Source organism: Cyprinodon tularosa, unplaced genomic scaffold (assembly GCF_016077235.1).
Source record: "Cyprinodon tularosa strain WSP-4 unplaced genomic scaffold, ASM1607723v1 ctg613, whole genome shotgun sequence".
Classification (NCBI taxonomy): domain Eukaryota; kingdom Metazoa; phylum Chordata; class Actinopteri; order Cyprinodontiformes; family Cyprinodontidae; genus Cyprinodon; species Cyprinodon tularosa.
In genome coordinates this window covers 255823-325745 of record NW_024039356.1, presented here as the reverse complement: position 1 = coordinate 325745, position 69923 = coordinate 255823, and the positions used below count along the sequence as shown (strand labels likewise).

Sequence of the window (69923 nt, the reverse complement as noted above, 5' to 3'; positions counted from 1 at the left end):
CACACGACTGTGTTGTCTGAAAAAGTAGAAGATATAAACCGGCTTGAAATCATAATCAGATCCTATTGAATTCAGGCCTGTTCACTTTTGAATATGATTCCTTTAATTTTATTTAAAAGGATGTGGTTTTATAAAACAATCGCTTCCTTTTTTCACTCAAAAGATGCATTTAAAGTTGTTTTTTTGAGTCGCACCTGTACGATTTCAGATAGGAGAGGTTTCAGCACCTCGGACAGCTCCATGGTGACCAATGCGCCCCAGCCTGCCAATAATAAATGCAGCAATGATCCAAAGCAGCATCGACTGTAGTTCTCATATAATCCTCGACCATTTAGAGGGCTCCTTCTTTTTTTGTTGGCACGACTAGGGGTGGGGGTGCAGGGAATGCCACTCATACCAATGATTAGAATGGACGAGGTGTAATATATATATATATATTTAATCATTTATTTTCTCTGGAAGTATACATATGTTCAATTGGAAATCCATGTGGTGACTATGAAAATCAGTAACAGGCTTATCACGCCACACCAGGGGCCCCCTTTATGTATATGGTCCATCCAGCATCATTGGAGACAACCAGTGGAGCTCTCCTCTAAAGTAGATGTGCAATATATCATTCTCTTGCTCCTGCTGCGTGTCTGTTTGGTTACAGTATTAAGTCATAGTTTTATCTCCATTTACATCCCTTGGAAGGTCGTTAATAAAGTAAGGAAACCCGTCGAGTTCCACCAAGTGCTTCAGGATATTGATTTACCTTCACTTCCTCTCTCAGATGGGCTGGATCAGGGGCTCCTTCCATCTCTCTCTCACTGAGGGTCGTCTTCTCTCTCCTCTGCTCCTGCAGCTGCCGCCCACTCCTCCTCCTCCACCGCTTGATTATTTTCAGCTCAGTGCTTGTGTTTATGTGCGTGCTCACCAATGCACGTGCCAGAGAGTTTGCTGGCTGACTGACTGGCAGGCTGGTTTGGGAAATACCTGGTCACGATCTACTAGGAAGGGGTTTTGTCTCAACAGCGTGGCTCCCCCTACCGACCAAAACTGAAACAGCTGTTCAGCGTCAGAATGTAAAAAAAATAAATACAAAAAATATATATCAGCCAATAACGAAGGGAACATTTTAACTACTTTAGATGAATACCAAGAAAGGAATGCGCATACAGTCATAAGAACAAATCAGGCCTCTATATATGTATGTAAAATGGTTTTATAGACACTAATGCATTCCATAATTGGCATGCAGCGAAATTGGTTACGTTTATAAAAAGAAAAGAGTAAACGACAAAACCTCTAATTTTTTTTTTTTATTATTCAGAATGAAAAGTTTAAACACACCAGATTTCTCTTCGCACCCAAACCGTAATAGAAAGACACGAAAATACATCATAGTCACTTTAAATTCAGGTTTAAAAATAGATCAGGATGATTTGAGAGGAAAGCCCTAGTCTGGAGCGCCCTCTGGAGGGGACTCTCTGTTCTTACACTAAATGTTAAATGTGCCAACAGCAAATAAGAGACCTCTTTTTTTTTTTTTTAGGATATATTGTAACTTTTATGCACCGATACGTTTTAATACGTAAATGCCTAAAAGATTTAAGGCCTCACTGTGCATCAACTTCAATAACAAATCCTATTAATAGCAACAGCAGACTGCTTTCCCCACATGAAGCTCGGAGTTAAAAGACTTGCCTCTCTGCAGAAGGCTGCCAGAGCAGATTTAATAAAAAAAAAAAAAAAAAGGAGCTGGAGCCCCCCTCCTCCCACCCAACCCAACACACGTGTCTCTGCATGAAGACCTGTTGCACACTAACAGCTTTCTCTGCCACCTGCCAGGTTTCAGTCTGTTAGACTTCCAGCTGTTTTCCCACCTTCGTTTTACCATTACTCTTTAAAGAAACCCAGTATTTCATTTATTTTTTTCCACAAAGAAATGTACGGCAAAAAAAGTACAACTGGATAGGATATATTTCCTGATGACCTCCAGAAAATACTGGATTCTGGAATGGGTGGATTGGCTAAAGCGCTCTGAGATCCATCATCTTCCATTTTTACTTCATTTTTGAATCCAAATGGTTTCTGTGATCCTTCCAACGTACAAAATGACTACATTCTGTATTCTGCTCAAATAATGACATGGTTAGTTACTGGAGTGGCATCAACCAGACCATATTAATGAATCAACTTAATTTAAATGGTTGATCTTTAAAAAATAAATAAAATCAAGCTTTCTATGCTGCGCTGGATTTTTTCCACAAGTAAACAACCCATTTAGATGGAGGAAATTTAATCAACACAACCAAATAAAGGAAAAAAAATGTTTACAAACCAGATGTCAGCAAAAGCATTTCTGCCTCAAAGCTCATTTCTCAGAGGGAAAGTCAGATTAATAAATTTACAATAAAACAAATCATATTCTATTGGTAACAACCTGTAGGACATATACGGAGAATTTAAGTAGATTACAGAAACTTGGCTGGTGGAGTTAAGACTGCAAACTTAGGTCAGTTTGGTAATTTTATGATTAAAATAAAAAAAGTATATCAAATTTAACTGAAAAAAGTTCAGATCCAAATATTTGTTGTGGTTTTTAATATTAATATTGACTTCTAATATTAAGAACAAAAAAGAATCTCATTAATTTCAGACAGCAGGGGGCTCCAAAAGAAGATTGTAAAATAATATTTATGAACACGTTGGGACCTCTTTTAAGGTTATTAATGCTTCGAACACAGATGCTATAGTCAGAAAAGATGGCATGTTTTTGAGCATTTTGCAACTGGATGCTATATTGTGAGCCAAAAATAATTTTGGGGAACAAACTTTAAGAGAAAATCGAAATATAGGGTAAATCAAGTAGTATACTTTAGAGTGATATGATTTCAATAGCCTTGGTCCTGAAAATAGCTTTTTCTTTCCCCAAATACGAGTAAGGGACAAATATTGTACTTCCATCTAGTTTTATGATAAAAATTTAATGAAAGGGCATCATTGATTTATACAAAGAAGCAGTCAGCCAATTCTAATTAAGCTCTGCTAAAAAAAAAAAAAAAAAAAAAAATGGTTAAATAAGAGAAAATTGAAATGGATTTTTCCACAAACATGCTGCTAAACAAGAGGAACTTCCACAACTATGTGACCAAAATATTTAGTTACAACTTGGCAGTCTTTTGTTCCACAAAAAACACACAAGGTTTAAAATTTTCTGAAAAACAAAAATAAAAAGAGGGAAGGGAAAATCCACACATCTAGATTACGGATTACCTTGGCTGAGAGAAATACAGCTACTCATGTGTTCATGACAAGAGGAGTTGGAGCCAGAAGAAGAAAGCAACTAAGACCCACAGATGAAAGGCAATAAGAGTAAAAACAAAAAAACTTAATTGTAAAAAAATTAAAGGAAAAATATATATAGGTAAATGACAAATAGTCCATTCTGATGAGGAGATCCTGATGTGATGCAGTTCTGACAAAGAAATGTAGATTTCTGTCTCTCAGTAGATTCGGCCTCGGCTCCTGTTGCCTCTCATCCCCCAGCCTCGTCCTCTGCCGCCTCTGAAGCCACCGCGCTGCTCTGCATCGACATGGCATAAGAAAACTCAGCAAACGTGCAACAGAGGAGGCTGAACATGAGTCTAGAAAAAAGTCCAATAAATGTTCTGCACTGTTTGACATATTTACATCCTCTGAAAACACCATAGAGCAACGGTGGGCAATTCCAGTTCCTGGGGGCCGGTATCCTTCAACTTTTAGATGTGCCTTTGGCTAATTAGTTGATTGACAGGACTTGTGAGAAACTGACTGCAGACTGAGGAGGTAACTCAGCCATTTGCTTCAGGTGTGTTTGATAAAGGAAGGATGTAAAACCTTCAGGATACCGGCCCTCAGGAGCTGGAATTGCCCACCCCTGCCATAGAGAAACAGTCAATATGAACATTTGCTGGTACAGTAGAAGCCATTCAAAATTTCCCCACTGTCCCCGGCTGGTCTTTGACTGGTCCTTGGTTGGTCCCCTACAATTCCTTTTTAAACATCAATCTTTTTACTATAATATTCTGTCATGATTTGTGAACTTTAACATCTAAAGAGATGCGCCATCTCCTGGTCAGACCCTGTAATTCAGTGAAAGGGTGGAGTCAGTAACAAAATATGCACTCCAGTGGCTGGAAGTTGGAGGGGATTTTGCAGGGAGTTGGAGGGAAGTGGGCTGCTATTCGGCTGGCGTTTGACTGGGAAAAGACATTTTGAATGGCTGCTACAATAGCTTGTTTCTGTACGAGTCGGCCGTGAAATACTGTCTCTATTAATCTCTCTTTGGGGTAGAACTGATTTTTTTCTCATATCATTTTTAAATTAACTGGAAGAAAGAAAAAAAAAACACTGCAGCAGAACACAGACTAATAAGAAGAGTGAACTGGAAAGTGTGGCATGCTTTTGAATTCAGCTCTCCTGATGCAATGATCCAATTCTGCTTCACTAACAGCTCACACTCTTCTGTTATATCTTAACCAGATTTTTACATTTAGATGTTTACTAATTTTGGCCATTTAAAAAAACTGTTTTAATAGCGAGGAGCATCTGAACTTACAAACCCAGATCATTGTAAGACTTTAGCTGTATTCATCTTCACTATTCAAATGTGCAGATTCCCAGTCTTTGCCATCCACTGCATGCTTTTGCCAATGCGGTACAACATGATTGATCGCAGTAAACTACCAACGGATCAAGCTTCTGGTTTCTTCTTGTATATCTTTTATAAAGGCCAGATTTATTTAGTAAACCCTTATTTGGTCTGAGAATCACGTTCAGAAAGTGAAACGTGTTCTTTACATGGTTTGTGACACACTGATAAGTCTTCTGTGACATTTCTCCTCCAGACGGCGGTGCTCATCTTCTCATTGCTCCATTTGTAAAGTTTATTATATAAATGCAGGCCTCACTTAAGATCTTAATTGGTACAAAAAGCTTCAAACAGATACAAGACCATTAGGAAGTGGAATAAAAAAAACGTGAGACTTAATCTTAATAAAATGAGTTAATGGTTACAGCATAAAAACATTTTTTGAACCATTTGAACACAAAATTCATCATATATCCTCAGCATGTTAAACTAAACTTAATGTTTCTTACTCCTTTGTTTTATTCACTGAAATCATTCTGTTTAAAGGGAATTTTCATGTCTTTAAAGTGGATTTGGAAGTCACAGCTGGTGGGGAATTGGACTTTCCAGGTTAGAATTTCCTTTTAGGAGAAACTTTAGTTTCTCTTGTTCTTTAAGCTGAAAGTAAAACAAATATGTGACTCTGAAACTTAAAAAAACACCGGGATAAATCTGACCTTTCACTCTACGGTTCACCTGTATTTCTCTAGTCAGGTTGCAGTAAAACGATGTGGTAAAACTTCCATTGGACCAAGCACATCAATTCTAAACGTTCAAACCAAACCATGAACTAACTGTTCGTACAGTTTAATAAGGATACCCTCATAACGGTATTAAAGCAGAAAGTGTGACAAGTCATAATCCTTCAATTAGTGTTTTTTTTTAACCAAAAAAAAAAAAACGTGCAAAACAACAATAAAAGACATGCACTAAAACCACATTAGGTTTTAAAACAGGAAAAGTGCCACCAGGGTCGCCTCACCGTAGTTAAAATTGCCAATAGAGGCGCTGTACTTGCCGCTGGGAGGGTTGTAAATTTGCCTTGCGTCCCGTCGTGGGAGAGGCATGATCTGTTTTTTTGTGTTGGCCCCAGATCCCATTTCTTCCCCTGATGGACGTTTGGGCCTAAAAACAAGAAGAAAATGAGATGAAAGGAGAATGAGTGTTACATTAACGTCTCTTGACTGTTGAACAATGTCCTCTGTTAATGTGGAGGCTTACGCTGCTGCCTCTGGCTTCTGGACGGGTTTCCAGGACAAGGTTACTGTGCTCTTGTATGAAGGAGGGTTGTGGAAGAGATCCTGAAATGAAAATAAAGAAGTTTTTAATCCAACGAGTCATAAGCAGAACATGCACCAAAGGAACTAGATCCAAGTTTGCATTGAAAAACCAAACGTCCTATTTAAAAATCAGCCTAAAACTTTTTATTTTATTTAAACTCATCCTCAGTGCAGGCTTAAATGACCCGGAGTTATCCCTGGAATTATTAGAGGAAACTGATCCCAATAATTATCAGAAACTTGCTGCACATTCTACCCACTTTACTCAAATTCTACATTCTGAGCCCAAGTATTTATCTTTATTTTGCTTCCTGTCTCCCATCCCAGCCTATTGGGTCAAAGTGTTTGTAAATCTGTTGGGTTTTCCTCTGCAGCCAAATCAACAAACACAGCAAGAAACATTGAATCGGAAAGTTTAGCATAGCTTTGACTAAACAGGACTGTAAATTCATTTATATAATGAATAGCATTTGTTATTTTAGAAGTATTTGCAGTAGCATATTCAAATCAAACTGAATAATTCATCAAGTGGTCAAAATGTCTCAACGTAGGGCTGAAAAAATTAGTCGGATTAATCAATCACTTAAAAATTGTCAACTAACTCAGTAATTGATTAAAAACCTGCCTTTAGCTGATAGAGCGACTCAGTTAGAGCAGGAATTATACCAAAATTGTTTAAAAAAAAAAACATTTTTAGTTTTCAGTTGATTTTAATTTTGTAAAAAAAAAACTTCCTTAAGAAACATTTTGCTATCAAATTATCAATAAAAAAAAACAGAATAATAGATTTCCAAAACAATTGTTAGTTGCAGCCGAATATAAATGAAAGAAGGCATCTTTATTACTATCACCATTATGCCAGTAAAATCTGTCAAAGATGTTTCTGAATCGCTTACCTTAATGAGAACATTGATGTTGTTTGTGATCTTCAGGGCCACCACTTTGATTTTGTTCTAAAATAATCAAAATAACATATCAATCATGAATGTGTTTGTACTGATTTCTTCATTTTGGATCAGCAGCCATCAGGCTGTATAGACGATTACCTCCTCCGTCTTCAGAGCGTCCCCCGTCTTCCCCTGCAGGGCCACTCGCAGCTGTCTGATATAAACCTGCAGACCTCTGGCAAAGTACTGTAACCTGTTGGAAAACAAACAGGACGTCTAAATAAAACAACCACTCCAGCCTCAGTAACGCACAGCCATCCCATTTTGACAGACAGCCTTTGAACTCCAGGGGTTTTCAGGAATGGTGTCCAAACCTCACCGGATCTTGAAGTCTTTGAGGCGCTCTGCATCCACCTTGTCCACCAGAAAGTCGGGCAGCTTCTTGCCCAGCTGGTGGAAGCTGAAGAGGAGACACTCCACGTAGCTGAACTGCAGTTTGGGCTCCTCGCTGGCAGAGTTTTCACCGTTCTCAACCTCTTCAGGTGGCAGCGGCATGAATTCCTAACAAACGGCAACAAAAACACAGTCGGTGTAAAAAAATAAAAAATGTTCCACTAATGTTCCCCCGGAATATTTGATGGTTAATGGAAACGTAGCAACTGATAAACATTTAGAATACTGATTGAATGTGTTATTTAGTAAGTGGCTCTCCTGCTTTCCCCCCCTCTGATCAGGAAATGATTTCCTCTTACATAGGTGGGGGTAAAAGAAGCCATGATGTCCAATAGGGAGCCTTTTATCTGTGTATCCCATGGTTCAATGGAAGAGGACAACTCTTACCACAAGCTTGGTGAACAACGTGCTCAGATTGGCCTCCAGCTTCTCCATATCCCCACAAAAAGGACTCATCTCAGCCAGCAGCTTCAGCACCTAAGAAACACACAACAGCTCTCAGTAAAATGTTTGAGGGGGGCAGATCTGTGCAGATTGTTTTCACTTCCATCTCTGAGCTATACACAAATTAAAACTATTTCCCACATTTGACTTGGACAGATTATGAGAAATAATAATAATAAAAAAAAAAAAAAACTAGTGGTGCATTCTATGCAGCAAAATCCCACTTAAACGAGTGAAAACATAATGAGATCTACGTCTAAAGAAAAGAAAAATGCAGCAATAAACGACGTTGAATTGTTTCTAAGCTGACCAAGGCAGAGAGGTGATTCTCAGAGAGATCTGGGAAGTTTATCCAACTTTTTATTCCTTTGTTTCAAAAAGAGGTGAGAAAAATATGGGAAAATACCATGTTATCTATTTATTTAACCCCAGCCCTTTTAAAATAAATGTTTCTGAAGCTCTGCTCTCGAATCGAAGGTTAGATTAAAAAGACATTTATTTTAGAGCTTTTTTTGCACAGTTTCCAAACATTTTGCCCCGGTCTGTCTGTAGGGTTTTGTGGTATATTATGTTCATTGTTATATTCAGTTGAATTGAATTCAGTTTATTTCTATAGCTCCAATTCACAACACGTCATCTCAAGACAATTCAACCAGATCATCCAGTCAAATTGATACAAAGTTTTCCATCTAAGGAAACCAGTTGATTGCATCGACTCATTGACTCAAAGGCGCTACAGCGCACATCTTTTGAAATTACAGCAGGAAAGGTATTTTAGAAGGTTCTCACACGCCCTCAGTTACAGATATGTAGGCATACTTTAGAAAAGATCGCACTGATTAATGTCCCAATAAATGTTATTCTAAATGTTCTACCTCCAGCTGTATGTCCAGCTCTGCTACAGGACTCGTCAGGGTGCTGAGGTTAGGCAGGACGTGTTCGCAGAAGTACGTCACGAACCGGGTGGAATGGACATTTTTCTGCAAAGCAAGACAACCATGAGAAATTTACCTTTAGATTACAATTAACTTGCACATATTATAATGTTGAGAGGTTTAAAGTCATGCTTCCAACCTTAAAACTTTATCATGACTCAAATTTGGGAACATCAAGGTGAACTTACAGAGAACAACGGCAGAGCTTGTCGAGTGCACTGCAGGAGCCGGTCCACGGCGTCTGGGTCTGCTGGGTTCAGGGCTTGCTCCAGGTCAGCCTGCTCCACCACCAGCTCCACCAGCTGCTGTCGTCCATTTACCGACTGCAGCACCCGCAGACCAGACACCACGCGCATCAGAAGCACAAACTCCTCTCCTGTGACGTCCTCCAAAACCTACAGGGGGCAGCAGGAAAGTTAACCTTTTTATTTTCGTTAAACGTGAAAACAGTTTGTTCTGCTAAAATAACTACACTATAAGACGTTTTGGAAACCAGTTCAAACAAAAAATCATGTCCCATGGTCGAATGCGTCAACATATTTTTAAATAGAAACTTCTAAAGCACATGTCGCATCTTGACGATTTAGACCAGCCTATGCCTGAGGTTCAAAAAATCTGTCAAAAAAGTTGGCATAGCTTGAATAAGTTATAGGTACATTTTGTAAAAGTTATGAGCACACTAAAGTAACACGCTGAAACACGGTGGCACATGTCGACAGCGAGGACATCGAGAAATTACGAGCATGCTCCAGACGTATGCCAGCGTTTGCTAATAGGTGGGCCATCAGTTCCAGGTCAGTTACCTGATGGTTGACATACGATCAGTGTCAGTTCCTCATCGGTCGTGGCGTCAGGCCAGACGCCAGGCCTCTGAGTAACTTATGCATCACTTCTGCGTAACTTATCAAGAACTTCTCTCCAACGCATATCAACGTATCTGACGTGTTCCAGAACGTGTTTCTAACTTCCAGCTACTGTATAATGGCGTATTGGCAGCGTTTTGGTATAAAGGGGGTTCACAGGATGTGCAGGTGGCGCAGAGGTTAGTGCCCACAGCCCATGAACGGAGCCCTTAGTCCTCAACTCGTGGTCCTTTGCCACATGTCTCTCCCCCTCTGTCATACCCCCTTCCCTGTCAGTCTCCTGTCAAAAAAAAAACAAAAAAAACAGCCACTAGTGCTGTAAAAACCGTCAGTTCTCCTCCAGACTTAATCCCCATCAAAGGGTGAGCCAGAAGGAAGGGTGTGATGGATCCTCCCTGCGTTCACGCCCACCACCAACAAACTTCCTAGCAGACATGATGCTCAATCTGCTGCCACTAAAAAAAAAAAACACCCTTCTTTTTTTTCTTTTTCTTTATTCCTTTTTTGGGCAGGCAGTGAACTGCAGCTAGGTTAATAACGCGACCAAATAAATTTTTTTATGCAGACCATGCGCATCGCTGCTCCTGAGGGGAGCAGCTTTAACTGATGCTTCGTAATACCCATGAAATGGTGCAAAAGTATCATTTCATGGGCATTACGCTGCTGTGCGTTATGCACAAGTTAGGCTGTCATTGGACAGAAGTTCTGGACTCATTATGAATCTATGTAAATGCCCATAATTGAAAAAAATACATACAAAGTTCAGCGTATGCCAGCGTTTTTGGAGATTCTGGGACATCAGGCATACACCGGCTAAATTGGCATGGTGTGACAGAGCGCTAAGCTAATACTCAAACAGCTTGGAACTACATCAACTATGATAGTAAACTGCAAAAACTATCTGAAAATAAGTAGAAATCTCTTAAAATAATCGTATTCACCCTAAATGTCTGAAGGTAATAAGATGACCTGCCAAATGAATTATTTTTTCTTAACTTAGAATAAGATAATTAGATATAACGGCCTTGAAATAAGACAATGCAGTTGTTTTTTTCTCATTTCAAATGTAACTTGTCTTATTCCATTTGCAAAGAGTCTAAATTACCTGCTTAGTTCAGAAAAAATGCACTTTTTTTAAAGAAAAAATTACTTAATTAGATTCACGTTTTTGCAGTATAATCTTCAGAGACTACAACCCATCATAGCATGCTAATCATCTTAGCATGAACAAAAAGGCAGAGCAGCTGCAAACTAAAACACAAACCTTCTTTGTCTCAGCAAAGACGTAATCCTCCACCTCCTTTGTCATGACGTCCTCTGGTAAAGTCTTCAGTTTGGTGGACAGAAACTTGATGGCTCTCTCTCGCACTATGTCCTCACCCTGCAGGATCTGCGAGAAGAGACCTCCCAGTGTACCTGGATGACCATAGAAAAAAACTAAATGCTTTTCTGTCTCATTCTATGATGTACATCATACCCAGTTATCCACTCAGTGCCTCCAGGAACGCTTACCCTTAGCGTCCATCTTGAAAATTGAAATCAGTGCTGTGTTCACTTGGTTGAACTCTGCAGTATCGTCTAAAAACCCCAACAGATACAACGATTATTACAACCAGTTATACAGGAGCGACTCTGTGATGAGCTTAAAATATCATTGGGATCCACATTAGCATGACACCTGTTTGTAGGAGCTGGGTCAGAATATCAGCGACTCGAAAAATGTTTTCACCAGTTGCGAACCTGGGTAACTCCTTAATGGCCTGTCGTCGAATCTGGACAAACGCAGACATTGGTAATGCTTAATAGGGCCAAAACAATCAGATTAACCACAAGTATTCCATTATTAACATGATCGTTAACTAATTTAGTAATCGATTTATCGGTAACTGGAGTATAGAGACTCTAAAACACGCCTTTAGCTGACAGAGCGACGCACTTAGAGCAGGAATTATAACAAGATTGCAAAAAGTATTTTGTACTTTAAAAAGTTCATGGTAATATGTTCTATGCAGAACTCCTCAAGTGGAAAAGTTTTAGTTTCACCTGGGTTAATTTTTATAAAATGTCTTAAAGGAACCTTTGGCTATCTAGTTATTAATTGTTTAATAGAAAAAAAAATTGACAGATTTGTGAAATAATTAGTTCCAGCTCTCATATTTTACATGGAATAAAACCCAACGAAACGCTAACGATGTTCCAGAAAGTATTCCCTAAAAAACCCAGCCCCATAAGTTAAACAAATGGCAGTAATTAAGCTGGCAATTACTACCATTAGAAACTTATAAGAATGGGTTTAAAGAAATTAGCCTTTTCTCAAGCCTCATAAAAGCTTTAAAACATCATGGCTTCAGAAACTAAACTTTCCTTTTATTTCACAGCTCTTCTAATGTGATGTCAGATAATTACGTTTTTGCAAACCGCAGGGAGAAAACTGAGATTGAGCTACAGATAATTCAGATAATCAACACGCTAAAATGAAACGAAGATCATTTCTTTTCTACTTACAGACACATCTTCATCTTCACAGAGATCAAGCTGGGCATTTATGGCTGCATCAGCCAACTCTGGGAAGCTGCTGAAGAATTTAGGAATAAATTGTGCCGCCAGTCTCTTTTCTTTGGGACCACCCTTCACACCATCCAGGATTGCTTGGTATGCATCTTTGTGCTGCACAACAAAATAATAAGTTAATGACGCTGATAAAACAGTAACAATGATAATTTGGCCTGAAACGTAATTTCTAATCATTAAGTCTGCAGTTTGTGTTCCAAAAACTTGAGTGATGATGAAAGTGCTTGTTGCAGGTGACCCTCAGATCAGCTTTAACATTTCATGTTGCCATTTTATTAGGATAAAGGATCCATGATAAACTATTATTCAGGTGCTTATTTTTTAGGTCCTTTGACAGAGCCAGAGTTTACATTCATTAGCTAATTTGTTTATAAAAATAAATACATTAGCTAATAAACAGTACATCATCTTGAAAATACTCTGTACTTGAATTAAAATGAAATGATGCTGGTGACTTTTAAAAGAGAACCTGAATGTTTATTCTTTTAAACACTGAGAATTAAACTATTACCATGTGAATCCACTGACACACTAACAACTTTAAACTAACTTATTCAACAAAACCCATTTACCATCACATAAAAAACACATTTCTCCATATTTTATACAAATTTTACTCAATTTGTTTAACCGAAATAGCTATTTTTACAACAAACTCAAATATTACAAGTTTAGTTTAGAAGTAAAAATACTTGTTTTATTTAAAAAAAAAAACATTAAAACAATCCACTCTACTTGATTTGCAAGTTTGAAACGTTTTTATCTTTATTTAATTTATTTTTGTAATGACCATGACCTGTATGGCTGAAAGCTTCACCAGCAGACTTGTTTTATTTCTTCAGATTAATGTGTTTTTCCTGCTTCGTTAAAGAAAACAGGAGCTATTGCTGCGACGCTTTATAAAGTGCAACAGCATGAACATGCTGGAGACTTTTTCAGGTATTAAACATATAATAGGTAATAATGCAGCCTGTGATGCTATCTGCTGGTTAGCATGGTCACTATGATGGCTAGCTGCAGCTAACACATGTCAATAGATCAGCTAAATCCAAGCTAAGCCGCCCGCTGTGGACAACATAACCGAGCTGAGAACACTGTGAGCGGACTGAGCTTCCTCACCTGGCTCAGGTTTTCTTTAGCATCAGCAAGGATCCCGTAGTTCCGATAAAGCTCCTCGATTGTGACCGCCATCAGCGTGTCCCGGTCCCTGGCGCTTTCACAGAAGACCGCTGATGAAACCACGGGGGGGAAAGGAAATATAGCACCTTACAGCGCAACGCTAGCTAGGTTTTAGATAAACTAACCTACGACAACACGAATAATGGCTAATACTACCGTGGGAGCGACAGGCGCGTGAGAATGAAAATTCTAGAATATCGTCAATGGACTCCCTCCCCCGACCGTCTGTTTTCCCGCAATGTTCTCCCCGGCTATAATGCTACGGAAGGTAACATTGTGCGCATGCGCCACCCTTGTGACGACTACGGAAGAGGAGTAGGGCCACTGAAAAAAAAAGTTAATGATTTTTACATTTTATTTCAGTTTAGTATGGAAAAAAGTCAAAATTCTGACTTTTTTCTCAGAATTCTGACTTTAATCTCATAATTCTGACTTTAATCTAAGAATTCTGAGTCGGAATTCAGTCAGAAAAGATTAAAGTCAGAATTCTGAGAAAAAAAGGCAGAATTCTGAGATTTAAGTCTTTTTTCCCATACTAAACTGAAATAAAATTTAAAAATCAGTTAACTTTTTTTTTCCAGTGGCCCTAATCCTCTTCCGTAGATGACAGTGGGGAAAAAAGGAAGAACTTGTTTTCGATGGGCGGAAAACGACGTGTCATCCCGTCCGCCATACTACGAGTGGCAATTTTTTAACCTATGTGGGATGTTTGAAAAAATAGTAATCAAAACCCTTATTGGAAAAAGATGACAGAGTAAATATAAAAAGCTAATTCCAAACGATGTTTTTTTTTTTTCTGTTATACGGCATCTACTTTTAAGGCTAGGCTTAAAACTTTCATTTTTGATGAAGCTTATAGTAAAAGTGGCTCAGGCTGCTATAGGCTTAGACTGCCGGAGAACATTGGGACCTCTTTTTCTTCATTCTGCTTCATTCTATCTCTATTGTCCCACTGCAGAGTCTGTTTTATTTATCGCTAACATTCTGCTCTCTCTGCTTTTTCTCATAGTAGCTTCATCAGGTCTGTTCCTGTTTGGCTGTGACTACATCCTGGAGAGAAATATCAGCTGTGCTGCTGCCATCAACACCTTTTTTTATAGATTGGAGCAAGCTTGGAGCTTAGCCTGTTTTTCAGTGTAGTCCTGTTTCTCTGACTGCAACCAACTGGATGCCCTCTCTTCATCCTCTGACATGGGAGCTGGCTCAGAGCCCGTCTGCCTGGCTGTGTGTTTCCTGGATGGGGCTGCCTGTGGAGCTGGTTGACAGTTGCCTTTTGTATCTATGCTTCTTTTTCTATGTCGGCTTCTGTCTCCTTGAACCCCAGTCAGCCTCGGCAGATGGCCGCTCACATTGAGTCTGGTTCTGCTGGAGGTTTCTTCCTGTTAAAAGGAAGTTTTTTTCTCTCCACTGTCGCTACAAGCATGCTTAGTGTGAGGGATTGCCTTTGAGTGAATGAGTCGATGCAATCAGCTGGTTTTCCTTAAATAGAAAACTTTGAATCAATTTGAGTGGGTGATCTGGTTGAATGGTAAAGTGCCTTGAGATAACAGGTGTTGTGAATTGGTGCTATAGAAATAAACTGAATTGAAAGTGAACTATTATAGAAAGAAATGCCATCCAAACCAAATATTGTGGAAAAGTACTCTGTCCCCTTGTTAGATCTTAAACCTGAATTACCATGTGTTTGGGAGGAAAGTTTCATTTGAAAAGCCACACCCAGGCAGAATTTCTGCCAGTCCTCTAGAATCCCAACAAAGAACAAAGACCCAAGACCTTTGGGAAGATTTTTGTTGATTGACAGGATAAAAGTAGACCTTTTTTTGGAATCTTTGTACGGTATCTCGTTACATCTGGCTTAAAACTTAGCATTTTAAAGTATCTTTATGATTATAGTGACAGTAAAACATGGTGTTGGTAGTGTGAAAATCTGGAACCATGAATGTATTTACTAATTGTAAAACCCAACATTAAGTTTAAGCATTCTTTGATTATGCAGCAGGATAATCTGAAGCTAAAAAATGACCCTAGAAATTTCTCAGCAATAGTAGGGAGCTGGACTGTATGGTAAAATACACTATATTGCCAAAAGTATTTGCTCACCTGCCTTGACTCACATATGAGCTTAAGTGACATCCCGTTCCTAATCCATAGGGTTCAATATGACGTCGGTCCACCCTTTGCAGCTAGAACAGCTTCAACTCTTCTGGGAAGGCTGTCCACAAGGTTTAGGAGTGTGTTTATGGGAATTTTTGACCATTCTTCCAGAAGCGCATTTGTGAGGTTGCACACTGATGTTGGACGAGAAGGCCTGGCTCTCAGTCTCCGCTCTAATTCATCCCAAAGGTGTTCCATCGGGTTGAGGTCAGGACTCTGTGCAGGCCAGTCAAGTTCATCCACACCAGACTCTGTCATCCATGTCTTTATGGACCTTGCTTTGTGCACTGGTGCACAGTCATGTTGGAAGAGGAAGGGGCCAGCTCCAAACTGTTCCCACAAAGTTGGGAGCATGGAATTGTCCAAAATGTCTTGGGATGCTGAAGCATTCAGAGTTCCTTTCACTGGAACTAAGGGGCCAAGCCCAGCTCCTGAAAAACAACCCCACACCATAATCCCCCCTCCAACAAACTTTACACTTGGCACAATGCAGTCAGACAAGTACCGTTCTCCTGGCAACCGCCAAACCCAGACCCGTCCATCAGATTGCCAGATGGAGAAGCGCGATTCGTCACTCCAGAGAACGCGTCTCCACTGCTCTAGAGTCCAGTGGCGGCGTGCTTTACACCACCGCATCCGACGCTTTGCATTGCACTTGGTGATGTATGGCTTGGATGCAGCTGCTCGACCATGGAAACCCATTCCGTGAAGCTCTCTGCGCACTGTTCTTGAGCTAATCTGAAGGCCACATGAAGTTTGGAGGTCTGTAGTGATTGACTCTGCAGAAAGTTGGCGACCTCTTCGCACTATGCGCGTCAGCATCCGCTGACCCCGCTCCGTCAGTTTACGTGGCCTACCACTTCGTGGCTGAGTTGCTGTCGTTCCCAAACACTTCCATTTTCTTATAATACAGCTGACAGTTGACTGTGGAATATTTAGGAGCGAGGAAATTTCACGACTGGATTTGTTGCACAGGTGGCATCCTATCACAGTTCCACGCTGGAATTCACTGAGCTCCTGAGAGCGACCCATTCTTTCACAAATGTTTGTAAAAACAGTCTGCATGCCTAGGTGCTTGAATTTATACACCTGTGGCCATGGAAGTGATTGGAACACCTGATTCCAATAATTTGGATGGGTGAGCAAATACTTTTGGCAATATAGTGTATTTAATATCTATGGTTCACAGATTAAATCCTCTCCTGTTCTGAATAAAGCACATTGATGCAGCAATAACCCCTTTAACTAGTATTTTGTAGTTTCTGTGCATCTATGCGTACAACAGACAAAAACCTTTTAAATAGTCAGGTGACTGTATTCATTATGGGTAAATAATTTGAAAAATTGTTTAGTTCTGAATTTAACACCAGCTACACATTTAAAATGTTAACCAATACGATTAAATTTTTTTATGTTGAAAATTACACTTGCTAAATAAAACTAAAATGGTTAAAACTCAAAACATGATGTTAATTAAATCTCTATTAGAGACCCTGGAAACTGAAAAATCCAGCTAGAATGTAGGAGGATTCTAACACATTCAGTGTTTACTTTAGACAGAAGTTGAAAACAATGACTCTGTGCATTTGGCGAGGTCAGTGAGGAATAGTTATTGGTTTGTGAGCTAGGACAGGAATATGTGGTTGTGTAAGAACAATAATTTACAATCAAATGACAAAAAATAAAGATCCTTATTAAAGAATTTAAACTAGGTGAACTGGAATCCATCACAAACTATGTTGCTTGAGGAGCTCTGGACAGACCCGTTTACTCCAATACAAAATGTATGTTTTTTTTTTGTGTTTTTTTTTTTACAGATCAGGTAGATTTACTGTTCTGAGTGAGTTCTGTATATTTCATTTTGTGATTACTTAAAGACTGAATTAGTTGACAGCTATTCCAAGAATGGATTAATCACAATCTGATCAATTGTCTCAGCCCCATTAATAGATTGTTCCTTGTGCAAAGTTTTATTTACAAGGTACAATTGTAAAGGAAACGAGTTCACTGGAAATTTCCTTATACTTATAAATATAATAATAATTTAAGAATCCTAACAGAGAAAGTAGTTTTCTTCTGAATATTTTCCTTTTCCTCCCCAAAGTTTAAAAAGACAAACACATTCAGATAAGATACTTTTATTAAACTACCTTTTTCCAACAACACTGTACAAGCAAACATTGAATACAACTGATAAAAGTCTAGAAGCTTCACAAAAATCTGATTCCTGCTCCAAACTGGAATCCATCACATATCCTGCAAGAAAAAAAACAAAATAGGAGAGAATATTAATGAGAGCTCCATCTACGCAAGCAGTGAAACAGATCAAATCTGGCTTTTACACTAAGTTGTAGACTCCTTTCTTAGAATTAATAAATGGTTTGAAACCTTTGACGGCATAAAATATTGGAAATACACATATTATGATTATTATTATTATATCAATATTATTATCATTATAGACACAGAGACATCTCATTGCAGAAAAATGCAACTAAATATTTATGAAAGAATTCAACCTTAAATTTCCATTTATTCTGTCAGCTGTTATCTATTTATTTTTTGTAACACAACTAACCTCAGCCCTTTTAAAATAAATGATTCTGAAGCTCTGCTCTCGAATCAAAGGTTAGATTAAAAATACTTTGATTTTAGAGCTTTTTTTGCACAGTTTCCAAAGAGCCCCAAACATTTTGCCCCAGTCTGTCTGTAGGGTTTTGTGGTATATCATGTTCATGGTTATATTCAATTGAATTGAATTCAGTTTATTTATTAAGCTCCAATTCACAAAACATCATCTCAAGACAATTCAACCAGATCATCCAGTCAAATTGATACAAAGTTTTCCATCTAAGGAAACCAGTTGATTGCATCGACTCACTGACTCAAAGGCAATCCCTCACACTAAGCATGCTTGTAGCGACAGTGGAGAGGAAAAACTTCCTCTTAACAGGAAGAAACCTCAAGCAGAACCAGGCTCAGTGTGAGCGGCCATCTGCTGAGTCTTAGTATTCTTGCTTAGTAGAAGAATTTGTATGTTTGAGTTGGTGGCCGTGCATTTTTATCTAAAGGAGTGCATCTCTTTCAGGACCCTGCAAACCTAATCTTGTTGCTTTTAAGATATATGGTGTCAGATGTATTACCCTGGTCCCTGATTAGAGAAATCTCCTAAAGGTTGCTTTGTTTTACCCTCCCCACACCAGTTTCTCATCACTGTTCTGCTGGGGTTATAAAGGGCATGCAAACCTTCACCTCTTCGCACATTCACCATTCGGTGACTCTTGGGTGAAGTGTGCCTTCAGACGACGCTTGTGTTCAGATAAACTTACAAGGACAAGCTTGATATTTTCTTTTCTGATGAAACTGTCTTACTTGATAATTAACATTTCCATAACAAAGGGGATCAAGCAAATACAGATAGTCTAAAAAATAATACATCAATCAGGCATGACTCTGAACAATCCTTGAGATTATGCAGATATACATGTCAGAAAGAAAAGAAAAAACACATGATCGCTGCATTATAATTGTTCTGAATTAATTTAAGTAAGGCTTTAAAAATAAAAATCTAAAGTCCCACCTGTCTCCACTTTGGACTCCCATGGGAATGCAGTAATTCAGCTCCAGCCTGGCGATGTTGCCTAACCGCAGCACAATGCCCAATCCGTACGACCAGCGGATGCATTCTGCCAGTTTCTTCAAATTCGCCTGAGGCCCCTCCCCTTAAGATAAACCAACATCGGATCGCAACCAAATAGAAAAACAAGCAGAGGTCTTTGTGCCAAACTTGAGCACAGTTTTTTTTTTTTCTCCTCACCATAGTTGATGCTACAAAGGTTTCCAGCATTAAGGAAGAAATGGGTTCTGAAGAGATCCCCAAAGCCACCTCTTCCAGGTCTGAAGGGTAGAGGTGTGTAGAGGTGGAGGCCTCCCGCCCAGTAAGCTTCACCTCCCAGGTAATCACCTGCCAAGTCAGTAATATCAGCACCACAGATTTACAATGAAACACCAAAATGTCAACCCGACAGATGAGAAGCTAAACAAGGTGATGGTGTAATCCATGACTTACCATCACTCTGTGGGCCCATGCTGTACATGCTGAACCCCCTGATACTGGTAGGTCCACCAAGGTAGAACCTAGGAGTTAGAAACAAAAAAATAACGTGGTTTCTATCTTTTCTTATCTTTAAGGGCCTAATGATACCATTTCATAGGTCTTCAGAATATTTAATGGGGTTTTTAACAAATCACATCACTAATATTTCTGATTCCTTCAAACTTCTGGTGTGTGTCTGAATCTGTCACAATGTGAGGTGCATGTCAGCAGCAATCTGTTGTGTAAAGCCAAGATTATACTTCTGCAACCGCACACATCAAATGTTGCTTGGGTCTGGTCGCCAACCGGTTTTGCTGGTATGCTTCTGCACCACCGGTCTGGAATTTCTAGGGACGCACAGCAGTTTCCCACCAAAGCGCAAGGGGGAGCCTATTCGAGAACTCACGAGAACTTCGGCGCCGGCGGGAGTGTTTATCTTCCAAAACAACAATGAAGCGTCTGCAAGATACCACGATCACTGACATGGATCTAGAGTTGCTAGACATTGAAGAGGAACAGGTTCTGTTAATGGAGTTGGCAGAAAGACCGATTAACCTTTCGTCATTGTCGTCCATTGTAGTTGTTCCTCGGTTTTTAAAAATGGCGCGCCCCGGCACCGAATCAAGAAGGACGACCACACAGACAGCCGGAAAGGCTTACAAAGGACCAATCACAGCTGCTTTTTGTCTGCGCACTTCCACTTGAGGTCTGCGTGGGTTTGCGACGGTCCGACGCATAGTCAGGATTTTTTTGAGGTGCGCAACGTTTGCAGAAGCTCTGCGCGGAGAGCATGGTCGTGCACAAAGACAGATTTGACGTTTGCAGAGGCTATGCGTCAGAAGCATAAATTGGCCTTGATGCTAAGTTCACACCGAACGCGCTTTAAGGAAACAAAAAAGCTTCTGCTGCTTCATTTCTGATGCTTGTCCACATTAAGGTCAGCCGTCTAGTAAAGTGTGTCCAGATGCGTCTGCTGCTCCTGTGTTCAATGCCAGAGAGCAGCTTTGCTATATTTGCGGTGATCAGTGAGTAGAAAGTAGTTTGAATCTATATTTTGCAGTAAGAAAGTCCACCTGAAAACATGGTCTGTGCAGTCAGTTCATCCAGATTACCATCCTGCCCTCAAATATTATTTCTCTGTGGGAGCCGCTCAGACCCGGACCCAGATCAGTTTCTCTCATTGGTTGATGTGGCATGTCGACCAGCAAAAATTACATTTTTCCAACTCCAGCATCTGCTGCTTTATGAAGCACTTCATGCGCATCAGATCCTGAGAAGCTCATGAGGCGCTGCTTCTGCTGCTCTAGACGGGATCTTTTGATGCATCTTGATGCCATCAACCACAGAATTGGATGCAAACCAGCTGCTTCTTCTGCTCAAAGCGTGTGCGGTGTGAACGTAGCATAACACTGACATTTCTCTGTAGGCTGTATTCCAGTAGCTCTGTATTAATTAAATCAAAGCTGCGTAAATAAAGAAAACGTGATGATGGAAGATGAAACCTCCAAAAACAAGGATTGATGGATGTCTACATGGAGACACAGGAACTTTTCTCTACACCTTGTTCTCCATGTACCTGTCTGCAATGCAGGTCGGCTTCTCATCAATGGGTAACAGCAGCCCCCCCCACAAAGAGGCAGACAGAACCTGAATGAAAAGATGAGAGAATTTCAGCAACTGCAATAAAACAAAAAGACTAAATAATCATTCTCTGTTAGACATCAAAAGAAAATCAGTACTCCCTGTGGTTTAACTGTAGCACATTGTGATGACTTGTATTTCAGAGTATTCTGAACAAATGTATAATTCTGTCTGTGCTGAGTGAGAAGAGTTAGACCTTCCCTCACATCTTCACATGTTAGACATGTTCATATTATTGTAAAAACAAAACCTTTGGATTAGTGTTGCTCAATTTTTTTTATTCACAGTAATATGGTGGTCACTGACACTTGGACGACCTTGTCTGTAAAGACAACTCTTCCAACGAACTAAAAAAAGACTAAATATTTTGCTCTTTTCTTTGCAACTCATTTCCATCCAGTTAGAATTTCTAAAATATGTTATTTTTGTGGTCCGCCCAAACCGATTAGATAAAAGCATTTAGAAATAGCCATGTTTATACCTACAGTCAGTCTGTGCTCAGGGTGACTTGAAAACTTATGCACGGATTTTAATGGAATGTTTTACCAAAGGTGCACCTCAATCCAAGGAACAATCTGTGACATTTCGGAGACGATCCAGATCATAATTCAGATGCAGGAATGTTTTTAAGGATTATTTTAATTATTTGGAGGAACAAGCAGTTCCCCCCTCAACCAGAGGGTGGCAGCAGTGATTAATTACAGCTTCAGCATCGGACACAAAAAGTCCAGCTGATTTATACTGAAGACACAAAGACGGGAAAGGTGAGCCTCGCCTTGCTCAAGTCTCGATCTGCTGATTAAATAAGGAAGCAGAGAGAATGAAGGAGGTGAGAGCAGAACATTTATGGTCCAGATAGATTATGTGTGAGTTTTTTAGTTTATGACTCATAGGTCGGCCTTTCCGAGTGCTGTTGTAGTATTAAATGTGTCAAATCATCATATTATAACTTCCGCTGAGTGAAGGTAGCAAACTGATCCACAGTGTAGTTCCACTGATAGATAGTACGTTTTCTGGAAGGCATTTCGCAGTCACATCTGCTAGCTGCTTTAACGCATGTGTCGTACAAGCACCAACTGTTCTTAAAGTAGCTTAATGGAGGTGGAGCTAAACTGTGTCTCAAGAATTTGTGAAACCTGATAAATTAAAAAGTTTGAATTTGGATGGTATGCTTCAAAGACATTTTCTTGCAGGTTGTTTTCTCCCCTAATTTTATTGCTTCTCTAAAAAGTAGTTTGTTGTGTTTAAGCTTTGGGAGCAGCTGTTGTGCTTTGAATCATTCATGCAGTTTCAGGCAGGTTCTGTTTAAATGATTTCTTAAGGTTAACTTTTTTTATTAACTTTGGTTATCAGCGAAACAAAGGAAAAACAGAATAAATATATTAGACGGTGAATCTTTTTTGAAAACACCTTTTTATGCATAAACCTGAATTAAAAGGTTTTTAGGATGATAAACTTTGATTAGTGGATGAATAGTTGAAAGTTAACCCTCACCGAGTGCCAAAGGAGAGGTTTGTTTAGTTGGATTTCAAAGTCCTCCTTCAGGAAACTGGCATCACCTCCTGTGTACCCAGCAAGCTCCTATGCAAACAAAAAAACTTTAGTGTTTTATAGATCCGTCACATTGTTCTTTTACCCAGCAATGAAGGACTCAATGCAAACCTGATGGATCTTCAGTAATCCGCCTTTCCTTGGAAGGATGGAGGAGTTTCTGGTATCAATGACCATTGCATGCTGGAGAACAGAAACAGTTTTACAGCACAAACCACTTTACAAGCAATTCTCTCAAACACGAAACCCCAAACGGCGAATTAGGAGGAATTGATATACGAGAAGAAAAATACCGAAAGGGAAGACTTGAGGGAATGACCGCTTTCCTCACGGACGGCAAAAGATGCCGTCTGACCCAGAGAGGCCAGCTCTCTCCACACTCCTTCCCACTTGATGGTTTGACTGGTCCGCCACAAAGGAAACTGTGTGAATAAGGTTTGAAAATAAGAGATTCTGTTCTGACTTATGTTCTTTTACACATGGATGCCTTGAGTTTAAATCCTTTTTTCCTCATCTTATTGATAAATGACAAAAAAGTATATATTTAGAAGAAAAAAAAGAAGAAAAAAGAAACAATATTTCTTACAGTGGAAAATGTGACAAAGCATTAGGCAAAAGCAGTACTTACACCAAGTTCTGCAGAGATGCCTCGATCCGTCTCCCTCAGTGAGCTCCATGGAAACTGACCCGTCACTTTGTACACATTAACAGAGATGCTGGAAGTAAAAACATAAGAGAAAAATAAGATTTTCCCCTTTTGAAGAAGAAACAGCAGACTTCACTGTTGTAATGAAGTCATAGTAAAGCAAATGTCTGCATATTTTACAACTTCAACCCGATAGCTGCTCATTGAACGTAAGCAAGGGCTCGTTTCCAGAATATCAAAGTTTTGATATTTTGGTTTAGAACCAAAATCACACCATATCTAAAAAGCTGAATGTCCTTTTCTAATTAGATACTGGAGAAAGTGGCATAGTGAATGAAATTAACGCACACATAACGCATTATGCAGCACAAGCCCCTCCCCCACATGTAGCCTGTGTAATTTTTTACTTATTTATAAGATCAGTACATCTCTGCAGTACAAGTGCAATAATCCAAGAAAATTACTTTGTAGTCTTCCCTTAGCTCTCTACTGTGCAGATATTTTATATATATGGGAAGCATATTCAATTACAACATTTTTTGTTTTTTTATGTTTTTTTGGTACCATATACAGTCTTTTCATATTGTCTGTTGTATTTGTATCTTTAATGGGAAACTTGCTTTAACTCTTTTATTCTATATAAGCTACTGGAACCAAAATTTTCCTGAAGGAGTAATCCCAAGGGATTAATAAAGTTGGGTCTAAGTCTAAGTCTAGGTACAAAGAAGTCGTCTACAGTCGTAGAATGGGAGGCAGATCTTTTAGTTATCAGGCTCCTCTCCTGTGGAACCAACAACCAATTTTATTCCCTGAGACCTGTCAACCTGTCTATTTTTAAAGCAAGGCTTAAAACGACCCTATTTTGATAAAGCTTATAGTTAAAAACAAAGTGATGTGTGCTTAGTCGCTGGGTAAGTAGAGAGGTAGGTGGAAGTAGAGTGTGAACAGCCTGATCTGGTGGGAGAGAATTTCAGTTCGGATAGATATTTCTCCTTAGCTCTACCTTGGCCTCGCTGTGGCTCTATCTTTCTTATACCTCATCCAAACTACTTAGGTTATCCTGCACTACTTTCTGCATTTGTGCTGCTATAGGCTTAGACTGCTGGAGGACACAGGGACTCCTTTTTTCTATCTCTATTCTCCCACTCTGCAGAATCTGTTAGTTCAATCTCTAACGTTCTGCTATCTCTGCTTATTCTCATAGTAGCTTCATCTGGTCTGTTCCTGTTTGGCTGTGACTCCATCCTGGAGAGAAATATCAGCTGTGCTGCTGCCATCAACACCTTTGTTTCTAGATGTTGGAGCTTGGCCTGTTTTTTAGTGTAGTCCTGTTTCTCTGAGTGTGACTAACTGGATGTGCTCTCTTCATCCTCTGACATGGGAGCTGGCTCGGAGCTCGTCTGCCTGGCTGTGTGTTTCCTGGACGGGGCCGCCTGTGGAGCTGGTAGACAGTTGCCTTTTGTATCTATGCTTCTTTTTCTATGTCTGCTTCTGTCTCCTTGAACCCCAGTCGGCCTCAGCAGATGGCCGCTCACACTGAGCCTGGTCTGCTGGAGGTTTCTTCCTGTTCAAAGGGAGTTTTTCCTCTCCACTTTTGCTACAAGCATGTTTGGTGTGAGGGATTGCTGAAGAGTCAATGAGTTGATGCATTAAACTGGTTTTCCTTAGTTTAACTTTGAATAAATTTTACTGGATGATCTGGTTGAACTTTCACTGTAAAGTGCCTTGTGTTGTGAATTGGTGCTATATAAACAAACTGAATTGAATTACAGTTTTCAGACTCTTGGTTGAGGGCAGTAAAAATGCTGGGATGCGATATCAGCTTTGACTAATTAGCTGACTTGGATATCCGATTAAAGACGTTCATCCAGCATTCTGTTCCAATCATTTTTTATTTTCATAAATATCATACACAGCTTTACAGTCACAGTGATCTACTAACCTCAGTTTTAGGATTGCAATGCTGATTACATCATGGAGCAGAGGCCACAGCAGCTAGCAATGATTTATATCATGATTATTTGTAAACTTTTTTTTTTTCAAACAACTTTCATGTTGAGCATGATGCCTTTACTCACATGGCGAGGTATACAGTTAATTCATTTAACGAGAATCGGACTGATATCGGCCAATACGCTCAGCCCATGCATTTGTCCATCTCTACTTTTTTTTGCCCTATTTTAAAGACACGTATCTCTAGGGATAGAATGGAACTCCTAACTATGCATATTTTCTTCACATATTATGTTAATTTGACCTCAAGCAATTTTTTTAAGCTCTTTATATCTTACTTGCGTTCAAAGTGTCCTGGTTGGGGTTTGAAGAAAGACAGTCCATAGGATGTCTCTTTGGTACCATAAGAGAACTGGAATGTCAGTTTTTCTGCCCGACCAAATGCATTCGGTAATTTGAGTCCGAGTACCTGTAATTACACAAAGTAGAAGTTTACCAGGAGAATAACTCCTTTTAATAAAACACAATGTTAGAAATTATATAAAGAACGCATAGTTCAGGAAAAGGAGCCGAAAATAAATCACTAAAACAAAACTCAGTGAATTAGTAATAAACGCCAACTTGGTTTAGGGAACTAACCATGCTGCCTTCATTGTTTCCAACCATAGTGTTATAGCTGCCCGTCATGCGCCTCAGCTCTGTGACCTCAAAGGTCACATCAAGGCCATTAGGAAGGGCATCTTCACCTGCAGACAAAGTAAATAATGCTGTTTTTAAATAAACAAAGCTAATATGCAAAAAATCAAACTTAGAGTTCGTTAAAGGTCTTTACCTCGAGACGTGTCAATGACAACTTCCACCTTTCTGAAGATACCGAGACGCAGCAGCTTCTGTCGGGCTTCGTGAGACCTCCGCATCACCTGTATCAAACAGCGAACAGTGTTGATGCCTGTGAGGGCTCCACACAAACGGGCACCGAACAAGAAATAAACATCGCCGGGCAATGAAGCATACATACGTCTATCAAGTTCTTCGCCCTGAAAACTTCTGAAATTTCATAAGTCAGCAGGTCCTCCTTTGTTCTTCCGAGTCCATCTATGTGCACTCGCTGAACCACCACCTGAAAAACAGGAGGAAGACAGTCAGAAACACAATGAGCATCCAAAACAAAAACATCCAGAGAAATGCACAAACAAAATAAAAAAATTAAACCAATGAAAGGGACAAATACACAGTACAACATGGTTATAAAGCAAAGGATTTATACCTTCAACAGAGTGGCAACAAAAGAGCTTGAAGACAAAGCTGCCTGTAGAGGCCTACATTCAGTTTAAGTTAAGATAAAAGACATCATTAATAAGTTACAGTATATATCAGAAAGTAAAAGGTTCTCATATGTAAGTATATTCAACATATTGAATTGAGGTTCTTTTCCAAATGTGCAGTTTTTTGTTCATTAGCTGGTTCCTGGATGTTTAGGGGAGCGGCTTCAATGTCAGTCAGGTAATTGGAGTGAAGCCACAGTTTTTTAACCTCATTAAATTTCTCCTAATCTTCTTTATGATCTTAACCTTTATGGAAAAATAATACCATCAAGCTTATGTCTTCATTACTTAAAGCTACAGTGTGTAATTTTCAGCGACATCTAGCGGTCAGACTGCAGACCGCAGCAACATGAGCATCTCCCCACCCCACCGCTTCTCCCCCCCAACAGTACGGCGAGCGTTACGGGACAAAATGTCTTCCACGACGTCCGCATCACCTACCTTCTCAAATGATGAGGTTTGTTTACATAGATAATTTTACAGATAGTATTTCATTAGTCTGTGTAGGGTATAGATTTCAGTACCGTCTCAGTTCATCTCTCTCAACTTGCCGTAGTTACTTTCGAGCGTAATGGGCGATCTCGCAATCGCTAGTTTGTTGGCTCTGCGCTGCCGTAGCGCAAAGATGTCTGCCTCCATGGCTGCGAGACCCGCTCCTATGTAATTATAAATAACGAATTCTAAGGCAATGCAAATATTAAGGTTAAGAGGCTGAGCTCGTAGATGATGATAAATAACATAGTTATGTATAATATATTACATTTCTGACTGTATATCCCTGTAATTATTAAACACTGTAGCTTTAAGTCTACACTTCATAAAAATAAAACAAATTATATTCTTACATCTTTGTTTTCCAGAACTTTCTGTTTAGGCTCCTGTTCAATTCCCGGAGCTTCAATGTCGTCTGCTTGGACGCCTAACTCTGGCCCTTGCATGGGCAGAGGGTCGAGGCTCTACAGAAAGAAAAAAAAACAATTAGAATCACAGTACAATGAGTTTAAATTGACATAAATACATGAAGTATGTAAAGATGAATAGATTTCAAATGATCAGACGTTGCTCTCAGTAAAAGTGCACAACAGGACCGTTCAACTAAGCAACACGTCGCAAACAGTAAAATGTCAGATGCCATCATAAACAACTCCCATAATAGCCCTCATTTTGATAAACGATTGTTTTTAGAGTACATCAATTTGACTCATGAAATTAGCCAAAGGGCATTTTCAGATCAGACCATAGCTTTTGAAGGGCAAGTTACCAGATAAGGTACACCAAGGTGTTGGAAATAAAATAATTGTTTTATAACTGATACATTTTTCCTCCATAGTGTTGCTGTGGTTTGAAGTTAGATTTTAGAAGCTGCACCAGAAACAGCATGATTGATCGAGTTTTTCTCTGACTCGGATCAAAGGGTAGCTGAGGCTGAGTAAAGGGTAACTCAGCCTCCCCTATCCCACCTGTTGCTGCTCATTGCTAGAGAGATTTTTACAGACATAGAAGATAAGATAATGGTGGAATGGACAAGCTAAAGACTACAGATGACTCCTGTTTAGGTAGCCCTGGTTAAAACCTTTTTTTATTTGAGGAATAACTGCTAAAGCACAGACAGACTAATAAAGCAGCTTAGACTGACTTATTATACTTGTGTTATTTTAAAAGAACAAAATGGCAAAAATGTAAAGTATCCTTCACATTAGGGCTGTAATTAAAGATTATTATGCATATATATTATATTAATTATATTATTCCATTTGAGTTCTGGAAAGAGCAGCCTGACAGATGAAGCTTTTTTTTTCCATCTTGAATGCAAATCTTTTTTATATATTTCTTTACAGTTTTGGTATAATAACTGCTTTAAGTGGGTCGCTCTGTCAGCTAAAGGCATGTTTTAGAGTTTCTATTCTCCAGATAAGGATTAAATAATCAGAATTTTTTTTTTCATCCCTACTTCACATTAGGGTATTTGAGACCTACAACAAATTTCTTTCCATATCAAATTTCTACTTGTCAATATATCATAACAAACACATTGCAAACAGTAGGATATTAAAATCAAACTCCACAGCTTCAGGCTGCAGTAGGAATAAATGTCACTGTTTCAAATAATAACATTAAATATAAGATTAACACAATAATAACATTAAATATTAATATGCAAGGAATACATTATACTATGGGGTTTAATGGAGAGTATTATGCAGCACTGCATTAAAACTGGTGCAAAGAAAGCCTTTCGCAGAAATTATTGAACTGAACTGTCACAAACCTCAGGTTCTTTTTAAAACTAGGTTTTTTATTAGACTTATTGAGTCTAAACTTGCCTAACTTTCTTTGTAGAGAAGCTAATTTTCACTGGGGCTCTGATCATGATCTATTGGTTTATTTTATTAATTTTTTGCCCTGCTTAGAGTCTGTATCACTGTCTTTTTTTTTTTTTACAGCAGACTGCTGGTCATTTACAGATGAAAAGGTTTTATTGGAAAATGAATTGTAAAATGTAAATCATATTCGTATCTATATATATATATATATATATATATATATATATATATATATATATATATATATATATATAATTTTACAATTTTGGTATAATTCCTGCTCTAAGTGGGTCACTCAGTCAGCTATAGGCATGTTTCAGAGTCTCTATACTCCTGTTAACAATTAATGTATAACTAAATTAGTTGAGGATTATTCAAATAATGGATGAATTGTTTCAGTCCTGGTTTTAAGGCATTTTCCTGCTGCATAGTTAGAACATAACAGCATAGAGACTCCTGCTCCATCTGTTTAGTATCACTGATGGGAGTTTATAACCATAAACAGCTGATTTTATTACACTTAACAGGAGTTAATTAAGATTAGAAAACTTTGAGCTGATATTAATAGTGTTCTGCTTTAAGTTGTCGGCATGTTAGAGAGTTTAGCGTGTAGGGCCTGCAGAAGCTGCTCTGTCAGATAAAAAGCTCCCAGAGGTCAGGCTGCTAGCTAAACCGGCCCGCGCGCCGGACAGACGTGTCCTTACCCTGGCATGGACGCTGCCCATGCTGAGCTCCGCTGCCCCCAAAAACTTACGACGAAACTTTCCGTGGAAAAGGAAAACTAGTTTAACCTACAAAGTAACCGAGGAGCATCCGTATAAGGAGGCAGCCATGTCACTTCCTGGCCACGCCCCTTCCGGTACGCCTTCACCAGCAGCACACCGCTGTGTGAAACACGAAGGTCTTCAACAGGGGGTCCGCGACCCCTAGGGGTTCCACAGAGGTACTGCATGCAGGTCGCTAAAGTTTTGGTTAATAAGAGTTTTTTTTTTTATTCCCTCCTGCAATTTTTTCCACTAATTGAAATGTCTTTAAATCCACATTAACATGAATTCAACAGACTGAAGTAAACAAATAAATGGAGGCAGAAGATGTCTTTCAGTCATTAATGTACACATTCAGCGACACACAGGAGCTCTTTCAAGCTGGACACCGTTTCATTCAAAACACCAGTCCCATCAACCAGGAATCAGAAATACTTTAATAATCCCGGGGAGAAATTACTTTAGTTACATTACTCCATCTGTAATAGAGTGACGATAGGACCAGTTTGATAGAACACTATTTCATACAATATATATAATTGGGGGTCCCTGCTCCATCTAACCATCAGTTTGGGGTCCTTGGCCTGGAAAACGTTGAAGACCCCTGATAGACAGATTGCACTTTAGAATACAAACGTTTCCTTTGTTTAACAGGACCAGACCTAAACTTAAGTGTTTTATACTTGGAAATCAAGATTATGTTTTTTGAAATTACGGAATCCAAAACAGAGATCTTTTATTTCCACAAGGGATAGATATCTGCCATTTCCCTTCATTTTAGAAACAATTTGATTATAAAATCTGTGGAGGACCAACACTGACATAATAAAAAAATAAAAGCAGTAATATATGTACTGTACATATATAAATATTTTCCTATATATGCATTTTTCCTGCTTTTTTTATTTATGTGAGTTTTGGTCCTTCATAAAAACCTCTATAAGTTGTTACATTCATGCTGATTTCTGCACAGTTTCTACCTTAGTCAGTTAAATAACCTGCTGCTGTCATTTTGCACATCTCTATTGCTGGTATTTTCAAACATCCATTATCGTAAAAATGTCCAAAGCTGTATATTGATAGTTTATTCTGCAGATGCACAGTATTTATATTGTAAAAACACTGTGGTGTGCAGTATTTCATTTATTTTCTTAATTCTGTAACTTATTCTGTTAATTTTATACACTTTTCTAAGGTCCACATTTGAGTGACCAATTATCCTACAATCTTCTGCTGCGGTAACACAATTTCCCCATTGTGGGACAATAAAGGGATTTTCTATTCTATTCTGATTACATCATATCCCAAAATAAAAAAGCCAAACCCTAATTCTTAAATGTTGTCTTATACAATTCAATTGACTTCAAAAATTATTTATTAGTCCCAATGAGAAATTAAATGTTGCAGCAACTCATACGTTATATTTAAAAACAGTTGCTGTGTAGGCTGGAAGGATCTCCTGTAGAGGTCTGTCTTTCACCGGATCTGATGAAGCCTCTGACTGAAGACACTCTTTTGTACATTTTCTGGAGAGGATGCTCGCTATTGTGCATAATTTTCTTCACTTTATGAAGAATTATTCTTTGTGAAATCATCTCCAGAGGTTCTATATGACTTCCTAGAACAGAGCCGGCCTTCTTTATCAGCTTGTTGAGCTTTTTTAACTCATTAGCTCTGATACTGTTACCCAGCAGAGGATGGAAGCGGAGATCAAACTCTCTACCACAGACTTGTAGAAGATATGTAGCATCTTGCTGCAAATGCCAAAATTATAATATTTAAATCAATGGCAATCATTCTTTAATGATGTTTTGCATCGACAGACCATAACTGATTTTTCCCTTGGAATATTCTTATATTTCACCGCTACAATTTTCTTGAACAGTTATTTAGAAAGGACAGTGAGTGTTAAGCTTCATCTCTATTGAGATTGGATCAAAGTTTTCATTCGATCAGGCGTCTAAAACCTTGGCTTTGTTGCTCAGTTGATTTACTAAACAAAGAACTCTTGCCCTGATTTTCAGTGTGTGTTTTGGTACTTTTCTTGCTCTCTGCCCCCATAAAGAAAACATCCATCCCGTCCTGCCCCCCTGGTAAATTTCCTTTAGAACCGCCACTGGTTAGTGTGCATAATATTAAAGCTTTACAGTAAAAAATGGATTGTTGTTATGTCAAACATTTGTTTTTGGTGATTCTGGCACCAACAAGATTTTTTTTACCAACAGGGAAAGACTATTTCACAAAAGTGAAAGCTAAATAATGTATTAGTTCATGTTTACAACGAAATGACAAAACAAAAATTACATCATAAAAGCAAGAATTCAACAGAAATTTCTGGATATCCTGCAGGATTAAATTCTCCAGCCTTTTTTTTTCAATCCTAGCAGGGTGACTTTTGATAACGGCTTTGCAAACATTAATGAACAGTAAATAAATGGCCTTTTCAAACAGAAAACATATCCTCAGATGTGTGCATATGTTGCTGAGCTTCTTTGCAGAGCGTCCATCCTAAAAAGAAATCACAATATGAACTCACAGGAAAAGACATGTAAAAAATGCCTGACATAATAGACTCAGCAACGTGCACCCACGCTTCAGTTTTAAAGGTTTCACGGGATATTCTGTCTTCATTTGCACCTTCGGGGCATTCGTTGAAGTCTTTTAATCCAAGCATGGCCAGAGCTGTGAGGGGAGAAAGATTTGTAAATAGCATGCAAAGTTTTGATTCTGATTTCAGAAACATTCACATTGAGACACTCTAACTTGCATTACCAGAAAAATGCCTGATAATAATATATGTGATGAATACATCACAACTGGCTTTGTTGAGATTAATAAAAACATGAAATATGCAGGTTAGCTGCGTTACAGTAAACAACACAATGAACCAATAACAGTAGTTTTACAGGGGTGTTAAGGTCAAATTTGTTCAACTCTAATCACAATTTAGTAAATGAATAAATACATAACATTTGACAGAATATTGATTCAGAACCCTATGGTATGTTTACACCAAAACTAAAATTATTTATTGCAATCATCTATTTGTAATTATATGACTTAAAAAAAAACTACAACTATTTGACTATCAAAACCTGTTGTCATGTTTTATGGTTATTTAATACATATAAGTTATGAAGGATTATTTGAAGAGTTTGTCATGAGGGATCTCTTTTTAGGGAAAAGAACCAGAGAGAGAAAGCTTCAAGGTGTGAACACAGAGGGCTGATCTTTAACACCACTATAATGGGTACAATTACTCAAAATGGTAAATGGCATGTACTTATATAGGGCCTTTACTCAAGTGAGGAGATTTGACCAAAGCGCTTTACACTACATTCAGTCATTCACGCACACACTCATACACTGATGGTGGCAAGCTACATTGTAGCCACAGCTGCCCTGGGGCTCACTGACAGAAGCAGGGCTGCTGTAAACTGGCGCCACCGGGCCGTCTGACCACCATCAGCAGTCAATGCAGGTGAAGTGTGTTGCCCAAGGACACAATGTCAATTTAAGTCGGAACCGGGGCTTGAACCTTCAATCCTTCGATTTCAGGCCAAACTCCTACATCCAACGCCACTGTCGCAAAATGCAGCATAGAAAGCAGAAAATCCCTGAATCGTTTAAGGGTTTCGGTGGGGCCGGTGTTTATCTCTCCAGCAGTCAGATCGACAGATCACCATTCTGTAGCATGGCAACACAGACACACACAAAGAAGCACAACCATGTGCACACTCACACCTAAGGAGAATTTAGAGAAACCATTTCACCTGACAGTCATGTTTTTGGACTTTGGGAGGAAGCTGGAGTACCTGTAGAGAACCCACGTTTGTACGGGGAGAACATGCAGACGCCATGCAGGAAGACCCCGGGCCGGGAATCAAACCCTTGCTGCAAGGTAACAGTGCTACCCACTGGCCCACTATGCAGCAGGTTTATCAATGCTTTAAATCAGACTTCCTTAACCTTTTAGATTTATCAGCTTCAACCCACCAGGTCATTAGCAGGCCTCTGGAGAAGGGGATTGCATGGAGGTAACTCAGCCATTTAATGTGTGGAAGCACAAACACACCTTAGATATGCAGGACAACGGACCTGCAGGGCCGGAATTGAGGAAGCCTGCTTTAACAGTATCAGCGACAGTAAAAAAAACAAAAAAAAACTTCTTGATTATAAATGACTATGTACCTGCAGTTTTGTGTAATCACCACTCACCATGCTTATACTGTGAAAAAGTGATGGATGTTTGATTTGCAGGTTTTAGGAACCCAAAGATTACATCCAGGTTAGAGGAGTGGAACAGGTTTGGCCCTCTGACGTCGCTCTCCTTGGCTTCCTTAAGCTGCTTCAGGTACTCAATGAGAAACTCCCTCAGATTCTCTGATGACACAATCATTACAAGAGGTTAACTGCAAACATCTCTTTCTGATGAACAATGGCAATTAATTGTTTGACAAATATAGAAGCTTGATGCAGGGCCATTCTCACCAGAATAATCATTAAAAAATCCAATCAAGATGACAACATTTCGGCCAAATATTGCTCTCGGTTTACAGTTGTGACTTAAAGGGGGTCGTTACCATTAGGCAATACTAGCCATTTGCCTAGGGCCCCATAAAACACTGTTTACATGTATAGTTAATACTACTATTCCTTATTTGTGGACATTAATTATGTTTTTGATCAAAATGCTTTGCCTAAAATGCCATAAGAACGCTTATAATATTAAGAGTGTCTCAGCTGAGTATAAAACATAGAGAGGAAAACAACAAGAAGAGAGGGACTAAATGTAGAATAAAAAATGGATGTCTATTCTATTAGAATTTCTCTATCTGTATAATGGGTCTGTTTTATTTGTTGTCTTCTTAATCCAAAGGGCCCCCTGCCTGTCTTTGCCTAGGGCCCCAAATTTCCTAAATCCGCCCCTGGTGATTAATAGTTAACAGTTTTGGGCTTTGAATCTTGAACCTTTCTTTTTCCACACTTTTTTTTCTCCACTCAGTAATACCACAGATCTCAATTTAATTTAGATATTTTTCATAGATAGGTTTAGATACTAGAAAGGATGCTAAAAAACATAAAACATAAATCACTTGGTTCCAACTTCCAGAACTTTTATCTGTGAAGTAAAATGAGAAAAATCCATGAACTAGCAGGAAGTAATTGCTAACAACGACAATGATGAATATTGTGTTTGGGGAGGAAATAAACTCTAACCAGGTCTGTGAAACAGCAGCATGCTCATCATGTCGTCCATGAGTTCAGTAATCCTGTGTTTCTTTAGATATTCCGCCGCGTCTCTCTCTCGCTGGGTCGCCATGTTTTTTTTTCTGTCGGAGCTGGTTGCTATGCCGTTGCTATGCTTGTGTGCGCGCACACTGATCGCGCACTGCGCAGCAACGACGCCGAAACACGATCTGTACCGCGCATGCGAAAACATTAAATGTGTTTAAATAATGTGATTATGGCACTAAAATTTCTTATTTCTATGCTTAACTCACTAAAGAATGCTAATACAAATCTTTAAAAAACGTTTTATGACTTTAGTGAGAGAATTCTGAGAAAAAAGACTTTTTTCCCATACTAAACTGAAATAATATTTAAAAATAATTTTTTTCACTTTTTTTTTTATCCAGTGGCCCTAATCATCTTATGTATTAATTTGTAAATGAAAGCCAATAATAGAAAATTTGTTATCAAGTCACAATTTTACAAGACTAGAAGTACAGATCACACATTTACCACCCATAAAATAATACTCATAAATATGTGACTCACATTCTTACATGTTTAATCCGTAAATTTTTTGTACACAAATTAATATTCATAAATCTGGGATTCATACTTGTAAATGTGTTATTTGTACTTATAAACATGCTATTCTTACTAATAATTTTTTTATTTTCATCTGTAAACATGATTTGTACTTATGATTCATTTTAGTAAATTTGTGATTGTTCCTCCTAATTTCGTGATTCATACTCTTTCATTTATGATTTGTAAACTTGCAATGGCTATCAGGGGTCTGGAGAAAAAAAAATCGATTTGGTGTTATATCGTAATTTTCCGCTGCCCAACATATTAACAATCTTTCAGTTCCTAGTATACAGTAGGGGTGTAAATAATAATGGTTTTGTATCGATGCATCGATCCAACAGCCGACGATCCGATGCATCGATACGTCCGCAAGAGAATCGATTCTTTTTTTTTTTTTTTTCCTCCGGTCTATTTTTATCCATTTGCTCCTGGGCGTAATTCTCCCTCCTGTGCTGCGGTGGCGCTAAACCTATTTTGCCCTCCTACCTCGCTTCCTGGTTATACTCTTACAGCAGTGTATTGCAGTGAGCTTGACACAAACATTTTATATATACACTATGGGTCTAGATACAGCTGAGGCGGTGAGGAAGTGGGGGCAAGTTTAGTCCAACGGAGGGACATGAGGGCCAAAAAGAGCGGAGATCCAGGTGAAAAAAAGGGTCCCAGCGTTCTCACGCACCTCACTCTTCTAGAGGGTCAAACTTCACGAGTTGTTTTCCGCAATTTCGGTCATAAAAACAAACCAAGCCGGCCTCCTGTCTGCGGTCAGCTACAATTTGGAAGAGGTACAGCAGAGCGTTTGTGGAGGGGGCGGGAACGTCTGGAGCCGAGGTATTGCACTGCACTCATTGCACTGATTTTGTGCAGTATTTTTTCCATGCAAAGCCTTTCAGAATCTATAACGCAGCGGCATTATACTTTTTCCGTGAATGAGGTTTTAATAGGAATAGGTGGAGTGCAACTTTTCTACTTCTGTTATTTGCTGTTGTGTCTCAAAGAAATGCATAACGATATTACAGCTTTCATTGATTTATTTCAAATTTGAAACATTGTCTAGCCTGTAAGGTGTAAAAAAAAAAAAAAGACCAATTAATCGTATCGTATCGTGGTGTATTCTTGAGTATTGAACTGAATCGAATAGCCATGATAGGTGTGATTTACACCCCTAGGGTAAATAAAACTGAACATTTTTTATCTAAAACAATGAGGGGAAAAAGGGCTACCTCTGCACTTCCACTCTGATAGATGGCGCTGTGTAGCCCTTTTGCTGTGTGGCGCAGCACCATCTGTAGTTGAGGCAGTCACACTCAAACCCCAAACAACATGGATATCAAACTTACTAAATAATCAATATCTTCTGATGAACATATACAGCACTTACTGTACCTTTTTATCTATACATTTAATTTTGATAGCTGGGAAAAAATATTGCATTAGTGATATTGCAGTATCGTGATAATATCGGATCATATTGCAACACCTATGCCAATACTCGCCCCTAATGGATATATTTGTGCATTTGTGAATTTGTACTACTACTGTGGCAAAGTTTGAACCTTCTAATTTGTAAACATAACTTTTAGACTTATAATCCTGCAGATGAAGAGCTGATGTCACATGTATCTAAAAAATTACTGTTGTTATAGTATACTAACACATTACTATTACATTATCTGACCACATAAAAAATGCAACGCTGACAAAAACATTCAGTTCTGTGAAAATATCATTTTTTAATTTTTTGTACAAAAATTAAACATTTCATAAACACAGACATTTGACAGATTTTAAAATGTTGTGGTATATCCTGATAAGTATTTAAGCAAGGTTACATGTTTTAGTCTCCTTATTATTTTCTAAAGGAACCATATTTAAAATGTAATAAGATTGGCTGACAGTGGTCAAAAATTTTGCTCATCAAATTAATTCATGAAAAGCAAAGTGTGCAGGACTGTTTGAAACTGATCATTATAAATGACTAAAGTGCAGTAGAATGCAAACATCCTGGAGGTCATAATGATGTGGAAAAGCAACTTTGTTGTCTTGGATCTGTTGTGTTTTATTTAGATATCAAAACATATTCTTTGCAGATTACATTAAGTAAAATAAAGAAACATATACATTGTTGTTGAACCTGAGAGGATATCCTCCCAGAGTACATTGCAGCATTTAGTAAGTAATGTTGAGAACAGCAAGATGTCTTCAAAAGAAATCAGTCCACATTTTGTTCCTCTTTTAGCTTTCTTAAAGCAGCAGCAGCTTCTTCTCTAGCTTTATAACCATGTAGTTCAGTGCGAAGCTCTCCAGGCTTTGGTGGAACTTCTGGTATACTCTGAGATAGAAAATAAAAAAATAAGCAAACTTGCTATATGTTGTAGAATAAAGTCACTTTGAAAAACTATTATTGAAGAACTATTTTGTCAAAAAAAATTAGAAATGTCTGTAAACATTTTATGAGAACATCACATTGCTTCAAATTTACAAAAACAGCCTCAAAGGTAAAGGATGGATTCATTGGCTCCTACCAGATCAGGGAGATAGTATTGGTGGACGACCTGTGCTCCTGCAAACATGGCCAGAACACTGGCTCCCAAAAACCGGATGTACCGAGCCCACGACACACCAGCTGGCATCTTTACAATATGATGCGATCTTACTCAGCCTGTGGGCAAGATGAAAGCACAAATAGACTGTTAGGATAATTATCATTGATGATGTGTGAGTTTATTACACCTTGGTATTGGCTGCCTGTTGCGTGTCAGAACTCATGTTTTAATCTAATTAGGACGGTTCCTCTGTCTGGATATTCAGTTATAGTCACCATTCTGTACATGGCAAAGATTTGGAAATGGAATGAGAGCGGAGTCCTTCAGCCAAGAACAAAGTGGAATATTTTGATAAGGCTGGAGCTGTGGATGAATCCTCATCTGCTAACATGCATGATGTAAAATAAGATGATGTGGCAGACTGGAGATGTATAAAATGCCTTTTTAACTGTTAATCGGGGCCACTTCCTGATAGGTGAGCCTAGAGGTGAGCAGCTGCCTTCTGTAACTCTAAGCAATTTCTCTGATCTGAGTAAGATTACAATTTCTATCAGAATCTGTTGTCATGTCTCCTGGTTATTTAATACATTCATATAAGTTATGAAGTGTTATTTTACGAGTTTGTCCTGAGGGATCTCTTTTAAGGGAAAAGAACCAGAGAGAGAAAGCTCCCAGGTGCAGACACAGAGCTTATCTTTATATATCTTGTTTAGATTTCTGTGTATAACACCATGGATTACATTAGGCTGAACAATAAGCACCTGGCAATGGACCTGTCTGTGTTGCAATCTACCATGGCTTCCACTGACTGCTTTAGAAAAGCACCAGGGTAAATGTAGGGGATTTTGGCAGTCTGTTTTAAATATCTGATCTATACTATTTACACGTTGGTTCACCCTGCATGTCAAAACACTGGTTTGGTTTAAATGATTGTATGTTTAGTATAGTTGTCCAGCTCTGTCCCAGTTTGAAGCCATTGCAGGTCTCTTTATAAAGAGCTTCATACATCTTCTAAAGAATGTATGAAGCTAAAGAAAAAAACAACCCACAGCATGATGATGCCAGCACCAGGAGCCAGTTTGGTGACAGAGTTCAGTTCAGGGTGATGGGTCACTGGCACCTTCTTCTACTTGTTTGCTGCGTCCCTTCAATGTGATAAAGTGAACCATTCAGCCTCTCTCCCTATGGAGAAAGTCTGCTTTGTGCTCTGCAGGAATGATCACTATGTTCTATTCAATTCCGTTTATTTATATAGCGCCAAATTCACAACACAAGTCATCTCAAGGCACTTTACAGTTCAAATGTTGGGAACTTTCAAAGCACTCTTTATGTTGTACTTCATTTTTTTCAACCGCTATGTAAGCGTTCCCCCAATAATACATCTTTCAGCAATAAATGACTTTTCCAGCAGTGATAATATCAGTTTCCACATTAACTGTGTGTAAAATGAAGCACGCGCCCCACGAAGGTTACCAAATTAGCCCTCAATAAACAGCACTAACTTCGGATATATTTAATATAACAGGAACTTATTAATCCTTACCTGCTTTATAAGATCAACAAACATGTCCAAATGTAGAGCTGTTGCTAAACTTAAACCACCGTGTCTGTCATTGAGACAGAAACCAGGCAGGTCGTTATGTTTAGCTAACTAATAAACGATCTATACACGGAGACTCTCACTCTGCAAGATTTAACGAATCTCAAACAGAGACTGAAAAGGATGAATTTTGTCCCCTTACATTGGTTTAAAAATAACACATTTAGTATGATGTTTTTGCTCTCAAACCAGATTATTGAATGATAAGGACCGAGACTATGAGTATTTACCAACTGGATTGGTAAACACTGGATTTCTTTCTACGAAGTAATGAGTGTTTAAAATATGCGATCTTTCCCAACAATTTTCTTCTTTACTATTTATTTGCGGTGGGTACGTATTAAAAGCTGCATCTATCCCCACCTAGCGACAGGTTATGTTACTCCATGTAATAAAGTATCTGGTGTAAGTATTCTTATATTGCAATCACTAAACCTTATTCAGCGGTTCGTATTATCTATTGTATGTAAATATAATTTTATAATCATATGTAGCATAGTATTATAAAAAACAAACAAACAATAAATCAAATAATATGCCTTTTGCAGTATACAATATGAGCACAAGGGGGCGGAATAACGTCAGAAAAACCACATAGAGAAGAAAATATCGAGCGTTTAAATGCTCTTTGTTTTGTGGCTACCTCGTTTGCTATTTTTTCATTTATGAGAACATGTATGACAGGTACGTTTCTTCACTCCAGAGCGTATTTGGTCCGTTGATGAACAGATCGATCATACATTTCAGGACATCTATAAATAATTATTTCTTTCTAGCTGTTAGCCTGATGCAGCTTTAGCTACCTTCTTCCTCCAGCAACGATGATTCCTCTTTGTGTTTTAACCGAATGTGTTATTTTTCTAATCTAATGTGTAATCAGTGATTTTTAGCAGTAGTGTATGTTACATTAATAAGTCAACAGTTAATATGGAGGAAAAGCCGTTTACAGCACTGACGGTTCCCACGGATTATTTCCAGCAGTGGTGAGTTGATGTGTGACTGGAGGACTTCATCTCATCTCCATTATCATGCATGATGGAGGCTGATCAGACTTTACATCCACTCTCCTTATTGCTCTGCATACCTGGACTTGATCAAAATGATAGATTTAGAAATGTCTTGTTAAAATGTGGTTTTTAGATGTGTGTTTTGTGACTGTGTGCATCAGGGACATTCAAAGACGACAAAATGAATTTTAAAGTGGCATGTTTACAAGAATAAACGCGCAAATTAACGCGTAAAAACACCCACATTTCTAAGCTAAGCTTTTATAACAGGGGTGGAAAGGTATTATTGGGGGGGCGGGGGGGGGGGGGGGGGGGGGGGGTCAACATATAAATCAGGGGTAACCAATTAAATATCATAAGGGTCCGAATGAAGAAAATCATCAACCAGGAAAGGTGTGAGACATTTTTAATTATAATCTGTTACTTTAAACAGAATTTAACACCGAAATAAAATGAGTTTTTAATGTATCCATAGTATAAATTGAAATTTTAAAATAAAAATAAAAAAATAGAAAAAAAAAAGAAAATTTTTCCATTTTAAGATCTAAAGTGTTTTTTGAAGTAGAGAAGAACAATCTTTCAGTTCAGTTTAAAGACAATTCCCTGATTAATAGTTGCTTAATAGTATTGAATTTATCAACCGATTTTAGAGAAAAAACCCGTTCTCTGCTCACCTCACAGCAGTGTTGGTTTATGGTTTAAATATACAATTATTTAGATTGAAACAAGAGTAAATGTGTGGAGAAGAAACCCCAACAGGGTGTGGATATTTTTGTAAGGCACTGTACTCAGTGTTCTTATTTAAATGAGCTACAAAGATGGTTCAATATAATCCCCAGATTACAAAGGTTTACATGGATGCATGTTTGTCTGTTGGTATTGTCTGGTGAAAATGTGCACTATTTTCCTCACCCACACCGTGAAACATTACAGTCTTTCCAAATATCCTGCTTTCTGTTTGATTGCTCATCATTCTCAGCACTCATGTCTTTTATTTTCTTATTCTCTCCAGGTACCAGGCCAATCAGCAGCACCCTGAGGCCCAGCATGTGATGCCGTACCACAGCTTTGGTCACTACACCGACGGCTACATGGAGGAGCCCGTCATGGCAGAGCTGTCTGTCCACAGGGAACCATCGGAATACCAGGAACCCTTTTACCACAGCTTCCCTCCAGCATCAAATCATTACCAGGAGCAGATCAGCCAGCCGAGCTTCACGGAGCATCAGCAGAACCTGCAGCCCCCTGCAGCCCCCCAGCAGACTCAGCATCAACATATGATCCAGCAGCAGCAGCAGCAGCAACCTAACATCCAACCTCATGGCTCCCCTCAAGGTAAACCAGCAGGTCATCAGGCTCTTTGTGACATTGGTTTACATTCCTTTAATTGCTTTTTGAATTAATTACGGACCAAAACTGAGACGCTGAGTTGTGTTCTTGCTCCCTCCAGTTTTAACGCCAGTAAAGAAGAAAAGAGGTCGACCCTCTAAGCAGCAGGCGGAGGAAAAGCAGATCAAGGAGGAGGTGGACGAAGCAGAAGCTGCCAAGAAAGCAAAAAGGGTTCTGAACCGGTTCAACGGCATGAGCGTGGCGGAAGTCATGAACAAAACGCTCCCTGATGTTCTAACCTACAACCTGGACATTTTAATAGTGAGTTTCTTTGCCTGGGTTACGGCTGTTGAGTGGTTGGCTGTGGATCAGCAGCTCTTTCCTGCATCGGTGACCTCTTCATGTTTGTCCTCAGATCGGAATAAACCCTGGACTGATATCCGCCTACAAAGGACACCATTACCCAAACCCAGGAAACCATTTCTGTAGGTTAAAATTAATTGACTTCCGGTTCACGGAGACACGCGATATGAGCTGTTCATAGGTTAATCTCCCGGACCAAGTCTGTGGTTATACAATAAAGAAAAGAAAGCTTCTTCTGGCTTAAGCTAACTTGTGAAGCAGAAAACTCAAGTCAGGGATCTAAACGAGAATAAACAACAGGGCAGATTACAGATTACCTACACACTGTCAGGAAGGGAGATTAGAAACACGTCTTTGTCTAATCTGATATTTTTTCAAGAAGGGAGCATTTTAAGTTGTAGTTATTTTAATCTAATCTCATACTGAGAACAAATTACTTTCAGGTACCTGAGTGAAGTTGACCCCCCCACCTTCTTCAAATTAGTCAAAATTAGTGTCAAACGTTTGTGTGGCAAAAATTTTTGTTTGTGCCACTATCATTTTAAAGATATAAAGAGATGTTTCTAGAGGTCATCAAAGGTCAACCCCCCAACCTTCAGACGAAATGGGTGTCAATTATCTCGGCTCCTTTTGTGCTTGTTTGTGCAGCAAAAACATGTTAACTGACCTTTGATGACTTCTACAAAATATTAGTAATATCATTGAAACGATAGCAGTACAAATGAATTTTTTTGCCATACAAAAATAAAAAAAAAACTTCACTCAGGTCTTTCACCTGGACTTTGCTCATTAATGACTCTTTGTTTAATGCATCACTTTCCTTCTGATTCATAATGATGTGCTGCTATGATGGTCTATGGGCCTATTAGGCTACAGAATCCTAAGAAATACATTAAAGCTTTTCTTTTTTGATGCAACAAAGCAGTTTAACGGGTGTTAATGTTTCTGGAAGGCTTCAATTGGGTTCTATTTTATAGAATATACAAAGTTGAATCTGATTTTTTTTTTTTTTGGCCCATTAGGGACCTAATGCTCTCATTCTAATTGTTTTATTTTAGGGAAATGTCTGTTTCTGTCGGGTCTGACTGAGCAGCAGCTTAACTACATGCACGACCAGAGCCTGCCTGAGAAATACAGCATCGGCTTCACTAACATGGTGGAGAGGACCACACCGGGCAGCAAGGACCTCTCCAGGTAAACTCATGAGTTACTTACTTCTGTCATATTATTAAACTGAAAAGGTGTGTTTTCTTTTTTAATTCCAAGGTCATTTTGATGATTTATTTTTGTTTTTAATCAGCTGTTAAAGAAAGTTTCCCCTTTTTTGGTCATTTTCTGTTTGGCAGTAAGGAAATCCGAGAAGGAGGCCGACAGTTGCTTGAAAAGCTGCAGAAGTACAAACCGTTAATTGCCGCTTTTAATGGAAAAGGTGAAAAAGAAAAAGTTCCTGTTTCCATAATAAAATATCTCACCCACCCAGACGTTGATGGCGTACATCAACAACCATTTTATTCATTTTATTTCAGGAATTTACGAAATATTTAGCAAAGAAATCTTCGGCGTAAAGGGCAAGAATCTTGAGTTCGGCCTGCAGCCTCACAAAATCCCAGAGACTGAAACGGTATGCGGCGAGAAGATTGTTTTTATTATCGAACAGCTCTATCAGTTGTTTATTAATCCTGTGCTTTAGGTGTGCTTCTTAATGCCGTCATCGAGCCCACGATGTGCCCAGTTTCCCCGTGCTCAAGACAAGGTCCATTTCTACATAAAACTGAAGGAACTGCGTGACCATTTGAAAGGCCTGACACCCAACAAGGAGGTGATGGAGACCCAGTACTCATTTGATCTGCAGCTTGCTAAAGGTAATTAGAAAGAAATCATCTTTCATTCCTTTAGAGACAGCATGAAAAGTCAGCTGAGTACAAAACATAGAGAGGAAAACAAGAAGAAAAGGGACAAGAAGAGAGGGACAAAACCTAGAACAGATAATGGATGTCTATTCTATTAACATTTCTCTATCTTTAGAATGGATCTGTTTTCTATTTTGTCTTCTCAGTTCAGAGGGGCCCCTGCCTGTCTTTGCCTGGGGCCCCACATTTCCTAAATCCGCCCCTGACTCAGATGTTTTTGTGTTTGCAGAGGATGCTAAAAGGATCGCGATCAAAGAGGAGCAAGTGGATCCAGAATATGAAAGCTGCAGTGGGCTTAATGACGGAGAAAGGGGGGGCACCTGAGAAAGAGGAGGGGGAGAAACGGGCCATCTACTGTAGCACTCAGGTAGGGGGGGGGGGGGGGGGGGGGGGGGGGGGGGGTCTGTTAACGCAAACTGTTACAATAGACTCCTGTTCAAAGCAGGTTGAACATGTGGGTTGGTGTCTAAACAGACAAAATATCGCACCGATCACCATATTCCTATTAGTGAGGGAAAAATTCACAAGAATCATATATTTCTAACAGTTACCAATTTAAAACTGTAAACTATTAACCATATTGATTCCCCTCAATGCTGCACTGACCTTGAACTTTACAAAGAGGTTTGTTTACATGTTTGAGGTAAGGTGGGACAAAATGGTCATGAGTGGGTCTCACACAGGAGAACCATTTGGCAAATGTTAAACTGCTTGCAGCTGAAGCGTAATCGCACACCGGGCCTCTATCAGTATAAGGTATGGATTATATTCAAATCAATGCAATAATATCCTTCTGATGGTAGTACATTTATACCATCATTTTTAGCTTCCTTTCTCTGGAGTTCGTATTCATAACTTTTCTTAAATAGCTCTTAAAGAGACATTGAATTCAATTCAGTTTATTTATATAGGTGCCAATTCACAACACATGTCATCTCAAGGCACTTTACAGAGATAAATCAACCAGATCATACAGTCAGATTGGTCATTTCCGTAGTTGCTAGTTTTCTATCTAAGCAAAAACAAGCTGATTGCATCGACTCATTGACTCTTCAGCAATCCCTCACACTAAGCATGCTTGTAGCGACAGTGGAGAGGAAAAACTCCCTTTGAACAGGAAGAAACCTCCAGCAGAACCAGGCTCAGTGTGAGCGGCCATCTACTGAGGCCGACTGGGGTTCAATGAGACAGAAGCAGACATAGAAAAAGAAGCATAGATACAAAAGGCCACTGTCAACCAGCTCCACAGGCGGCCCCGTCCAGGAAACACACAGCCAGGCAGACGAGCTCCAACATCTATAAACAAAGGTGTTGATGGCAGCAGCACAGCTGATACAGTGGTGTGAAAAAATGTTTGCCCCCTTCCTCATTTCCTGTTTTTTTTCTCCTTTATTTAACCAGGAAAAGTCCCATTGAAATCAACAATCTCTTTTTCAATGGAGTCCTGGCCAAGACAGCGGCAAAAGATTACATTCCAAATGACATTACAGTTTACAATTACATCTATCTATAATTAGAAATTCATAAAACAGTTACAAACCATGGATCTCATTTCCAAACCTTTGAGCAATCGTTTAAAATGATTGGATTGGAATCAAATCCTTCAACTTCCAGTCTTTCTTAAGATCGTTCCATGCTGTGGGGGCAGAGTACTGAAAAGCCGTCTTTCCAGCTTCAGTGCGGACGCTAGGTACAGACAGAAGCAAAAACTCTTTTTTTGCATGTTTGTCACACTTAAGTATTTCGGAACATCAAACCAATTTAAACAATAGTCAAGGACAACACAAGTAAACACAAAATGCATGTGGTAAATGAAGGTGTTTATTATTAAAGGAGAAAAAACATCCAAACCCCTCCCCCCCCCCGTTAAAATATACTATAACTGTGTTTTTTTATACACCCGAGTTCTATTTCTCTAGCCAAACCCAGGCCTGATTATTGCCACACCTACTTTCAATCAAGACATCACTTAAATAGGAGCTGCCTGACACAGTAAAGTCCACCAAAAGATCCTTAAAAGGTACACATCATGCCAAAGATCCAAAGAAATTCAGGAACAATTGAGAAAGAAAGTAATTAAGATCTGTCAGTCTGGAAAGGGTTATAAAGCCATTTCCAAAGCTTTGGGAATCCAGCGAACCACAGTGAGATCCATTATCCACAAATGGTGAAGACATGGAACAGTGGGGAACCTTCCCAGGAGTGGCCGGCCGCCCAAAATTACCCCAAGAGCGCAGTGACGACTCATCCAAAAGGTCACAAAAGACCCCACAACAACATCCAAAGAACTGCTTGCCTCACCTACCTCAGTTAAGGTCAGTGTTCATGCCTCCACCATCAGCAAAAGACTGGGCACAAATGACCTGCATGGCAGAGTTCCAAGATGAAAACCACTGCTGAGCACAAAGAACATTAAAGCTCGTCTCAATTTTTCCAAAACACATCTTGATGATCCCCAAGACTTTTGGAAAAACATTCTGTGGAGCGATGAGACAAAAGTGGAACTCTTTGGAAGGTGTGTGTCCCATTACATCTGGCATTAAAGGAACACTGCATTTCAGAAAAAGAACATTATACCAACAGTAAAATATGGGGCTGTTTTGCTGCGTCAGGACCTGGAAGACTTGCTGTGATAAATGGAACTATGAACTCTGCTGTCTACCAAAAGATCCTGAAGGAGAATGTCCGACCATCTGTTTGTGAACTCAAGCTGAAACGAACTTGGGTTCTGAAGCAGGACAAAGATCCTAAACACATCAGCAAGTCCACCACTGAATGGCAGAAGAAAAACAAAATGAAGACTTTGGAGTGGCCTAGCCAAAGTCCTGACCGGAATCCTATTGAGATGCTGTGGTATGACCTTAAAAAGGCTGTTCATGCTCGAAAACCCTCTAATGTAACTGCATTAGAACAATTCTGCAAAGATGAGTGGGCCAAAATCCCTCCAGAACGCTGTAAAGGACTCATTGCAAGTTATCGCAAACGCTTTGTTGCAGTTGTTGCTGCTAAGGGTGGCCCAACCAGTTATTAGGTTTAGGGGGCAATTACTTTTTCACACAGGGCCATGATGGCTTGGATGTTTTTTCTCCTTTAATAATAAACACCTTAATTTACAAATTGCATTTTGTGTTTACTTGCGTTGTCCTTGACTATTGTTTAAATTGGTTTGGTGTTCTGAAACTCTTAAGTGTGACAAACAGGAAAAAAAACAGGAAATGAGGAAGAGGGCAAACACTTTTTCACACCACTGTATTTCTCTCCAGGATGGAGTTACAGCCAAACAGGAACAGACCAGATGAAGCTACTATGAGAAAAAGCAGAGAGAGCAGAACGTTAGAGATTGAACTAACAGACTCTGCAGAGTGGGAGAATAGAGATAGAATGAAGCAGAAAGATGAAAAGGGGTCCCCATGTCCTCCAGCAGTCTAAGCCTATAGCAGCATAACTATAGAGATAGCTCAACATACATACATGTGTAATGTGTTTTTTCTTCTTAGAAGTACACTGGCCAGAGGACAGAATGACACAGCGGCGGTTATGACCTGATCCTGGCCACAAGGAATATGAGCAAAGAAAAGAAATGGCATCAGGAGAGACCATCATCATGCACCCAAAGAACTGCCATGAAAAAAACACAGCAGCTATTTTTCTACCACTCTGGTATCAGTTTTTATCACTATTTATTGCATCTTGTAAATTTCTTTCCAGTGAATTATTTTGTACTTTGATACAATTGTAAGCTTTGATTTATCTGCTGTATACATGGATAATTGATGTTTTTTTCTGATTTGTAAGCAAGGCTTTAATAAACCTGGTCTTAAAATTCTCTTTGTGTGTTTTTAAATGAAATCATTGCTTCCAGCCATATAAGAACATTTATACACAATAATTAAACAAATGAAAGGGAAGCACAGCCGATAAATATACCCAGTAGTTGTTCAAATGGACTTGGTAATGTGTTCACTGCAAAGATTTTCTAAAAATTAGTAAAAAATGTCTCAAATTACGGGTATTTAACCTTGAGTTGAGCAGTAAAATAAGATGATCTGCCAATGAAATAAGCGTTTTTACCCTTAAAATAAGATAATTAGATATTATATATGAGAGACTGCAGTTGTTTTTTTCTATTTTAAATATAAATTGTTTTGTTCCAGTGGCAAAGTGTCTCACTTAGCTGCTTAATTCAAGACAAAAAGTTATTTTCTTAGATCTCTTTTTATTGCAGTGTTAGAAACTAAAGGATGATGCATCGAATGATTGGTGGTTAAAAAAAAAAAAAAAATTCTCAGTAGACTATATCACACTGGAAAAAATCAAAATCTAGATAAGTTATTTTTTTTCTTAAAATAAGTGCATTTGTTCTTGGATTGATGAGGCAAAAGAGACATTTTGCCAATGGAACAAGACAATTGACATTTAAAATAAGAAAACACAATTGCATTCTAATTTCAAGTTCTAATTATCTTATTTTAAGAGTAAAAATACTAATTCCATTGGCAAACTATCTCATTTACCTGCTCAAATTAAGGGTAAATACACTTAATTTAGGAGATTTTTACTAATTTTTACATAGTTTTTCCACTGCACCCTGTACTCTGTAAACGCATTCCAGCCAACATCATTTTATGGGAAATCTCCTTCATCTGTGAATCAAGGCATCACTGAGTCCCTGTAGCACCACCTCTAGATTCAAATGGGATGTTCTTCTGATACCTAATGGTAACAGGGTTCTGCCATGACTGACTGACCAACCAATAAACTGTTCTTAATGAATGAAGGCAGGTAACGTTTTGTCGTCCATGGCTTCATAAGACCATTTTCCATCCGTCAAATGAGTGCAGGGTGAGGCAGATGCCTGATGGACGTCGGCTCATAGAGTTCTTTCTGTCGTTGTTCTTCCTGTTCAGCCTGGTACAAAAAACATGAACTTGTACTGCAAGGTGGGTCTGCCATAAATAGAGTTGACGACACTATCAGATAGGGGTGCAATGATTATTTTGCTAATCGATTCATGTGTCGATTGATTAATATTCAGATAACAAAAGGTTCCTTCATTAAAGAAAAGTTTTTACAGGATTAAACCAGATAAAACTCAAACTTTTCCACCGGTGGAGTTCTGGATAGAGCATTCTCTTGATGAATGAAAAATTTTGATATAAATCTTTACAATTTTCTTACAATTCCTGCTCTAAGTGGGTCGTTCTGTCTGTTTCAAATAATAGCATTACATATTAATATGCAAGGGAACAAATTATACTATGGGGTTTAAGGGAGAGTATTATTAAAGGTAACACTGCATTAAAACTGGTGCAACAGGAAATAACTTTTACATTACACTTATTGCTGTAGATATTAAGTATAAGTATTGTTTTTAAGAGTTTTCAAAGGGTATTAAGTAGGGCTGCAACTAACAATTATTTTGCAAATAGATTAATCTGTTGATTGTTTTCAAGATTAATCGATTAATAATCGGATAGCAGAAGGTTCCTTCCTTAAAGAAGATATTTTACAGGATTAAACCAGGTCAAACTCAAACTTTTCAACTGGTGGAGTTCTGGATAGAGCATACTGACTGATCCTAAATGCCAAATGTTGATATAAATATTTACAATTTTTTTTTACAATTCCTGCTCTACGTGGGTTGTTCTGTCAGCTGAAGGCACATTTTAGAGACGCTAAACTCCAGTTAATGATTAATCGATTACTAAATTATTTGACAATTATTTCAATAATTGATTAATCACAATTTATCAGATTAATCATTTCACTCCTACTATCGAATAATTGTGAAGGTCTCCAAGAGAAAGCCTTTCGCAGACATTCTTGAACTGAACTGTCACAAACCTCAGGTTCTTTTTAAAATAATTGTTTTCATGATAAAACAGATTTCTTGTGTTGAGTCTAAATCTGCTATTTCTATCTTTCTTTGTGGAGAAGCTCTGATCATGATCTATCAGTTTCTTTTTTTTGCCCTGCATTGAGCCTGTATCACTGTCGCTTTTTTACAGCAGACTGTTGGTCATTTAAAGCCCGCAGGTTCTCCTCATGACTATTCCTCTTCATGGATCTGATGCCAACAGTTCAGGGTCTCCAGTCCTGCAGATTGTTAGCAGTCTGTCTTCAGGACTTGTTCCAAGATGTTTTAGAGAAGCTGTAGTCCAGCCTCTTCTTAAAAACCTGGTCTGGATGAAAGTCTTTGGTACTTTTAGACCGATTTCAGAACTACCTTTTATGTCTAAAATTGATTGTGTTCATACAGTTAACAGCCTTTCTTTTAGTAAATAATGATTTTGAAAGCTCCTGTCTGGTTTTAGATCTTTGAACAGTACTGATGCTGCCCTTTTCAAAGTTTTTAATATATCATTAACAACCATTCATATAGAGTGATATATACAATAATATATCATTTCTTAGCTGCTGACTCTGGTGAATGTGTTGTTCTTTTGCTCCTAGACGTAACGGCAGCCATCGAAGGAGTGGATCTTAATATCCACCACTGTAGTGGTTCAAGTCCTACCTGAGTGATCTGTCTGGGAACCACTGCTCCTCTTGTATGGAGTTCCTCAGGGCTCTATCTTGGCTCCCAGTCTTTGTACTCTTTATCTGCTTCCTTTCTTAGGAAGCATGGGGTCTCTTTTCACTTTTATGCAGACGAAAGTCAGATCTAAGTCTCACTGAGGGGAAACTGATCTAAAACATTTGGATGATGTGAAATCATGGATGACTTTAAACCTTGTACCCTTCAGAGAGCCTACCTTTACACAAACGTAGGTTTTAAAATGGATGGCCATCTTAAATCTTGTTGAGCAAAGCACACTTTGAGATGGTGATCCAAGCCTTTGCGACGCTCGGCTGGATTACTCTAATGCACTTTATTTTGGTATTAGTAGATCTTTAATCAGACAGTTCAAAATGCTGCTGCACCACTTTTAACTCGGACACGTAAGTTTGAACATACAGTATCTCCCAAGTTTAAGTTCACTGACTGTCGTTTAATTTTAGGATTCATATTATGGTAGAATTGTTTTATTTGGTTTTAAGTCTTATATTGTAGATCTCCTACACTCTTAAGTGCCATTTTATTTTCTTGGATCAGTGGATCACTTACTCCTGTCAGTCCTTAGAATGAGGTTGGTTTGGATTGGATAATGTATTGAGGATTTTCTTTGCCTCTATTAATCTCTCTTTAACTGCCTAACTTTAATCTGCCTATTTCTGCACTGCAAAAAAAGTTAATCTAAGTTAGTAATTATTTCTTAAAATAAGTGGATTTTTTCTTAAATTGAGCAGGTAAGTGAGACACTTTGCCAGTGGAATAAGAACATTTAGAATAATGAAAAACAACTGAAGTCTCTTATTTCAAGTGCATAATATCTAATTATCTTATTTCAAGGGTAAATATGCTCATTCCATTGGCAGAACATCTTATTTTCCAGCTTAAAGGAATAGTACACCCAAAACATGATTAGCCTTCATTTTCTACTCACCCCCATGCTGAACAACACCCTGGAGTACTTTTTTGATATCTCAAATGCATCTGGAGATCTGGGAGGCTTCTTGCTGTCTGCTGACATTCAAATAATGGAGGTCTATGGTGCCCGAGATAGAAAGGTCCATAAAAATCCACAAAAACGTGTCAATATTCCTCCATACTGCTCGTCCAATGTATTCCAAGTGTCCTGAGTGGGTAGCATCCAGAATTTACTCGAAACAAAGTAATTTAGAATGTTTTTAGAGCATAAACAGTAGTGTATAGTATTTCCGGAAAGCGCGCGCCAGCGCGTTCCGGACGCTACGGAAGCCGGCAGACCAAACCAGATGAAAGTGCGCATTCAGCGTCTGCTCTGCTGATAATGCAAGCGTAGAAGAAGAAATGTGCTGTTTACCTGTGCAAAGAAAGAAACAACGAAAGAAAAATGTCTGAGGACTTCAGTGTTGAGGAAGAGCAGGAGTTCTTTGCCGAGCTGAATGCGCACTTTCGTCTGGTTTGGTCTGCCGCGGTTTCCGTAGACTCGTGAGCGCGCTTTTAGGAAATACTATACACTACTGTTTATGCTCTAAAAACATTCTAAATTACTTCGTTTCGAGTAAATTCTGGATGCTACCCACTCAGGACACTTGGAATACATTGGACGAGCAGTATGGAGGAATATTGACACGTTTTTTGTGGACTTTTATGGACCTTTCTGCCTTGGGCACCATAGACCTCCATTATTTGAATGTCAGCAGACAGCAAGAAGCCTCCCAGATCTCCAGATGCATTTGAGATATCAAAAAAGTACTCCAGAGTGTTGTTCAGCATGGGGGTGAGTAGAAAATGAAGGCTAATCATGTTTTGGGTGTACTATTCCTTTAAATTAAGGGTGAATGCACTTATTTTAAGACATTTTTACTCATTTGTTCAATGTTTTTGCAGTGTGGTAAACTGGATGTGAACAATAATGACTATTTGTTTAACATCTGTGGGTCCCAGATATCTCCTCAGCAAGCAGTATTTGCACTGACCTATGAATCAGGAGTTCTTTTTGTGATTGTGTGACCATAAATGAATTTTGCTGAGAAAGGCAGATCAAAGGCTGATTTGTAAAACAGACATACATTCTAAATACTTATAGAGAAACGAAGAACAGGCATCTTTGGAAGAGACCTTCAGAACACTAAAAACAAGATGTACATTTAATGTGGCATGTAGTTTTTACATAGAGTGCAGCTTGTGCTGAAACAGTCTATGAAACGAGCTGGAGTTTTATTTGATTAACAACAGAAGTGTTTGGTGTCAGCCACAGGACGAGCTTTGGGAAATAAACTGTTTTCTGAGTCTAATGGTTTTTAATCTAATGTTCCCGAATCATGAATCAAAAACTTCACAACTACTTACTGATGAAAATGTGCAGGGAAAGAGAGTTCAAATGTTTTTAGTTGTTACTTAGAAAGAAAAAGTACCTCTAGTACAACTAATGTAGAAACCATCAGAGTATCTAAAAATCTCTTCTGCCCCCTTAGCTTCATAGGTGACTGAAGGCAACATGGATTTAAATGTGTTTCTTTAGATTTTTGAGCAGCATACATCAATACCATAAATATCTTTAGAAGAACAGTACTATTCCATCGGCTTCTTCTGCTTTTTGGCAGGAGAGCTCCACTAATCATGCTTATTATTATTATTATTTATTTATTTTTTTATTATTATTATTATTATTTTTTATGACAATGTGGTCTTTTTTAGACCAGGGGCGCTCTTTAAAATGTTGTACCCAGCAGAGATCTGTTGTATGAGTCCAACTACTGTAGTATTATTTTCAAATTCTTTGACCAGGTTTTATAAGTTTATAATCAATGTGGGTATTATTATGCTTATAATTCTTTTTTTTAAAAGAGAAATTTATATTTTTGTTGTTTTGTGTTGTTACACAAAAACATAAGAAAAATTACTACTTAAACATTTTATTATTGCTAAATAATCAGATACAAGCTGTGATAAGAGTATTCTTGCTTTATAGTAAAAACGATGTTATAACCCTTTATAACCTTGTTAAATGAGCGTAATTAGAGCTAGTTAGAGATAAAAGAGTTACATAGAGTAGAAGAGTTGAAGAAGTGTAAATAAAAGCATAATAAATTCATTATCCTGCCTTTCCGTTTTGTTTTGTTTAAAGTTCTCCCTTATATTAAACAAAGATGGCCCTTTAAATACTACTATCGGCCAATAGGGAGCAATCTCGCGGTGTTTAAATGTCGAGCAGATTGTACCACCATTACAACGGGTGTATTCTAAACACCTTCTGTTAAATATATTGTGTTTCTAAAGTTTAAATCCCTGTTATTAAACAGAAATATTTAAAACATGTCATATTAAAGGATTTTCCTCACAGATATATAACATGAAGACAACCTTTTGGGTAAAAAACGAAAGTCTGATTTTCCCACTTACCCCTCCATGTAGGACTTGAGCCATCCCCGTGTCAAAGTTGACCGGTTGGCTTGTCATGTCTTTGTTGCTTCTTTAGCGCCGCTGGAACTGTGAATCAAAGTGAGGATTTGATGGAAAATAAGCTCATATTGCCATAAGAGAAAAACGCTGAAACCTTACCCTGATAAGGTACGTTAACGTTCACATATAGTAATCAAATGTAGAGTTTATTTCGTGTTTTCTCTCAGTAAAGCTAAACCATTTAGCCATGCTAGGGCAGGAGAGCAGCTAGCTGTTGGCTAGCATTAGCTGAATTTGTAGCACTAGTAAACAGCAACTAAACATGTTTTTGACGGGAAAACCGCTCAATAATTGCCAGGAATATGTTTCAAACCAACATCAGCAAAGCTAAACAGAAACAATTGTTGGTCTTTTTTCAATAATTATGGTGTTTAAGGAGAAATACACTAACTACATCTCCTTTGTTTTCAATGAAATGGTAGGAAAGAGTAACATGAACAAAACAGCTGGTTGACAGTAATGTGATGCTGCATCGCCATTGTTTGTCTTTTTAGTTTTCCTTGTTTCCATGAACGCTAGCACATGCATTCACTTTCATACACTTCCCTAGATTTGTATGCTAAACAACCTGTACAGCCAGCAGCTATGTTCCCTCAACATGCATGTTGATTTATTTGATAAAGTCCAAAGACCCTAAAGATGGAAGAAAGGCTGAATGGATCTCTGCCTGTTGTCTCCCCGGAGTATCTTCATCAGTGGTGAGTCTTCCTCCTCACCAGTATAGCCAGGAAGTGATCTCTCTCTATCTGTGTACAAAATGTTTTCATGAAAAAGAAATGAAAGCATGTGCAATTCATCTCCCTTTTGCTTTTTTCCACTATCATTATCATTCAGGATACTACATTATTAACGATTTACATCAATGATGTCTTTTTTTTTTTTGCACACATTAGAAAGTATTCAGGGGCAATCATTTTATTTTTATCTCCTTATAATGATAAATAATTAATGGAAAAAACTTTCCTTTTATTTTAAAGATAAAGTTGTTCAACAACACTTCCATACCTGCCAAAGAATACCTCCAGCATGGTTTCCATTTTTGTAACATATTGTTTAAAAAAAGTTACATTTTAACACTAATACTGTTAAGTAAATTCACAGTTGTGATTCTCTGTGAGGAAGTTTATGCTCCGTCTTTATGTTAAAATAGCTAAAAGGTGGTTTCTGGGAGACACACAGCACTGCTGATGCAGAGCGCTATGATCACTCCTCTGAAACAGTTAATTAACGCCCAAATTAACTTAAAATTACGGCAAAATATGTTCGCTTTTATTATCCTGGTGCCTGGAGTTCGGATTACGTATGTGAAAAACGCAAACATCTACTTCCAGCCGCCACCAACAGTAGGGGAAAACCCCCAAGAGGCGAGCGGGCCTGAGGCAGCTGCTGCTGGGGATTCCCATTGACAGCGAACCGCCGGTATGTGGGGGTCTGAGCGGCTCCCACAGAGAAATAATCTTTGAAGGCAGGATGGTAATCTGGATGAACTGACTGCAGACCATGTTTTCGGAAGGACTTTCTCACTTCAAAATAGAATCAAACTACTTTTTACCCACTGATCACAGCAAATATAGCAAAGCTGCTCTCTGCCATTAAACACAGGAGCAGCAGAAGCATCAGACGCATCTGGACACACTTTACTGGACGTCTTAATGTGGACAAGCATCAGAAATGAAGCAGCAGAAGCTTTTATGCTGCTCAAGTCGCGGTGTGAATTTAGCATTAATTTCAATTCAATTCAATTCAGTTTATTTATATAGCGCCAAATTCACAACACATGTCATCTCAAGGCACTTTACAGTTCAACCAGATCATACAGTCAAATTGATACAAAGTTTTCTATCTAAGGAAAACCAGTTGATTGCATTGACTCATTGACTCAAATACAATCCCTCACACTAAGCATGCTTGTAGCGACAGTGGAGAGGAAAAACTCCCTTTTAACAGGAAGAAACCTCCAGCAGAACCAGGCTCAGTGTGAGCGGCCATCTGCCAAGGCCGACTGGGGTTCAAGGAGACAGAAGCAGAGATACAAGCAGCTGTAAAAGGCGGCCCCGTCCAGGAAACACACAGCCAGGCAGATGAGCTCCAAGGCAGCTCCCATGCCAGAGGATGAAGAGAGCACATCCATTAGACTTTCTGATTGCTTGAATTAACCTACAAAACAAGACCCCCAGATGGCGTAGGGCCATGCAAAGCATTGGATGCACCAAGGTGGACACCCTATGAAATATTCCTAGTTAAAAGCCTGACTACCCGTATTGAGCTAAAGGGCTCAGTATAGCCAGACTTGCATTTATTAGTTTTAGCTTTTAACCAAACTCTGATGCTCTTAGCCTTCAAAGCCAAGCCCAGAATTACCGGGTGGTTTCTCTTAAAAGGCTAAAAAATGGTTTGATTTTCATCTTGTGCTGCCTGGGAAACCAGTTGAAGGCCTCCATAATACTAGTTTACACTGATTAAAAAAAGATTAACTTTAATTATCTCTGAAACTAGGATGCTTGATATTAACACAATTTATAGAATTCATCTGTTATTTAGATGTATTCTCCCATGCTTAAATATGTTCTGTAGCCGTCTTTCTTTCCACAGACCTTCCCTCCGTCATCTAATGTCAGGTTCTTGTTGCTTCACAATTATTTATTTTTCTTGTTTTCTGCTGCAGGGTTCGGTCCGCCCAGCAGTTTCAAGCTCTCCAGTCCCAGTACGCCAACTTCAACCCTCAACATCAGTTTCACTACCCAGAGAATCCGACTGCAGAGGCAGCGGCGGCACACATGGCCGCCCCAGAACCCGCGATGCAGCAGATGGAACCTGCTGACCTGACCAAACGTACAGGGGACATTCTGAAATAATAACATGGTAGACTAATGTTAATAATCAATCAAGTTCTGAAAAATGTCCGTTTTCCTTAAAGCTCCAGCTAAAAAAAGAGGTAGACCAGCCCAACCCAAGGAACCAGGTGCACCAAAACCCCCAAAGGTCCCCAAAGCACCAAAACAACTAAAACCACCTAAGGATCCGAATGCACCTAAAGCTAAACCAGGTCCAAAACCCAAAAAGGCTGCTGAAGCTCAGGGGGATGGGAAGCAGGAGAAGATTGATGAGAGCTTCAAGAAGGTAAAGAGGAAAGTTGACCGCTTCAAAGGGATGTCGGAGGAGGAAGTCATGAAGAAGACACTACCCGACCTGCTGGATTACAACCTGGATTATGTCATTGTAAGCTCATTTTTTTTATTTGATTATCCGTTAGGAAAAAGTTATTTAAAAGGAATAATTTTTTATTTTTTTTATTTTTTGCAGATTGGTATAAATCCAGGACTGATGGCAGCTTTTATTGGCCGATGGTTTCCAGGTCCTGGAAATCATTTCTGTGAGTTAAAATTCTTCAGTTATGTTTAAATTTAAATTTGCTGCTTCTTGTCCAAGACTCCCTTAAAAAAGAGGTTTTTAATGTCAATGGGATTTTTTTTCCCCCAGGTTAAATAAAAATAATAAAAAAATGGGCAAAAGTAAATCAACATGCCAGTACTGCCATAATAATCCTCTTTCCAATGTTACCCATGCTTTCTAAAATATTAAACAAGATATTGACCAAGAGCAACACTAGTTTTAATTTAGGTTGTTTTTTAGAGCGTCTGCCTGTAGTTTTCTCACTGTGGTTAAGCTTTTATTGGCAAAAATATTCAGTTCCAAAACATTTTGCTGTTACAATTTATTTTTTATTTTTAATGCCACTTGTAAATGATTTTATTGGACCAATGTCATTTTTTTTTATATCAAACTAAACATGTTCCGCATCCTTTTTGTTTATCCAAAGGGAAATGCTTGTTTCTGTCCGGATTTACAGAGGAGCAACTTAACCACATGCATGACACAACGCTGCCTGTCAAATACAAAATGGGCTTTACCAATATGGTAGCCAGGGCCACACCTGGGAGCAAAGACCTCTCAAGGTAGGCGTCTAAACTGTTGACAAAAACAAAGCTGTAGTGGACTGCTTAAGGAAAAAAAAGTGATGACTTAAATGTTTCATTATAGTTGTTTTATTAATACTTTTGCTTTTTTTTTCACCAGTAAGGAATTGCGAGAAGGAGGAAAAATTCTTGTGGAGAAGTTAAAGAAGTACAAACCCCTCATAGCTGTGTTCAATGGGAAATGTAAGCCTTTCCCAACCTTTTTCTAACATTCAGAGGGAAACTATTCAGTCGTTGATCCGATTTCTTTTTGCAGGTATCTATGAAATGTTCTGCAGGGAACTGTTTGGCAAAAAACCCCAGAAGCTCGAGTTTGGTTTACAGCCGCACAAGATCCCTGAATGTGACGTGGTGAGAACAGAAATCTGTTTTTCTTTTTCATTCCCAGACTTAAGGTGAATAGAAAAACCGGAGAGGAAAACCTGAACCAAGTGTGTTAGCTTTTCTACTGCTGGAGCCTTTCTACAAAATTATCACTAGGGATGTAAATCACACCCATCATGGCGACTTGATTCAGTATCTATTTCCTGACCCAACGATTCCATTATTTTCGATACTCAAGAATACACCACGATACAATTCGATTCGATTAATTGGTTCATTTTTTATATGGTTCATTTTTTATTTATTTTTTTACACCTTACAGGCTAGAAAATGTTTTAAATTTGAAATAAATCAATGAAAGCTGTAATATCGTTATGCATTTTTTTTTTGTGAGAAACAACAGCAAATAACAGAAGTAGAATAGTTGCATCAAAAAATACTGCAAAAATACTGCAGAAAATCAGTGCAATGAGTGCAATGCAATACCTCAGCTCCAGACGTCCCCGCCCCCTCCACAGACGCTCCGCTGCTCCTCTCCCATATTGTAGCTGATCGCAAACATAGCCGCAGACAGGAGGCCGGCTTGTTTTGTTTTCATGACCGAAATTGCGGAAACAACTCGTGAAGTTTGACCCGCTAGAAGAGCGAGGTGCACGAGAACCCTGGGACCCTTTTTCCACCTGGATCTCCATTCTTTTTGACCCTCATGTCCCTCCGTCGTCGGACTAAACTCGCCCCCACTTCCTCACCGCCTCGGCCGTATCTAGACCCACAGCGTGTAGCACAGACCACGCTGCAATATTGATTATAATTTAAAAATGTCTGTGTCAAGCTTACTGCAAAACACTGCTGTAAGAGTATAACCAGGAAGCGAGGTAGGAGGGCAAAATAGGTTTAGCGCCACCGCAGCACGGGAGGAGAATTACGCCCTTGAGCAAATGGATAAAAATAGACCGGAGGGGGAAAAAACATGAATCGATTCTCTTGCGGATGTATCGATGCATCGGATCGTCGGCTGTTGGATCGATACAAAACAATTATTATTTACACCCCTAATTATCACCATGAGTAACGATGAGCCTGAGGAGTTTTTTTCCCCACTTTGCTTTTTGAACGTGTCGGAGTAAAGAAGGCTGTAAATCCAAATTCTTTTATTTCTCAGCTATAGTTTTATTGTGTTTGGTATAAGTAATACCATAATAAAAATACCTGAAGGCTTTAATTTTAGGACAAAATGCAGAAAAGATCAAGGATTTTAAAAAGTTAGCCACATATAGTGTGGCTTTTAATGCCATAAGCATGGTCTAAATATTAAATACATAAAACCAATTCCCAATAGACCTTTCTTTACTTTTTTGTTGCAAAAAATACAAATAAAAAAAAACATCACTGCAGCCAGTTTTAAACATTTGTTGAACTTCAAATTTTCTCTGCAATATATATTCAACCATAAAGATTCTGATGACGTTTTGTTTGTTCATAGAATTTATTATCATTCAGGACCAGTGGCGGCTGGTGGAGTTTTCTCCAGGGGGGGGCTACAAGTTCAAAATAGACATGTACCAAAAACCAATCAAATGTATATGATACATTCTAGATATGGTGTGATACCAGTAAATTTACTGGTATCAAACCAGTACATTTACATGAAGACCAAAAACAAAAAACAACATTATAACATTTTCTGAAAAGGGCTTTAAATCAGTCCTAGCTGTCTTCATCCATGCTGAGTCAGATCCTCAGGTTTGAAAACGGAGGCAGGGAAAGCAGAATAAAGTTTTAGCCTCGCTGCTTGCAGTTAGCCTAGCCTTGGAGCTAAATAATTCTATAAACCTGTCAACCAGCCACAGTTTCTAACAAACGACTGTGACGTCAATGCTGTGGTGGGAGGTGGTGTGCAAATAAATGTACTTTCAGCTCTGGGCGCAGGAGAGCTACTCCCCAGGATGCTCCTATCTTTAGCAGTGAAGAGGAGCTGCTGCTGAAACACATCACAATAAACTACACAGCTTTACTTGTTGTTAAATATTAAATATTTATCTTGGCACATCTGAAAAATATATTAATATATTTAGAAATATTTTAATTTTATAAGTGAATTTTATTTAGTTTTAATGAAGGCAAGGTAGCTTTATTTGTATAGCACATTTCAGCAACAGGGCAATTCAAAGTGCTTTACATAAAATCTGTTAAAGAAATAAATAAAACACAGAAGAAACAGTTAAAAATAAAAACAAGATAAAACACAAGAATAAAAATTACAGTGCAGTATAAGAGATTAAACAGTAAAGAAATGAGCGTCATTTAGAGAAGGGCAACATCAAAAAGAAAGGTCTTCAGCATTGATTTAAAGGAACTGAGAGTAGCAGCCAACCTGCAGGTTTCTGGGGTTTATTCCGGATCTGAGGACCATAGAAACTGAAAGCTGCTTCCCCCTGTTTAGCTCTGACCCTAGGAACAGAAAGTAGACCTGTCCCAGATGACTTGAGAGGTCTGGGGGGGGGGTCATAGTGTACTAGCAGAAATATATTTTGGCCCTAAACCGTTTAGTGATTTATAAACTAGCAAAAGTACTTTGAAATTAATTCTTTGAGATTCTTTGACAATTCTTTTGATGTGATCCAGTCTCTTGGTCTTAGTGAGGACTCGAGCAGCAGCGATCTGAATCAGCTGCAGCTGATGTAGATCGTTGGTTGACTGGTGCTGCGCCCTAGCGCCCTCTATTGGCCTGCTGCCACTGCTCATGTCTATACAAACTATTTACTGATGTAGCCAAGTGCTAATATCTTCCAGCTACAGCTGTTTCAACAGTAAATGCATGGAAAGATGCCTTTTTTAATTATGAAGATTAGGGCTGATATACCGTATTTTCACGACTATAAGGCGCACTTAAACGTCTTTTTTTTCCCTCAAAATGTGCGGTGCGCCCTATGGTGCGGTGCGCCCTATGTGTGTTGTAACTGCGACTTTTGAGACCACCTCATTGAGGAGATGATGAAAGAGTGGCTGAATGTAAGGAGACCAGGTGTTTTTTTTTTCCACTCATCACCATCGCTGTTAATATGTAACTCCATGCGTGCCCATCTCACAGCTGATGTGAAAAACATGGGGAAACAAATTAACCCTGTGCTCGCTGTTCAACCGCTCGACATCGGTGTGAACCGGACCCAGCAGGTGCAGCAGAAGCAGCGAGTTTACATGCAAAGTCAATGGTTGACACGCGTATAGGTGCAGCAAAAGGTCCTGCAGCGCGTTTTGAGCAGCAGGAGCGTTTAAGCATCTGCCAACACGCTGCTGCTGCTCGAGATGGAAAAATTTAAGTTTTGCTGCTGGACGCGCCGCATCAACCAATCAGAGAAGCTGATCTGGGAGCTGACAGCGAGACAGACAGCGCTCTGATGACATATGATATTAACGCAAATGGAAAAGGCTGGATGGATGAGGAGATGATGAAAGCGTAGCTGAGGGAGGTGTAGCCTATGTGAGGAGACCAGGTGGTTTTTTCCACGCATCACCATCGCTGCGTGCCCATCTCACAGCCGATGTGAAAAAAAAAGGTGAATCAAATGGATACTGTGCTCGCCGTTATCCCGGGGGTCTGACAAAGGAGCTTCAACCGCTCGACATCAGTGTGAAGCGGCCGTTCAAAGTAAGGCTGCGAGCGGCGTGGGAGCGATGGATGGCCGACAGAGACCACAGTTTCAGGATAAGTGGAAGGCAGCGCCTGGCAAGTTACGCCACCGTTTGCGGATGGATTGTTGATGCTTGAACTAACGTGTCTGCTGGCTCTGTTGTTCGAGCTTTTGCAAAAGCCGGCATTATTTCTGAGGAGCTGCGCTGCACGGAAAGTGACTGACAGCGAAGAAGGGGAAACTGCCATGTCTGATTTAGCGCAGCTGTTTAATTCAGAAACAGAGGATGATGACTTTGATGGGTTTGATTAATACTTTGTAATGAATACTTGAATAAAGCACAATCATACTCAGTTTTGCTCTCGCTCTATTTTTCTACCTGAAAACTTAATTCAACAGCAGCCTCTGGGCGGGTCTCCTCCTCTTCACCGCGGTGGCTGGCAGGTGTTTTTTCATTTAAATAATCTAAATCTTGCAGCTATATTTGCTGTGATCAGTGGGAATAAAGTAGTTTTAATATGTTTTTAAGTGAGAAAGTCCACCTGAAAACTTAATAATTGCAGTCAGTTCATCCAGATTATCTATTTCTGTCGGAGGCGCTCAGACCCCCACATACCAGCGGTGCGTGATTAATACTTTTTAATAAATACATGAATAAAGCACAAACATACTCAGTTTTGCCCCCGCTGTATTTTTAAATACGCAGTAGAGGTATTTAAAGGTAGTAGAGGACATGTACCTGTATATAAAAAACGCGCCCTATAGTCCGGTGCGCCTTATGTGTGTTAAATACAGAAATGGGACACATAACTGAGAGTGCGCCTTTTAGTACGGTGCGCCTTATGGTCGTGAAAATACGGTAATTAATCTGATTAATCAGATTTTGGAAATAATCATCAACTAATTTAGTAATGAATTAATCATTAACTGGGGTAAAGAGACTTTAAAACATTCCTGCAGCTCACAATGCCATCCACCTTGAGCAGTAATTATACCAAGATTGTAAAAAAAAATATGTAAACATTTTTGCATTTAGGATAAAAATCTTTTTCGTCTGTCAGTCTGCTCTATGCAGAACTCCTCAAGTGGAAAAGCTTCAGTTTCTCCTGGTTTGCTTTTTAAAAACTCTTTTACCTTTGACTATACAATTATTAATTTAAAGAAATAATCAACAGATTAATCAATTTGCAAAATAATCTAAATACTCTATTGGCAGGTTAAGTTTTATTCATCCGTTTCTAAATGGATGAATGCTTTTTGTTGCCCCTGCAGGCCTTGTACCTGATGCCTTCCTCCAGTGCTCGTTGTGCCCAGTTTCCTCGCGCTCAGGACAAGGTTCACTTCTACATCAAACTGAGGGAGCTCAGAGATCAGCTTAAGGGTGTCCGAAAAGCAACTGAGATTGAGGAGATCAACTACACGTTTGATCTTCAGTTAGCTAAGGGTAAGGATGTGTATGAATGATCTAATGTGAGTCAGCAGGGAAGCTATTTTTAGGAGATTGATAGCTAACAGCGTTCAGTTGATTCTTCCGTTATGTCAAACCAACAGAGGACGCTAAGAGGTTAGCAATAAAGGAGGAGCAGTATGATCCTGGATATGAAGATGCCTACGGTGGAGCGTATGTGGAGAAGGGAGCTGAAGAAAGCCAGGCTGAGAGCAAAACTAACGGTCACTGTACGTTCACATCTACTGCAAACTCAGGTAACCAACTATGTCCTGTTTTTTTCCTGAAAACAGGAATTAAAAAAAAAACTCAATGTGTCTTTTATTTTCTTGATTCCTGTCTAGAGTTTGCTGTAGATTTCTTTTTTGTGTATTACATTTAATCATTTGGTGCCATGCTTGTTTTGTGGTCCATCCTCAGAAGGAGCCCAAATGGCGAGCACATCCCAAACGGAGGGTCAGCTCCCAGACGGACAGTGGATGAGCCAGTCGTTCGCAGATCAGATTCCTAACATAAGCGGCGGACCAAATGATGGCAGCATGTGAGAAGGATTAGGAAAGTCTGCTGCAACGGCGTATGAGGGCCATTTAACGATTAAAAACAAAAATTGGAATTTAAAGGTTTGAGTTTAAAGGGGCATATTTATGAGAATAAATACGCAAGTTTACCAGTAAAAACCCCACATTTATGAACTTGTATACATGCAAATTTAGAAGGAAACAAGTAGAAAATTAATGAGACTGAAACGCAAATTTACAAGAAAAAAAACACGATCATTTAACAGATTCTATTGTATCGTTAATTTTTACTTTAAAAACTTCAATGAGGAGGCTATTGTACCATCTCATTCCATCGCTACAGCCCCCCAATTAATGATGCATTTGCATGTGCTTGCATGCAAATGCATCTTGCATTGTTCTGCATGTTTAAATATTGCAAATTAGCTAGTTTTGCTCCTATATTTGTATGTTTTGATTTCATAAATTTGTTTTTTTACACGTTTGTTCTCATAAAAGAGCCAATGTAAATTCCATTTTTTCCCCCATCTTTGAATGCCGCTCATATGGCGTCATACTGACCAGCTCAGTCTTTAAATCTCAGTTAGTTTGATTTTATATGTTTCTTTTATTTTTAGCAAAGTGGAATTTAAACACTTTTAGGAGTTCACTGAAACTGCAGGATGGTTTTCCTTCACATTTTATTTTTTGTTTTTCTACATTCATGATGGTCTTTACTGCAGTCTTTTTAAATATGTGAAATCAGGGAAATGACTGGCTGTCTTTGAAGATGTTTTTTGTATTTAATCTGTACTGCACTGTGCTGCAGTTCAAATCAACGTTACGGTCTACTGTTTAACAGTAGATTAAACCTGTTTTCTTTAAGATTGATTTCTCTGTTAGGCTGTACAGTTTACAGATGATTGAATCATTCATGGTGCTACGAACTGATACGATGCAAAATGACGACTTTTTAGAAGCAGACCTGCTTCCACAACTGGACTTGTGACAAACCTTTCAATGTTACACGACTTAAAACATACGTTATTATTCAGAAATTGTTTTTTTTCTTCTCTCTTTTAGAAGTTTTAGAGTTATGGTATTTGTTTAATAGGTGTTACTGTCATGGGAATTTATGAATCATTTCCAAATTAAATTGTTATCCTACTTCTCCATCACTTATTATAATGGGATTCCATTCATTGTGACGCCATTTCATACCTACACTTAATACCCATACATTGCCATGGTTTCCTTTTTTGTTTCCATTAATTTAATCTAAAGATGATCCACACCAAGGTGGAAGCAAACCAAGTTGCTGATCAGGTCCTAAAACACCAACCAGTGAACCTTTTTTCATAAAATACTATGACCTGATGATAATGACCAATAAAAGCATCCAGCAACAGAAGGCTGATCTGAGCTGAGGTCTTGTGGTCACATAGACATTTTGAGGAGCTGTTAAAAAATAAAATCTATATTTGTTTCAGTTTCTGATACTTTGTTGAGCCATTCATTTATGGTGGTCGGAGGGACTGGTGGCACCAGTGTACGGCAGCCTCGCGTGAGCCCCGGGGCAGCTGTGGCTGCTATGTAGCTTGCCACCATCAGTGTGCACTGCAAAACTATGTAGAAATAAGTAAAAATTTCTTAAATAAAGTGCATTTAATCTTAATTTAAGTTGGTTAACAAGATGATTTGCCAATGGAATGAGTATTTTTATTCTTAAAATAAGATTATTAGATGATATGTGCTTGAAATAAGACAATGCAATTGTTTTTTTCTGTTTTAAATGTAAATTGTTTGTTCCATTGGCAAAGGGTCTCACCTCCTCAATTCAACAAAAAATACACCTATTTTGAGTAGAAAACGACTTATTTAGATTAAAATGTTTTGGCAGTGTGTGAATTAATGACTGAATGTAGTGTAAATTCCTTTGCTTAAGTCCTCTTACTTGAAAAAGCGCTATATAAGAACATGCCCTTTAATATTTACATTAGAAAATGAACGTCTGAAATTCAACAGCCCATTAATCACAACATTTCAGCATCGTGAGCTGGAGCCATCATTCCACACTGCGAAAACAATGAGAAAAAATGTTTTAAATTAAGTGTATTTACCCTTAATTTGAGTAGGTAAATGAGATGCTTTGCCAATGGAATGAGTGTTTTTTTTACTCTTAAAATAAGATATTTAGATAAAATGCACTTGAAATAAGACAATGCAATAGTGTTTTCTTATTTTAAATGTAAATTGGCTTGTTCCATTGGCAACATGTAACTTTTACCATCTGCTGCTTTTGCACAGAAAAAAAAAAATTTGATTTTTTTTTTTTCTCCTGTACAAGGAGCCTAGTCATCCCTAAGAGCGTTGCATGCACGTTAATGGGGGCAATAAGTATTCAGTGTGTAAATACTGTGTGTAAAATGCCCACTAAGAACAGGAAGAAGGAGAAACCCCTTGCAGAGGAATGTTCTGGAGAGGAGCGAGGAGGCGAATGGATCTGAAAGCCACTAACAATTTGATGAAGCAGTTCAGTCTGTGTGTGACTATTTTTCAAGTACTCATAAGTAGATTGCAGACTGCACAACCTCAAACTAGTGTAGAACCTACAGAAGCAATCGCAAAGAACAGCCTATCAGACTGATTGCAACCTAGAAAGTTGGAGTCAATCTGTCTGATTAGTACTGATCTGTCCAACACAAGCGATGCCTTGATGCTACACTGGAAAAATATCTAGAAATAAATAAAATGTCTTAAATTATGCGTATTTATCCTTAATTTGAGTAGGTAAATGAGATAGTTTGCCAATGGAACAAGTATTTTTACGCTTAAAATTAGGTCAGTTAGATAATATGCACTTGAAATAAGACAATGCAATTGTGTTTTCTTATTTTAGGTGTAAATTGTCTTGTTCAATTGGTATAATGTTTCTTACCTCTTCAATCCAAGAATAAATGCACTTGTTTTAAGAGAGGATTACTTATCTAGATTTGGATATTTTCCAGTTTACATGCTTTTTAATAATGTTCTGGACAATAAAGTACCAGCTGATATCCTACAGCGGTTTCATGGAGAATCTTCCTGCTGAACTCAAAAAGCCTCTGGTCACTCTTTCACCTTCAAGTAAATTCCAGCCTAAAATCAACCGCTGGCTGCAGAAAGTCTGATCACTACATCAACTAAGGAAGGTCCATGGAAATGCAGGGAATGTGGGGATGCCAGATAGAAACTTCTTCACTTGGCCAGTTAATAATCTGGAAAGAAAAATCACTATGATATGCATTTAGTTTTTTCATTTTCCAATACATTTATGCTTTGATGGGAAAACGATGTCCTGTACACATTTTTTTCACATCTCATAATACGAATAGAGTTCTGTTAGTTGGTCCCTTTAATGTTTAGTAAAAGCAGAGTACAACTTGCAAAGTATTGAGCTTTGACACAATTTGTCACCACCATAGATGTGTTTATTTGGTTTATCTTTGAAAGAAAATAAAAACATAGTTTTCAAATATTAAAAGTGGAGCAGTTTTCTATTTTTAGACCCTTTGCTTTGATAACCCTCAATGAAGTATATTTCAACCAGCTTAAATTAGGGGTTACATAAACCAAGCATAATTTTTATTTGTTTTATTTATTTGAATTAGGACAATGTGCATTCATCAACATGTCAGCATTAAGCATCAATGTAAATATGCCAGAATTAGCACAACAGCTAATTTGCATCCGCTGTCCTAAAGCAGGTAAAAACGGTGAACATTAAACAAGACGCTACAGGAGAGAATAGAGTGGACACAAACAGATGCCAATAACATAAAATCACAATAAAATTAGGTTAACAATAAAATGAGGTTAACAGGCCCATGGAAACAGATCAATTTACCTGTGAACACACGTCTGGTTAGTTTTCAACCAATGTTTCAAGGAGAATTTAAAACGTATATAGGTTACACAGCCCCTAACATGAGCTGGCAGTGTGTTCCATAACTGTGCTCCTCTGATGGATGCAACCATTTGGCCAAAGTCTCCTCTGGGTAAAGCTCTAGTGTTTATTCTAGTTATGTTTTTTTTTGCTTATAAAATCTGTTAGAGTAGGAGGAGCAAGTCCATTTAAAACTTTAAAAACAAGGCATGCATCCAGAAACATCTGATGACGTTCAAAGTCTAAAATGTTGTACTAACTTAAAATGTTACAATAATGATAATGTACAGGTTTTTTATCAAGAACTTTCAGAGTTTCCTTGAAGAGAGACTTTAGGGGTTTCAGAATGGCCTTTGAAGTGTGAGACCATGTGGTATGGCAGTAGTTTATATGGCTAAATATCATGGCATGCATGCATATAGGTTTTTGCTGATTCAGAAGTCAGAGAGGGTCTTATATGTTTAAAGTTTGAAAGATTGAGCTGCTTGTTTTCTGTTAGACAGATATGATTTCATCCAGCAGATGGTACTTTTAGAGAAATTAAACTGAGTTAACTTAGCCAGCAGAAGGTTATGGTTGATCGTATCAAAAGCACGTTTCAAATCAAGGAAAACAGCACCGACAAAGCCACCCTTATCCAGCTGTTATTTTAGATTTTCTAAGAAGTAACAAGTGGCTGTCTCTGTTGAGTGATGTTTCCTAAAACCAAACTGCATGGGATGGAGAGCATTTGAACAATTATTTATGTATTGCACTTGCTGAGCAACAACCCATTTCTCTGCAATTTTTGAGATTGATTAGCTTCTGTAAGAAGATTTGTTGGGGAATAACATAAAATCTCAACAAAGTCAATATAAATCGTAGTAAATTGCAATGATGTAAGACAAAAAAAAGCAGGTTACTTTAAAGGATTAAATATTCTCTATTACATTATTTGATAAACACAACGGGCAACGTATAAGATGACAATATAAAGCAAAACCAATGATGTAAAGCAAAGGTTGCAGGTATATAAACAACACTGAGCTTAATATGTTTGACCTTAATGTGAGGTAGACAGCAGCAATGTATTTGAACTTTTAACTAAACTACATCATGTTAACATATATTTAAACATGCACTGTTCATTTAAATATATCCTCGTCTTTTTAATACTTATACATTTTACAGTACTGAACCATTGAATTAACATTAAGACAGTTTAGATTTATGCAGCTTCTGAGTAAAATGTATAAAACTGGTTTATCATTACATGATTGATAATCAGTCTTCAAGGCAGTGTTGGTCCACTGATGCTTTAACATGCTCTTATTGGGAAGAATTAATTCAGATGCTTTGTATCGGGTGACAACACTTTAGGTAATATTAATATTACATAATTATACAAAGCTGTATATCCACTGCAAAATCCTTTTAAGGTGTTTCTGTTTTTCAGCCGGAAACTTGTGGAGCAACACATGGTGTTCACAGTGTATGGAAAAATGAGGTCCTGTTAAAGGGCTCATAAGCAGTTAATACAGTAATGTTGCCTTTGTTTAATACACTGGAAAAAAATCTAAATCTAGTTAAGTAATTTTTTCTTAAAATAAGTGCATTTATTCTTAGATCGAGGAGGTAAAAGAAACATTTTGCCAATGCAACACACTGCAAAAACGATCTAGAAATAAGTCAAATTTTCTTAAATTAAGCGCATTTACTCTGAATTTGAGTAGGTAAATGATATAGTTTGCCAATGAAATGAGTAATTTTACTCTTAAAATACGATAATTAGATCATATGCACTTGACTAGATTTACATTTTTTGCAGTGCAAGTCGATTCACATTTAAATTA

The 69923-nt window shown here is 38.5% G+C and overlaps 6 protein-coding genes across 10 annotated transcripts; 2 read left to right on the top strand and 4 right to left on the bottom strand.

The window, feature by feature from the left end:
* Positions 1-2267: 2267 nt before the first annotated feature.
* Positions 2268-13543, bottom strand: api5 (apoptosis inhibitor 5). The gene is made up of 14 exons (XM_038307541.1): positions 13210-13543; positions 12025-12186; positions 11198-11291; positions 11032-11097; positions 10784-10935; positions 8845-9051; positions 8597-8701; positions 7665-7754; positions 7204-7385; positions 6984-7077; positions 6834-6890; positions 5879-5958; positions 5640-5782; positions 2268-3571 (listed from the first exon to the last, which is right to left on the bottom strand). Exons 1-14 carry the CDS (start codon positions 13279-13281, stop codon positions 3492-3494), a joined length of 1584 nt encoding a protein of 527 aa, XP_038163469.1. The 5' UTR covers positions 13282-13543; the 3' UTR covers positions 2268-3491.
* A 4002-nt stretch (positions 13544-17545) lies between these two features.
* samm50 (SAMM50 sorting and assembly machinery component) lies at positions 17546-29823 on the bottom strand. Of its 2 annotated transcripts, none has more exons than XM_038307532.1 (15): positions 29664-29823; positions 27481-27591; positions 26329-26430; positions 26143-26230; positions 25950-26056; positions 25649-25779; positions 23340-23427; positions 23005-23133; positions 22823-22894; positions 22655-22741; positions 21096-21166; positions 19493-19560; positions 19241-19396; positions 19004-19145; positions 17546-17679 (listed from the first exon to the last, which is right to left on the bottom strand). In XM_038307532.1, exons 1-15 carry the CDS (start codon positions 29682-29684, stop codon positions 17634-17636), a joined length of 1419 nt encoding a protein of 472 aa, XP_038163460.1. In that variant the 5' UTR covers positions 29685-29823; the 3' UTR covers positions 17546-17633. The 2 variants fall into 2 exon arrangements, with proteins under 2 accessions (XP_038163460.1, XP_038163461.1); XM_038307533.1 differs by having other exon boundaries at positions 19241-19387.
* Positions 29824-31969: 2146 nt separating this feature from the next.
* On the bottom strand, positions 31970-35068 carry si:dkey-42p14.3 (EF-hand calcium-binding domain-containing protein 10). Its single transcript, XM_038307548.1, has 4 exons — positions 34944-35068; positions 33942-34106; positions 32315-32405; positions 31970-32231 (listed from the first exon to the last, which is right to left on the bottom strand). The coding sequence occupies exons 1-4, from the start codon at positions 35044-35046 to the stop codon at positions 32186-32188; spliced, it is 405 nt and encodes a 134-aa protein (XP_038163476.1). The 5' UTR covers positions 35047-35068; the 3' UTR covers positions 31970-32185.
* Positions 35069-37580: 2512 nt separating this feature from the next.
* On the bottom strand, positions 37581-39789 carry cunh12orf73 (chromosome unknown C12orf73 homolog). The gene is made up of 3 exons (XM_038307547.1): positions 39633-39789; positions 38069-38205; positions 37581-37875 (listed from the first exon to the last, which is right to left on the bottom strand). Exons 2-3 carry the CDS (start codon positions 38174-38176, stop codon positions 37756-37758), a joined length of 228 nt encoding a protein of 75 aa, XP_038163475.1. The 5' UTR covers positions 38177-38205; positions 39633-39789; the 3' UTR covers positions 37581-37755.
* Positions 39790-40250: 461 nt separating this feature from the next.
* On the top strand, positions 40251-48125 carry tdg.2 (thymine DNA glycosylase, tandem duplicate 2). Of its 2 annotated transcripts, none has more exons than XM_038307546.1 (10): positions 40251-40373; positions 41709-42031; positions 42147-42346; positions 42441-42510; positions 43447-43582; positions 43735-43817; positions 43915-44009; positions 44079-44250; positions 44528-44665; positions 47796-48125. In XM_038307546.1, exons 1-9 carry the CDS (start codon positions 40363-40365, stop codon positions 44620-44622), a joined length of 1185 nt encoding a protein of 394 aa, XP_038163474.1. In that variant the 5' UTR covers positions 40251-40362; the 3' UTR covers positions 44623-44665; positions 47796-48125. The 2 variants fall into 2 exon arrangements, with proteins under 2 accessions (XP_038163474.1, XP_038163473.1); XM_038307545.1 differs by lacking the exon at positions 40251-40373 and adding an exon at positions 40380-40672.
* Positions 48126-54241: 6116 nt separating this feature from the next.
* On the top strand, positions 54242-64694 carry tdg.1 (thymine DNA glycosylase, tandem duplicate 1). 3 transcript variants are annotated; one of them, XM_038307542.1, is made up of 11 exons: positions 54242-54397; positions 54913-54987; positions 56955-57121; positions 57207-57508; positions 57593-57662; positions 58110-58245; positions 58367-58449; positions 58523-58617; positions 63495-63666; positions 63774-63926; positions 64090-64694. In XM_038307542.1, the coding sequence occupies exons 2-11, from the start codon at positions 54929-54931 to the stop codon at positions 64212-64214; spliced, it is 1362 nt and encodes a 453-aa protein (XP_038163470.1). In that variant the 5' UTR covers positions 54242-54397; positions 54913-54928; the 3' UTR covers positions 64215-64694. The 3 variants fall into 3 exon arrangements, with proteins under 3 accessions (XP_038163470.1, XP_038163471.1, XP_038163472.1); XM_038307543.1 differs by having other exon boundaries at positions 54245-54397; positions 54840-54987; XM_038307544.1 differs by lacking the exon at positions 54913-54987 and having other exon boundaries at positions 54245-54397.
* The last annotated feature ends 5229 nt before the right edge of the window (positions 64695-69923 follow it).

Bases quoted from the DNA above. Each gene is read 5' to 3' on its own strand.
- samm50 (XM_038307532.1), bottom strand. From the start codon at position 29,684: ATGGGCAGCGTCCATGCCAGG. The intron at 26,431-27,480 runs GTAAGAATATAA...CCTGTTTTTCAG, and splicing joins AAGTTCTGGAAAACAAAGAT to GTGGTGGTTCAGCGAGTGCA. The intron at 22,742-22,822 runs GTTTGCATTGAG...TTGTTTGCATAG, and splicing joins GATTACTGAAGATCCATCAG to GAGCTTGCTGGGTACACAGG.
- si:dkey-42p14.3 (XM_038307548.1), bottom strand. From the start codon at position 35,046: ATGGCGACCCAGCGAGAGAGAGACGCGGCGGAATATCTAAAGAAACAC. The intron at 32,406-33,941 runs GTGAGTGGTGAT...CTCCCCTCACAG, and splicing joins TTTTTCACAGTATAAGCATG to CTCTGGCCATGCTTGGATTA. The intron at 32,232-32,314 runs GTGGGTGCACGT...ATTTCTTTTTAG, and splicing joins GAAACCTTTAAAACTGAAGC to GATGGACGCTCTGCAAAGAA.
- cunh12orf73 (XM_038307547.1), bottom strand. From the start codon at position 38,176: ATGCCAGCTGGTGTGTCGTGGGCTCGGTACATCCGGTTTTTGGGAGCC. The intron at 37,876-38,068 runs GTAGGAGCCAAT...TTTCTATCTCAG, and splicing joins AATACTATCTCCCTGATCTG to AGTATACCAGAAGTTCCACC.
- tdg.1 (XM_038307542.1), top strand. From the start codon at position 54,929: ATGGAAGAAAGGCTGAATGGATCTCTGCCTGTTGTCTCCCCGGAGTAT. The intron at 57,509-57,592 runs GTAAGCTCATTT...TATTTTTTGCAG, and splicing joins ACAACCTGGATTATGTCATT to ATTGGTATAAATCCAGGACT. The intron at 63,667-63,773 runs GTAAGGATGTGT...TCAAACCAACAG, and splicing joins TGATCTTCAGTTAGCTAAGG to AGGACGCTAAGAGGTTAGCA.
- tdg.2 (XM_038307545.1), top strand. From the start codon at position 40,617: ATGGAGGAAAAGCCGTTTACAGCACTGACGGTTCCCACGGATTATTTC. The intron at 42,347-42,440 runs GTGAGTTTCTTT...GTTTGTCCTCAG, and splicing joins ACAACCTGGACATTTTAATA to ATCGGAATAAACCCTGGACT. The intron at 44,010-44,078 runs GTATGCGGCGAG...CCTGTGCTTTAG, and splicing joins AAATCCCAGAGACTGAAACG to GTGTGCTTCTTAATGCCGTC.
- api5 (XM_038307541.1), bottom strand. From the start codon at position 13,281: ATGGCGGTCACAATCGAGGAGCTTTATCGGAACTACGGGATCCTTGCT. The intron at 7,755-8,596 runs GTAGAACATTTA...TGTGTTTCTTAG, and splicing joins AGCTGGACATACAGCTGGAG to GTGCTGAAGCTGCTGGCTGA. The intron at 3,572-5,639 runs GTGAGGCGACCC...ATGTCGATGCAG, and splicing joins TATTGGCAATTTTAACTACG to AGCAGCGCGGTGGCTTCAGA.